At 42.7% G+C, this 72089-nt stretch overlaps 1 protein-coding gene and 1 long non-coding RNA gene across 2 annotated transcripts; one reads left to right on the forward strand and one right to left on the reverse strand.

The window, feature by feature from the left end:
• Positions 1–24115: 24115 nt before the first annotated feature.
• LOC310781901 lies at positions 24116–48268 on the forward strand. Its single transcript, XR_014552989.1, has 4 exons — positions 24116–24188; positions 25115–25225; positions 36448–36571; positions 48079–48268. It is a non-coding gene; the product is annotated as an uncharacterized lncRNA (long non-coding RNA).
• Positions 36811–49449, reverse strand: LOC310781900 (transforming growth factor beta-3 proprotein-like). The gene is made up of 7 exons (XM_083642540.1): positions 48689–49449; positions 43473–43636; positions 42211–42340; positions 41919–42026; positions 41082–41250; positions 40307–40460; positions 36811–38375 (listed from the first exon to the last, which is right to left on the reverse strand). The coding sequence occupies exons 1-7, from the start codon at positions 49032–49034 to the stop codon at positions 38217–38219; spliced, it is 1230 nt and encodes a 409-aa protein (XP_083498666.1). The 5' UTR covers positions 49035–49449; the 3' UTR covers positions 36811–38216.
• Positions 49450–72089: the final 22640 nt, after the last annotated feature.

A 72089-nucleotide genomic window follows, 5' to 3' on the forward strand; every position in this document is an offset into this window, starting at 1 on the left:
TTAATTATTTTGGCAAAGTTAGTGTACCTTTTTACTGTCATGCCAGCAAAGCCTATTTGAATTAGAATATGACTCTTCCCGGCTTCACATCCATTGATAATATACAACATTCACACATAGCTACATAATGACATACCCTAGTATACTTTACCATAATATCCGCTGTATATTTTACGAATGGCATTTTGTGAAAGAGAAAACATGGCACGGACTTTAAGACGTTATACAGTACCTTAACTATATATTGCCTAACAATCTTAACCCGAATTTGAATTCAGCAATTTAGAAAAGTAAGCAGCCGAGTTTTACCTTGTACTGAACAGAGGTTTGAACTCGGTGAACCAGGAGGAAGTGTCATGGTGGAAATGGCCTGGATCTGCTCTCTGTCACAGCCGATCTGTCACTCGTCCCATTCGCTTGTGGACAAATCTAATAAGAGGGCACTCAGAGCCAGAGTGCTCGTCAGTGAACAGAGGTTAGATCATACATGGGCAACATACGGCCCGCGGGCCGTATGCGGCCCGCGGGCGCCCCCTGTGTGGCCCGCGATGGAATTGCAAAAAAAAAAAAAAAAATTTTTTTTTTTTTTTTTTTTTTTTTTTACAGTGCACCTGAACGCAACATGCAAGATACCCGCTGAATAAGTGTCCAAATGTTCATGTCATTCTGGCCAATACTCTGTTATAGCATTTCACTCTGGAATATGGAATATCTTTCAATAATATTTATGACTAAAAGGCTAAAAGTAATCTCATGTGTAAGAAATGACTGTTCTACATTGAAGTAGAAATTGAAATAATTAACTTGTTGGTTTTGGATTTATTTAGCTTCATTTATTTATTTATTTAGCTGCATTTTTGTTCTTGTGTGACCCTCAACACAGGCTTTGAGAATCCCAGGCCACTTACTGATACTTATGCTTAAATTAACCCACTCATATTCTGGTTTATTTCAAGAAAAACATTTCGGCTAGTGGACATTCTAATTGGCTGGTAACTTTAAAATCTAGCAGCCATATTGACAGGTGGTGAAAAAAGTTACCGGTAATTTCAAGCCCTGCAGGGAGAGCAGGTGGTGACATAGGAGTGAAAAAAGGATCAAATATTGGTGGTTAAGACTGAATAATGCCATCACAATTGTTAATTTAAAATGAGTTATTCCTCTAAACCTGGCTTCAAATGCCCCAAATTTTTCGCGCTGGCGCAGTTCAGCCCTCAGCAAAATCTGGTAGCGAGGAATTTTTTTTGTGGCCCTCTCTATCATCAAAGTTGCCCATCCATGGGTTACGGCATGACAATATTTGTTCGGCCCCCGGCAACAATCTGGGTTTCTCATGTGGCCCCCCATGAAAAATAGTTGCCCACCCCTGGGTTAGATGGACGCCTCGTATCAGAAGGTTCAGCCACACAGGATGATGTACTGGCCATCGATACATGGCATTAAGCCATATCTTTGGGGCTGTGGGGCTTTTGGATTTGTTTGGCAATGGAAACTTCAACAACCACGTAAGCTGTAGATATCATGACATGTGAACTTATGTTCTTCTTGTCCATAAACACCTTGTCAACTTGTCAAATGATGAAATCATTGGAATTTTATATCTGACCTCTCTGAAAGCCATTCCTAAGCTCTATGTTAATGAAAAAGAAAGAAAGAAAGAAAAGACACAGACAAAAACACTCCAACAGATAACCTTAATAACCTCAAGACCCTGAAGAACACACACGACGAACATGTTTAGGGAATAACTTCTATCTGGAAATTCTGGGAACTACAGCGAGTCTCAGATTTCCGGCCATGCCCGACAGCATGATCACTGAAGTATTAAAAAACTGTTTTGGCAGCAAGCCATCTGGACACATGCAGGGCCTGACAGAGGAATCCACTGACAAGCTGGCTCTGGTGTTCACTAGGACCTTCAGTCACTCCTTGTCCACAGGCAAAAAAAACTCTTCTCTGCTTCAAATCATCCACCATCCTGTGCCCAAAAAGGACAAGGTTACCTGCCTCAGTGACTCCAGACCAGCAGCAAGAATGAAGACCATTGTCCTGTCTCAAATGAGTCACAGACCCACTCCTTGACTCCTTGCCTACGGGGAAGCTGACATGGACCTGCAACCTGGAACCTGGACATCTTGGACATGCCTGGATGCTATGCCAGGATCCTGTTTGTTGATTTCAGCTGTGTTCAACATCATCGTACTGAAACTGCATTGGATGCTTTGTGTGTGTGCAAATGCAGTGTGTGTGCTACTTGGCTTATACGTAAATACATACACGTTTTTCCTAAACTAGGCATCTTGCGCGCTACGCATGCTCGATTCCTAGGCTCGCCCGCACCCTGCAGCTCGCCGAGCTGGCCCTGCAGCTGAGCAGCTCGCGTACGCAGCTCGCCCCGCCACGCGGCCTTGCCCTGGCTGCTCCTTGATAGCATACTTCAGGGATGCTGGATCACCTTTCCTGGAGCTGGCAACATACAGCTGTCCATGGCTGAAGACGGGGGTCTGAAGCCGGACTCCCACTTCTTTCAGTGTCTGCCCCTGTGACTTGATTTTGCTCTTATGACATCACTGATTACATCATCAGTGGGACTCTTATGACTGATCACTGATGATGTCACAACTGCTTTTATGACATCACTGATGACACCACAGCCTCTTCACAGTGCCTCTGGGGCTGATTTTTTTATTGGGACATTTCATTTCTATTTGTTAACGCTCGCTCCAGATGGCTAAAGGTTGCCTAATGTAGCTCTACTCTCGTCCACCGTCCCACAGTCTTCCCACAGTCCTCCACGAAATGTCTCCACTCGATCTCATTCAAATGAATAGGAAGCATCACCCGCCAGCAAGCTCCTCAGTTCAGTGGCCGTTCACCCTTAACTGACAGACAGAAGGCAGTGTAGTTGGTGCACCCTACACCGATGACTGGAACTCTTGCCACCCATCCATCAAACTGTTTGAGTCTGCTCCAGCTCCAAGAACAAGCTCCAACATATTGCTGAATGAGTGATTGGCTGTCTGTCTGTCTGCTGTCTTCACTGAAGGAGCCACAAGATGACAGGTTGGCGAAAAAGGCTGGAAATATTGTCTGACCCTGCACAGACGGTACAGTTTGGAGACCTATATAGCCCACCTGCCATCTCAACAGCTTATTCACAACATCTCTTTCTGTTACTGTTTAGTCCATCCTGTTTATTATTACCATAGATAGACTGTTAAAAAAGATGCACGTAATGAGTGTGATGTCATGTCACCCATTTTGAGATTGGCATTTTGGCTGCTGCCATCTTGGTTCTCGCCTTAGAGCAGGGGTTTCCCACAGAGCTGCAGCGCCGCCTGCTATTGGTCCGTGATCGGTGAGCTGCGCGATCACTGGACAAACGATCTGACAATCAGTCCTTTTAATTGTCTATTTTACTCTAAACCAGTGATTTATATTAAAATGCACCTCGTACAGTTATCATGAAAGATGAAATTAGCTATAGAGACTAAAACTTTTTTTTTTTAAATCAGGCTGTATGTTTATTTCTGTTGTAATGTCGGGCATTTTAACTCAGGAGTCAATGGGGATTTACTTCCTTTTGCAGCTAGCCTCAAGTGGCCATTCGAGGAACTGCAGTTTTTGGCACTTCTGCATTGGCCTCAATTTTCACAAACAGAACTCTCCTTCGATTATTACCCAGCTTCGCTTGAGTAATCATGTACTACTCAACAGGGTCGGACTGGGACTAAAAAATGGCCTTGGACTTTTCTACCCACTGGACTTTTCTTTTTCAACCCCCGCCCCATCGACGCACAAACACAAGAGCAAGCCAAAGGCCTCCGCCGAAATTTTTTGACAGCCACCTTAGCTAGCTCGCAGCCAAAATTCTTTGTCTGTTTTTCTAAAATGTTGGTCGTTTGAAGCCAGATTTAGAGGAATATCTCATTTCAAATTAACATTAGACTGTTGTGATGTCATTATTCAGTTTTAACCATCAATATTTGCTCCTTTTCTCATTAGGGTAAATACTGTATATTTATTTAGAGATTTTTGTCAATTATATGTGCTGTTGTGCTTATTAGATTAGTCACTCACTTCTACACTAGCTTCTACCCTATTTCCACAGGAGTAATCCTGTGGGGATGGTGCATTCCCAAAGTGGGCCGCTGGGGGTCACTGTAAAAAAAAAAACATTCCAAAAGTGGGCCGCTGGGGTTCACTGTCTCAACCAAAAAAAAAATATATATATATATATATATATATTATTATTATTATTATTTTTGGTCAAGCGGCCCACCGGGATTTGTCCCGGTGCTCCCGATGGCCAGGCCAACTATGCTACTATGTCACATTAGCTTGGGGAAGATTCTATCCACGAATCATAATACTGAGAACTCATTTGATCTTTTCATACTGAGTAAAACTACATCATGCTACACTTTTCCAGTGCACTGCTGGACACCAACGCCCACACACGTGTGTTCAAAGAGAAACGTCTCCATGAGAAACACTCTTCAATGTAGAAATCAATCACCTGCCACATTCACAAAATTCTGCCATATGTCAGAATTCACCTACCCTTAGAAGAGAGAATGTTCGCCTCACCACGCATCCACTTTGATCCTCCAAAAATGTTCTGACATCATAAGAAAACTCCTATAAGAATTCTATAATTGACAATCATCATCTGGATAAAGATATTAGTTATGGATGAGAGAGTAATATCAAACACACCCTAGCTGTTTGTGATTCACCAAACAAACCCAGCTGCTGTTGGCCGATAACACTCAGGCAGCTTTCCAGTGTTAGTCATGACAGAACACTCGGTCTCATCAGCATGTTGACGTTTTGTCAGGACCCTTGGCATCTATACCGAGGCCAAAGGTGCCCTTCCTCGTTAGAAATCGATGTTGCGGCCGTGCGAGGCCAACGGTAGTCATGTGACGGCCACGTAACGACAGTTCCCTGTTGCATCATGGGTCCGACTTTGCGGGCAAGTGTAGCGTAGCCTCTCCGTCTTGCAAGCAAGAGGGCATGTGTTCAACTTCCGAGCAAGGCACGTCGTGTTTTCACTTTCGGTTTAACCCTAACTCAAACATAACCTAACTATAACCTCTAAACCAAGCCTAATCCTAACCAAGTTGCTGTAGTTGACTAAACCTAACCAAGTTGCTTTATTGCCTAAACCTAACCAAGTTGCTGTAGTTGCCTAAACCTAACCAATTTGCTGTAGTTGCCTAAACTTAATCAAGTTGCTTTATTGCCTAAACCTAACCAACTTGCTTTAGTTGCCTAAACCTAACCAAGTTGTTGTAGTTGCCTAAATCTAACCAAGTTACTGTAGTTGCCTAAACCTAATCAAGTTGCTTTAGTTGCCTAAACCTAACCAAGTTACTGTAGTTGCCTAAACCTAACCAAGTTACTGTAGTTGCCTAAACCTAACCAAGTTACTGTAGTTGCCTAAACCTAACCAAGTTACTGTAGTTGCCTAAACCTAATCAAGTTGCTTTAGTTGACTAAACCTTACCAACTTGCTTTAGTTGCCTAAACCTTACCAACTTGCTTTAGTTGCCTAAAGCTAACCAATTTGCTCTAGTTGCCTAAACCTTACCAAGTTGCTATAGAAACCTAAGTTGCTATAGTTGCCTAAACCTAACCAAGTTGCTGTAGTTGCCTAAACGTAACAAAGATGCTGTAGTTATTCCTAAACCTAACCAAGTGGTTTTGTAGCCTAAACCTAACCAACGGCATGGCATGTGTTACTTTCGTTTTTAATCAGCGGAGGAATGTAACCGAGCTCGTCAGTATGGGGCACGGCCAAGGAGTCCTGACAAAACGTCAACGTACTGTAGGACGCAATGGCAATGAGAATGCATTCGAACACTGGTGCAAAGTAGACTAGTGAAAACATTCACATTAAATATTTCTTCTTTTTCCACATCTCATTTTAACGCTAGTCATTAATCCATCTATATTTCCCCCCACTGTCATTAGACTGCCTTTATATTGATGAAACTTCCACCTCCTCCATTGAAGAAACAGATCCTGGCATGGATTCTTATTAATGTTGTCACTCTTCAGCTATACTAATCTCATTGGCAAGATATTATTAGCAATATGTCAATGTTTAGGACATGGCAGGAGCTCAATTGGTCAACATTGCAAATAATGTGTAACAACAAAGCATCACTAAAATAGATCTTAAATGCACCTGATCTCATGGGCCATGGTTTGCAACTCTTAAGCAGGTGTGGGACATTTGGGATTGAACGTTTGTTCTCCATTGATTTACTCTATGTCAAAAACCTGCTCTTGAGTCATTCTCTGGCCTCTTCAGGCTTAGCTTCATCCAGGATCATCTGGCCAGCTCTCATCCGCTCATCTCACTATTGGTCAAAACAGGTGTGTGAATCACCACAAAGATCACCGATTTGCTACATCAGCTGTCCATCTGTCTGCCTTTTGCCCGTTGGCTTCGTATCGTGTAAACTTTTCATGTTTTGATTTTAGTGAGGTGAAACGCCATTCCTCTGGAAGAGGTCCCTTGGCAGGAATAGGTCAACTGAATGTGATCACCGAGAGTGAAAGGGTAAGTTACATCAGCCCTCCAATAGGGCCAGCTAAGTGAATTATGATCAATCAGAGCCTAATGCTTTCACTAGCGGGTTGGCGGGTTGGCGGTTCGAATCCTGCTCCCTCCCAGCTGTTGTTGTTGTGTCCTTGGGCAAGACACTTAACCCTCATTGCCTCGTATGAATGGGTATGAATGTCTATGAATGTTGGTGGTGGTCGGAGGGGCCGTAGGCGCGAAATGGCTGCCACGCTTCCGTCAGTCTTCCCCAGGGCAGCTGTGGCTACATCACCCGTAGCTTACCACCACTGGTACGAATGGTGTGAATGAATAATGATTTCTGTGAAGCGCTTTGGGTGTCTAGAAAAGCGCTATATAAATCCAATCATTATTATTATTATTATTATTACTAGCCCAACAATTGTGTAGCAATAGCAAGAACCGATTTTGGCTTGGTTAAGTCAACTACCGAACCCACCTCCTCTGTAGCCTTGGATTTACTAATAGAATTTATCAAAAACGACATATTTCTACCACACCCATTAGCTAGCTAGCTAGCATGCACGGTGGGATTGGTGGTATTTCCGTTTGCAATACACATAATACTTAAGTTTGAGTATGGAAGTCTGAGTACTTGTGTTTTTGAAGTATTTCAACAAATAAATAAAATAAACCCTTTACAGGGTCAACAAGGTTCTCTCTTGGCAATTAAAATGTGATTAGAGGAAGTTTCTGCGGCTGCAACCAAATTGATCTTAGTTTACCCGAGTCGGTTTCAACGTAATGGAAGTTACTAGAGGTATAATTTTAACCCCATGCAGTAATTAGCCCCTGCTTTTGTCTTGGCCCATTCATATTCCTTTCAAAACATCAGTCATCGCATAAATATGTGAAGTGATGCAACAGATATCCTTTCCAGAGAAATACAGACCAGTGCATTACATATAGCTGGACTGAGGGGTTTTCCACTCGCCTCCTCACTGAGTTCACTGGAAGCAGACTAAACTCAGTGTTAAGCTGAGGTGAAACTTTAATCACCCCTGTGGGGAAATTGGTTCACTGCAGCAGCTGATAGTAGCCTACAGAGAAAAGGAATACAATAACCTTATTATAAAATGGAGCAAGTGGGCAATGTCTGTCGGTTTCCAGTTTTGTGTCGGCCACAGCTATGCTGTTTTACGTGCGATCGGGCTGAAAATTTCAGGGGGTGTAAAGAGCACCCGTACGGGTGACCTGGAGCCAGATTCTTTTATTAGGTGATTGCCCTAATTACCTAATGATGTGTGTGATGTCATCAATGATGTCATAAGTCACTGATGATGTCATCAGTGGTGTCATAAGACACTGATGATGTCATCAGTGGTGTCATAAGACACTGATGATGTCATACATAGGCATTGTGACATCATCAGATGTCATAAATTCATCATAAGAGCATGTGAGCCCGCACAGCGGTCGAGCTGCATCAGTGATGTCATAAGAGCAATTGTGACATCATCAGTGATGTCATAAGAGCAAGTGAGCCCACACTGCAGACGAGTTGCAGGGCGGGCGAGGCCGCGCAGCGGCCGAGCTGTGTATGCGAGCTGCAGGGCCAGCTCGACAACCTGCAGGGCGGGCGAGCCTAGAAATCGGGCGCGCGTAGCATGCGAGATGCCTATTAAAACAAAAAGACAATTTAAATTAGAACATAAATATGCTACTGACCCCTAGAACATGTTAAGTAGAATCTATGAATGAAAAGTATGCAGAAAAGTGTGGGTTACAGCATTATCAGGGTGTGTAAAATAACAGTACGGTACTCACTGAGGCAAAAATTAAATCAATCAATCAACGTTTCTTGCTGCCTCACACGTGCATGCTCGACTGGCAGCGCTCATTTCTACCATCATGCCTCGCTTGTTTGCCCTCAAGCTCTCGTGCTCGTAGACGCAGACCGCCATGTGCTTCACGCATGCGCAGGCGGGGAACCGCCGGCCACCTATTTATTTGAGTAAGATATAGAACTATACCAAATATGTACTATGTATGTGAAATGATATGCGGACACGATATACCAAAAATGAGATACTGCACTATGATGCACTATGAAATTGAAGGAATCATTATTCAAGAAAGAAGGAAGAGAACACATGTCCAGGCTTCATGTCCAGTTTAACTACACAGAGGTCTACAAGGGGCCATGCATACAGAAGGTCCAGGCATGTGGTTGTGCATTGTAATATATATATATATATATATATATATATATATATATATATATATATATATATATATATATATATATATATATATATTCAATATATATATGTTCAATATCAATATATTCACTTTACGGATAAAATATGTATATGTCCAATTTGCTGTCCTCTTAAACTGTGGATGGAGGTACAGAAAAAGGACAGTGTACAATTTATTGTCTGTTCTCAGCAATAATGTAGCTGTAGCTGCATCAGTTCACCATAGGGTGTGTGCGTGGGGTTTGGTCTGTTAGTTCAGTTAGCTACAGTACTGCCTCCAGGCGGGAATAGGAGCACACTGTGAAATAAGATCAATTTTAAGTCTTCATTCTCTGTGTTGAATTGTTGGAAGTTCCCGCCACCACTACCCCAAACTCACTGGAGATGTCGTACAGGACACTCTATATAGCCCACATTATCATAACATATACCATAATGCACAGCTCTGCCAATCTGAAAGACTCTCTGAAGATGTACAGTCATTTATACAAAAATCTTTTAAAAAATAAAATAAAAAATAAAATCCATAAAGTTCTCTTCAATCTTTTGGTATCGTTAAATCGTTCCTTTGAAGCATTGCCTATAGGTTTGGCCTGCAATGCTCTCTTGAGATGACGTAAAATGCTTTGCTGGTTTAAAACTAATATTGTTGTATGGGATTTGCAAGGAAATGAGGGTTTTGCTTGAAGCCTGTGGGGCCCTTCGGCAAGCTGTTCCCAGTGAAAAGTGATCTGAAGGAGATCCTCACATTCTTTATGTCTGAATCAGCCTTTGTTTTACATTAAGCACCTTCTTCTGAAGTCACATCATTTGTTGCCTTACCTGCCTATCAACAATATTTCTGTAGTAATAATAAAAAAAAAAAAAAAACCCATTTCAAATAGTTATTCTAGTCCCTTTTCTTCCTACATATTGATAGTTGCACGATAATTGCTTGACCACATGGATAAATCGGACGTAAAAGATGCAGTGCAGATTGTTTGCGGTTTATGTTGATGCAGTACATGGTGTGAAGGTTTCCACGTTACTATTGGTTGTAAAGCTCATTTACTTCCAAAACCGTGCATTACCAAGTGGCTGCTACTGGCAGTGACTCCTCGTGTCTGTTTTCGCAACAGCACAAGAAAAACACTCTGCTGCCATGATCTCTCACTCCGCTCTCCACATCAATCCCCAATGTGGACCGCTGATGGCTTTCTCTCTCCATATGACTTTTATTAGTTTGATATGAAAACCCGGCTTCATCTTTACTCTCATGGTTGGAAGCCGTTCTCTCTCTGTGTGTTATTTTCAACCTCCTGCAGCTGTAAGCTTTTCTGTCTCCAATCAATTCCTGACCAACAGGCCACAAAAGACTTATTTGTTTTGGATGTTGAGTGGTTTTGCACAACCCCCAAACTCATATCATATATATGGCCCATCTGATAGTTACAGTGCGACACCTGGATTTCATTTTGATCAGCTCCAACTGCACCACTGAATGGAAGACGGTGCAGCTCTTCAGTTCAGTTTGCGTCCTTTGGAGGCAATTTATTCAGGCCATGGTCCAGCTTTCTAGGTCAGACGTACGACGACATTAAATCAAACTATAGATGAAGGAATTACATCATATGCGTTTTGCAGCTCATGGTACTGCCGTTAAACTGGATGACCTGCAGTTGTTTTGAAGTCTTTGTCCTGTTGGGAGCTGCTGAGGGAGCCGGTGGGAGGGAGGGTTCTGGATAAGGTGTCCTTGCACTGTCAACACTTTGAGAAATCAAAGGCTCCTCTCCCCGTTCCCCATGCGAAAACGCCCTCATGTTTTCGATTTCCCGGCGAGTGATGGACTTTTGACTCCTTTTCGCATGACTTTTCACACTGAAAGCCCCTCGTGTGGGAGTCTCATGTGGTGTGTTAAGGCTTACGGAGCTGCTGACATATATGCTAGCTTTGGGTTACACACAGCTAACGTCATCCCCCATCACTGCTGATTTTCAATAGTAGGAGTGCAAGACCCTTGTGGTGAGAATCTCATCTCTGTGATATGGCTATCTGCCTCTAATTAAAGGAGGTTTCTTAAGTTTATTGCTTTATAAAAACAATTGTAAAACACCATGGTAATGAAAAAGAGTAAATCATTTCATTTTTAATCAATCAATCAAAGAACAAACAAAGTTATTACTCATTAAAGTAAAATTCTCTTGGATACTCTTTCACTGTTTGGTATACATTTTGTGATGACCCCCCCCCCCCCCCCCCCCCCCCCCACCTTTTTCCAGTTGACAAAAATTGAGAGTTGATAGAATAATGCACTGCCTGGTTGTAAAAATTACAAAAACAAAAATGTCAAAGAAGACATTTGGTTTCACACACTACCAATAGAGTCAGAAGTAGCAAATCATAAGGGGGAAAGGCAATGGGATTTTAGAATGGGGATTTCGGTTAAATCCATTTAATAAGGTCTGTGGTTAACAGAAGTTTATTGTAATTTGTAATCTTCACAGATGAGAACCACTCGTCCACGTTTGTGAAGATTATCCTGTTGATCACAAATTACCACTCCTATAAACTTGTGTTAACCACAGACCTTATTTCATGCGTTTAACCGAAATCCCCATTCTGAAATCCCATAGCCTTTTCCCCCTATGAACCAACATGGCGGTCATTTCTGGGTAAGCCTACAAAAATACGTCATCCCTGCGGTACTCATAACACATATGCAAACATGCAAGCTGTGGCTGCACTGCATTCTGGTCTATTGAGTCAGTGGCGAAATTGGTATCTCTGCCTCTTCGATGATGGATTTCTTCCTGCATGACTGTGGACGGTCGGTACAAAAATGGGCTTGGAAATGCTCAGAAATATTAAAGTGTTCTTTCCTTTAATATTTAATTGAAGTCGTGCGGTCACATTTGTGTGTTTTACAGCAGCAGCTTTGAAAGTAACCCAGCCAATCAGAACGGAGGAGCAGAAATATCCCATTTATAATAACGATTTGGCACCGGCTGAAGACTTAATGCACAGACCTATTAAGACATAATGCTATGGCTGCTTGCCTGCAGTTTGAAGCAACCGTAAAACACTTTGATGGCACTCTGAATAAACTTCACAGCCTATTCTGAAGCTATAGATGAGGTCACCCACGCGTACGCATGTGAAGGCAACACGATGATTGACAACCTTTACTTAAGCAAACGTTCCTCAGGGATAAATCAAACATACGGGTGCAGTTATGTTTGCATGGTTAGTGGCGCACACTCACAGCCAATAAAACATCTTTGTCTTGTGGTTGTGTGCCTCATCCAAAGCCTCAAATTATTATCTGGACTGCCCGAGCCGTCGCAGTTTTTAATGTTTACAGATACTGGGATTACATTTAATCACTCTAAACTGTGCGAGCTGCCACCCGGGTTATTTCTACAGCTTCGCATCAAATCTGCGTGTCCTCCTCGTGCCTCTCGATGTCTCACAGTTTCACAAGGATCTCATGGCTCTTTGGCTGGAGTGTGGTATGCATTATAAGGCTGAAGAAGCTGACCATTTGAAGTTGCTCTCATATCCATACCAGATGGGGCTTAGGCAGAAGATGCAGGAGTGATTTTCATGGCTGTCTACTTCGGTGACGTGCAATTTGCAGTCGGGACATTTCAGAATGAGAATGATGGATGTGTTTTTTCCGCGGATGCTGATGCGATATACTAGCGTAAAAAAAAAAGGAGGAATATACAAATACTGTTACAATTCTCTAGAGGATGTAGTGTTTCCAACGCACTTGACTTTTCCCTTGTCGGAAACACATCGGCTTGAGAATGTCGACTTTCCTTCACCCTATATCTGTATAGATTGACGTTGTGACCTTTGACCTTTGTAATGATCACAGATGTCTAAAGCAACATCAGATGAAAAGGGCGTGTCTATCTTAGTCAAGAGAGGGCGGTGCGAAGCATGAGCAGAAGAAGGCCAGCGAGAGGAGAAGGGTGATGATGGTGAAAGGTGACTCCATGTGTGTGGTCTCCTCATATCAGATGCTCTACAGAGAGACGTGTGTGTGTGTGTGTGTGTGCACCGTGTTGATGTTCAAAACCCGGGATAGTTTGTTTAAAGTGGGTAGGCTAATTGATACTTGCCAATGGAAGAATCCCCCCCAATTTGGCGCAGAGTGTGAGAATAAGGAGAGTCCTGTTTGCCATGTCTGCCCACGGCCCGCGTGTGTGTTATGCTACGGGAAAGTCATTGGCCGCACTCCTTCTCCTGCTTCCCCTGCTTGTTTCTCCGGAGTTCACTGCGATGGTAGCACCAGACCACACATACTGCCACTTTTATGGTTTCGGCTGAGGATTCCTACTGGCCTGTGCCAAATTGCCTATTATTGAAACTTTCAATAAACAAGCGCGGAAATGTAATGCCTTTGTTTGGTTTGGAAGCAGAGTTGAAAAGATTTTAAGACCCGTTTTTTGGGACACCAAAGAATGGACTGTTTGAACAGAGCACAGACGTCCCAAATTGCAAATCTGGAGCTTTTACTGGAAGGCCCTGGATGATGAGTAGCATTCCCCCATGAAATGTTCCTTAACCGAATTACTTTGTGGATTCATCTTTTTGAATTATTTATATACTCCTACTCCGGCATGGGAAGGTGTCTCCGCAGGCCTATATTGAGAATTTGTTGAAATCCGCTCCGTTTAAAGAAACCCCTAAGTGGTTGCCACGGCTTGCTTTGATCTCAGCTCATTTGACGCCTTGAAACACGGCATGAAAAACGTGCACTAAAGAGGCTTAGGCACGGCAGGATTCCACCTCGGTTGTTATCTTTGCCAGCAGGGTGGCGCCCCATGAAAGGGAGGATCTTTGCACCTTGTTTTGATTGTCGCCATGTACACCGCCTGCATCTCCTCTCATGCGCAAAACGGTGCTTGAATATCATTTTGATCATTTCATTCTTCTCCTTTCAGCTGCCCCCATTCTTGTGTCAGTACAAAGTGTGGGCCCTAATCCTTTAATGAATGTCTTCTTCGGGCGCTTCTCATGGCAGCACATTCCAATCCGGGGACAGTGAACAGCTGGATGATTGGCGCAAAAGGGGCGTGTCACTTCATCGTGCGTTTGTCAGATGTTCGTGCTTTCAAGCGACAATCTATCTTTGTATGTGTCAGGATAGAAAGACAAATGAACTGGCCCGGGATGCATTGCAAACGTATACGGCTCGCACACTAGTAAAAGAGAAAAATTACTCAAACAAGGTATTGGACTAAACGTTAAATTAGTATCTCCTTCGTTTCTGATCGTAAAACTTACATCGGAAACTTCCCCTCAGTGTTTTTGTAGGTCTGGACTGCTTGCAGGACTTTTTGAGCGTTTCATTTGAAAGTGGACAGGCCCATTTGAAGATGTCATGTGAAAGTAGAAACTACTACTGTACTACTTCAGTTCAATTCCTGGCAATTGGGTTGAAGTTATAGAGCAAGAGGAATTGTCAAGAACAGCAGTAAAAGTAAGTGATTTTTGTCTTAGGATCCCCATTAGCTGACACTTTAGTGAGTGACCAACCATTTTTTCTGCATTTCAACCCAGGTGTTCCATTTTTTGCGTGGTCCTTGCAAATAATGAGATGCGTCATTATCACTTTGAGCATGGTTTCTTTTCAGCTCATATTAACGATGCTCTGTATCAGTATCAGGAGACTGCTTCATTGCCAGATCTCACTGCAGTAGGCCTATTTCTTTCTGCATAAAATCACATCTAGGAATAAAATGTATTCTAGTAAGAAGAAATAACCAGTTGACGTACAAGCACAGACTTTAGAAACAGAGCAGAGTTCACTCTAATCAAGTATACAGGTACTTCCGTATATAAATGCAGGCATTTTAAATCTCTTGAACCTGAAACACAACGTGGTGTTTTACAGTGAGCAGGCCTGATGCGATCTTCATTTCTCCAACATGCCAGCCAGCCAGCCACGTTGTTTATGTTCTTTCCCTGCACAGGTGCAAAAGCAAACAACAGTTGCCATAACCACTGGGGAGGAAGTATTCCCCACATTCCTCAAGTTCTTCTGAGCACAACAACCATGAAATTAACAGCTCAAGTTCACCTAATCTATAAAAAAACAGCTACTTTCCATTTCCCTGTTCCTTCTCCAACTGTCTGCATCCATCATCCCACATGTTGTTTGATGAGGCAGATGTCTGTAGAGCTGGACACAAGTACAACACCGACACACTTCATTACATTCTCATGGACAAAAGAGGCCAGATAATTGTCCCCCTTTTGCAAAATCCCAGCCTAATAACGGCTCCCAGGGTAGTGTTAATGAAGCCAAATGACACAACCAACCCACACAGTCCAGAGGGGGCGCTGCGTTATTGTTTGTTCAGCTTCAGTTATAGATAACATGGTGGGAGATTGAATGTGTATGGATAATTACTGAGATCTGGATTGTAAAAACATAGCAGACCATGGATTGCTTATGGCAGTCATCCTCAAGGATAAAAACCACCTGATCAGAGGGGCAAGAGAGTGAGACTCATAGTAAATCACTGTGCAAACATGTAGCAATTGATAGTGTAATACGTACCACATAATGTCTCTCTGAGTAGGTCAAAATTGTATCGGATTGTTGTACCGTAATTGTATTGTATTGTATTATAGTGTAGAATCATATTAATGTGATAGATAATCCTGGATAATGTAATAACATCACATTATTACATTAACTGGTGATTATTACTTTGTAGTAACACCACTGTAACATATTTTAACTGATATTGACTAATAATAAGTATTTAAACAATCTTCATATTGCATTATTTTAGTCAATATTAATATGACAGTTAAAAATATGTTTCACCGTATGAAGTCAAAGTGAAGTTATCCTTTATTTATCCCCATGGGGAAATTCATCCTCTGCATTTGACCCATCCTCTACTAGGAACCTTCCTAGAACTAGGAGCAGTGGGCAGCCACTGTGCAGCGCCCGGGACGGGGGACCAACTCCAGTTCTTTTTGCCATGGCCTTGGTCAGGAGCACTGACAGGAGTATTAACCCTAACATACATGTCTTTGATGGTGAGAGGAAAACGGAGCACCCGGAGAAAACCAACACGAACACAGGGAGAACATGCAAACTCCACACAGAAAGGACCTGGGACGGACCGGCGTTCTAACCCGGGACCTTCTTGCTGTGAGGCAACAGTGCTAACCACTGAGCCACCGTGCCGTCATAATCTGCAAGTCATATTCTGCTTAATGTAATAATGTAATGTTGTCACATTAGTCCAGATTGTATTATGTTAACATATTTTATTAGATTTTTCCACCTATTTAGAGGGACATTTCATGCAATTTTGACAAGATAGGCTATTAATTATCTGGCAAATATTTGATTATCAGCTGCTTCTAGAACCAATTCAAGCTACTGACTTGAAACAGTGACCTCCATCAGACCCCGATGGTGGAGCAAAAGTGAGAGGAGCAGCGTGAGACAGTAACGTCTCATTATCCTACATTAACCTCCTGACATCAGGAAGTGCTGCTGGCTCCTCTGTCTCAGCATTCCTTTTCTCGGATCCCTCCCAGATGACTGCTTGCACCTGCAAGACGCCCACCATCTCTGCAATAAACATGCCCAAGGAATAATTGTCATGCTACCAGTCTATTATACTGCTCACTGACCGATGCAGTGAATACCTTGATGATATTCTGTGACAAATCGGCGTATTTTGACGCACTGGCAATGAGAACCTGTTGCGACAGACCTCACTGTAAAGTCGGCCTTGTAATAGTGACTCAATAGCGCCACCATTATTGACCATTTCTACAATAATACCAGTACAAATTATGCATATTACGATATGCACCTGGCCACTGGAACACGGAATAGCCTTTAATTTGAATCATTCTCACATGCACAATGAATTTGAACCACATAAACCTGCAGCTAGACACTAAATTCCTACAGCTTCTGTAAAAAGTCAGCGGTTTGAATGTGTTCTATGAAAATATTCTATGGGCTCAGATGTACCACAGCATACAGTACGTATATCTGCAGTAAAACCCATAATGGCTCAAGCAGCAGCTCAGTACATGCTCTGTCTCTTCTGTTATCAATCTGTCATCCAGCTCTCATTGTCCTCCAGTCCAACCATGTCTTTACCGGTTAACCATCCAGTCCATTTCTCTCTCTCTGCCTGTGTGAATTATTGCTTTTTACGTTTACTGTGTGGTATCTTGAAGGCTCTTGAGAGTGAGGAAGGCACTGCAATCGCATGCAAGCTCAGTGCCAAAGCAAACAGGAGAGAGACAGACAGAGAGAACGAGAGATGGAGAGACAGAGAGAAAGAACGAGAGACAGAGGAGAGAGACAATTTTATTTTTTATTTGTTTTAGTTATTTATTTATTTATTATTTTACTAAAATTGCTTGTAGTAAAGGTTTTTAAATGGCTCCTAATCTCATTTACCCCCCTTCCCCCCCCGCACACACACACATACACCCACACACCACCACCCTAAAATGACCCACTACTCCCTTGGCTCTTGCGTCTTGCATATATCCTTCTTGGATTAGCTCATGCTATATTGATATAAGCCTAAAAGGCAGCTGTGTGAAGAAAGCAGATCTATCATAATTGCGAGGCCTCTCTGTTATACTCTATTTTTATTCTGTTGCTGATAGTGTCAGTAAGGGCAACCAAGTCTATAGCATGATGCTGTGAAAAGTTGCTTTGGGCTGACGTCCACGATGAGAATATGATTCAATACATGGCCACGCCGTACTGATTGATGTAATGTTACTGAAAATATATCTTCTCGGCTCCTTCAGCCAAGCCCAGATCATCTCTTGGGCCAATGTTTTCTTTGCTTTTCAGGACGACAGCCAACATAATGTAGTCTGATGCCAGTGGGTTGCTACGCAAGCATCGTAATGACCTTTTATAATGCTATTCATTCTTGAGAAAGCGTGGGTTGAACATCAAAGCAGAAAACCCTCTTGTATCTTGTCCATGTGGGATAAAGTTGAAACTTTGTTGGTATGATTGTGGTTGAGGGAGGCCCTAACCCCGTGGCTTCCTGGAGTGAAACCATATCTATACAGACCAAGCCACAATAATGACCTTCCCCCGAGGAGCGCTTTCAGCCGAACTTTACAGACGTCTCTATACCCCCCATGGGTAGGCCAACATTTAATTGGCGAATTAACAATGGGAAGATCAGCTTTCCTTGTCATCAATTCCAGTGGCGTTTTTATGGGCACTTACTTTGGGGTATTGGGTCACAGTCAGTAAAAGTTAAAGGCAAGTGTAATAGTCTCAGAAGGGTCTTTAGTGGGGGCGGGTGGGGGGGGGGGGGGTACTTGGTGTGTGTACTTGGTATAATCTTTGGAAATGGAAAGTTTTTAAATCATTGCACAGCCTCTTGGTTGTTGTTGTCGGTTCTTTCTGCCCCCAAGTTTTTTTCTTCTTCATAACAGCCTTTCTATATTATCTGGATTCCCACTTTAGGCATTTGGTTGGCAGTCCTATCTAGTGGGGCTTGCAATGCACTACAGTAGAATATGTTTCAATTTGTAGATCGCCAACATTACATGCAGCCAGTAGTAAGGAGTTAGTTATGTTCAAAATCAGTGCCCAGAATAGATGTAAAAGAACATCCAAATCCATTGTCGTAGAATGACTGTGCATGATAAAGAAGTCCTAGGTAGCCTACTGTGAGGAAAGAAGCATGTGAAAGTCGAAATACCGCATCGCGGTTGTATGCCTCCGCCAACAAGTCAGTAGTCTACATCCATGTCTGTCCAGACTCATACAAACACAAATACTTTGAAGTATACCCAGTGGTGTGGCCATTCAGCGTTATGCCATTTAGGCAATGTTTGGGAGTACCTCAACAACACTGCTAATTGTTTTCAGCCTGGAAAATGGTCCTACCCCAAAACCACCCACATCCACCCAACCACTCCCCCTACCGAACCCTGACTCTATACGACCTTCCTATCCCTAGCTACGGCCAGATAGGAAGCCCCCACTAAACGGTCCTCTGACCATGCAAAAATGGAGGTTGTGAGGTCACAGTGACCTTGAACTTTGACCTTTGATCACCAAAATATAATCAGCTCATCCTTGAGTCCAAGTGGACATTTGAGCCAAATTTGAAGCAATTCCATCAAGGTGTTCCTGAGATAATATCGCGTTAACGAGAATCAGACGGACCTACGTATATGGACGGACACGCCGAAAACATAATGCCTCCGGTCACGGCTGTCACCGGGCAGAGGCATAAAAGGTAGAAAAGATAGAAAAACATTAAGACTTGAGCAGGAGCAAATGCAAGTAGAGGAGGAAGACAGGAAAGAGGGGGATGTGACTTTCGTCTGAAATGTGTTTATTTTCCATAGCTTGATGATGACCATGATGACAGCAGAGGACATTTTGGAGTCATGTTGGGACGCTGGACAGTACAGGCGACAATCAATGTGAAACCTGCTCTGGTGGCAGTCTGTCTGTGTGACTGTGCTGATGGCAGTCTGTCTGTGTGACTGTGCTGATGGCAGTCTGTCTGTGGGCCTGTGCTGCAAGTAGTTCTATTAAAACTGAATTTACGTTTCTTACATGGACCTTCATAAAAGCTTTGAGCACATTACTGTCCAACAAGAGACATTTTACAACTGAAGTTAGCGTGCAGAATGTGAATGTTTTGCCTGGCCAGTGTCTTTGCTTTACAGTAGGCTAGTTATTAGGTTAAGGCAGTGTCAGTAGAGAGGGAGGGGTATCAAGAATTAAATGGAATTATATTTTTATAGTAATATTTGATCGACAGCATCTGAGACAGTTTGGCCCTGGTACCCATTCAATGTTTTTCCTATCAAGTACCCGCCTATGTTAGCATAGAACTGGCATTCCTCGTGCGTCTGACTTTTAAACTGCAGATTTACAATGAGGCCATTATTGGATCTATAACCTCCCCTTTCAATGTTTCAAATTCCTATAACAGGTAGTGAAGGATTGTAATTAATCATTGCCTCAGAGTGGAGCTAGATTCTCAAACACACGTACCCAATCTGCAGTTTGGCAAATATTCCTCCAATTCATAAAAAGGAGTCGCTTGTATTAAACAATAAATGCTACGTTGAATATAGCTCTCTTTCTCTTGCTAAGCCTATAGCTAAGGATACGTCATATTCTAATCATGGTCATAATCAATGGTCGAGCTCAAATTCACCATGATCGATGCCCAAAAGTTGTGATGCCCGAAAAGGTTTAGCAGGTCAATCAAGATTTAGGGATGTTTCGGTGCATCTTGGTTCAAGCTCTGCAAATATCCTTGTTAATAATAGCCAATACATGGCAATGTATTGCCATGACCCATGGCAATATCAGATTAATATCTATTTTCCCCAATATGATACTTTTAGACGTCATACTTTGTTTCGGGGTAATGGGTATGAGTTTAAGATTAACATCTGATCTGATTTCAGCCAAAGAATCCTAGTGCAAGTCTGTTATAAATCTATTCTCTAACCACATCCGCAGATATGCTAGAGATTATAATAGAGAGGGTTCAATTGATCTACCATATGAAGCTAACCAACAACATACCTGAACTACCTCCAAAGTTCCCATGAGGTCTATTTTTAACTCTAGACCTTGCTGGATGTGCTTTTGCGAAGAAGTAATTTTTAGAACATATGGTAAGGTTTAGAATTGGAATCATGAGACCGGTTTTAAAGTGCAAACAGCAAATCTGGTCTCTAGTTAGTTTTGGTCCACAAATAAAGTAATCTTCTCTGAAGTAATCTGTCTCTGAGCAAAACTCGTGGTAGTCCATCACAGATTCAGATGGGTGGAAGCAACGCATTAGAGATTCAGATACTGACAAGTACAATAGATGGGAGATGTAATTCATGGTGAAAATAAGAAACAGGAGAAAAGAACGTTCATATTTCATAGGGCTATTCTTTACAAGAGCTCCTGCATGAATCTCGTGCGCTGTTAGATAATGACGTACAGTTGAATCCTTCTATATACAGCAATACATCTTTTCTGGAGATGAAAGCTGGACCTGAACTCGAATTCCATTTCATTGACTTTGTTGTAAATTCTTGGCGCTACGCGGTGATTAAATTGGCAATTGCATGGTTGAGCTCATGTAACCTAACTGAAAGCGTCCAAAGGCTTGACGATCCAAGAAGGCTCATTGAGAAGCTGAAAGGAGAAGGAATGCCGAAATATGAAAGGAGCAAGTATTTTGCCCTCCTTTAATAATATATATATATTTTAAAAAAAAAACTTTTCCACCTTCATTCTCTTCAATCAGAACCAGATGAGGGCCTGTGCACCCATGATCCCCTGAGGTAAGCCCACTCGGTGAGCAGCAACATGCTAATGTGTGCCCAGTGACACTGCTAGACAGCCTCGAGAGGCCATTACTCTGGGCACAGATAAACCCACTCTGCCAGATCCACTGACCGTCAAGCACAGCTATAGGCTAGACAACTTTGCCACATCATTCTCTTCGCCCTAAATCTCTCCCCCAATGTCTCTGGCTGTGCGCTGTTGGCACACTAACTGTCAACGGTTGGCTCTGAAGTTGCACATCTTTATTTGGGATGTGCTCCCAGTTGCATTTGAATAGCTGTGATTGATCAATGCTGAGAGGCCACGATTATGTAAGATGTGTAGGCCACTTGAGTAGTGGTTTTGTTTTCTTTGATATTTTAGCATGTATTAGCAAAGATGACACATTTTTGACTCACACACACCAGAAAAACCACAACATATTTGTATTTGATTACCTCCAAGCACTGTACGCTTCGTGTGAGGCCTACGATTTTGAAATGAACACAGTTGGAAGTTGCGCCTCGGGATTACTTTATCAAATAAATCTGATAAATGTCCTCTAATAGCAGCAGTGAGCAAACTGTTAGTGAACCGGCTGATGCCTGAATGTCACAGCCACCCACCATGGATGGAACACCTACCAATGCTGGGAAATTCATTACAGACTCTGTTTACTTTCTGACTCACTCTTTTCAATGTGTGGGAATGGTGGGGGTAACAGCATGGGCTTCATGGCACTGTTTACTTGCCTTTACATTTATGGCAGAGTATGATTAAAGAGTTAAATTAAATCAAAACATTTTTAAAGATGGGAGAGAGCTAGTCAACTTACAGGACCCAATAAGCTTAATTTGGATTTAAAAATAAAATTGAGTCAGATGTGGGGGGGGGGATGGTATGTTCTTTCGTCCTCTATTCTCACTAAAATGATAGAAAGGCTTTTTAATGTTTGCTCTTCTTAGTGACAGTAATCTCTGTATAGAATACAATACAGTGGAATCATTTATGGTCACGCTTGCTATCAGAATAATAAGAAAGGCAATCATAACAAAATGACAAATAGAAATGATATCTGTATCCAATATAACATGATCAGTGAAGGTATTTATAATTATTCCATTGCAACATTGTTGTGTACATGTCTACACAGTATGACGTTGCTTTTTTATATTTCATAGATGCAGAAGAACCGAATTTTAAACACAGTAGTGTCACTCATATAATATTATTTCACAGTAAGAGCACAAGTGGTTACAATGTAACAAAAAGACCAAACGGTCTCATTTCTTGTAGATGTAATTTTCTTGGTGTGTGATGGTTGACCTGCTGGCTCAATTGTTCATTAAAACCAGAAAAAAAATCTTGCTGAATCAGTGCAGTTTATTGACCACTCCTGCACTCCTGGTGGAGCATATAGGGGGTAAATGCTGAACCCAGGTTTTGGCATCATTAGGCAGGCAATTTAAAGTAAAAAATGATAACAGATGTGTCTGCTACCCACTCAGTGGGTCCCACTGAGAGTTTGAGGCTCTGAATAGTCTAAAGGCTAGTGAAACAGTAGAAACACATCTTGATCTCAGTATCAAGACGTTTTGTGGTTAGGTAGACTTCAATGGAAATGTATTTAGGAATCGACATCCTTGATCAATATTTTGTAAACTTGTGGGCATCTTATGTGAACATCTTATCTCAAAGCTTTTCTTGGCAAAGAGGGAGTGAGTTTAGGGTTAGCTAAAGAGTACGGGGATTTTTTTCTTTCTGGAAATTCCCTGATACATTGCACCCGTTATCCAATTTTCAAGTGTCTCTGGACTGTTTTATTTCCTCGAGAGGGAGGATTGCTTTTAAATCTCAATCTTCTATTTAGTGACCCTGAATTCTTATCAGATTGTAATGGATGGGATGAAACCTGCGCCAAAAGAAGAGATGGTGGTGACCATTGTGGGACTGTAAAACCTTCAGCCCCTCGGGGTTCTCCCTACTTTTACAGCACTAATGCAGAGAGACATGAAAGAACCAAGCCTATAATATGCTCAATCTGAAGCAATCAAGGGTGACATTGTCACGGCTGGATATCATACTCAAGATGAAGTAACCTGTTACTTTGCTGAAGTTTGTCTAACCTACTGCTGTAAACATGTATAAGTTCACCCAAAAATAAAAATTCAGTCATTATCTACTGATGAGTTGGGAGTGAGAATGTGTTGTGTTGAAGCTTTAACTGCTTAATACTGGACAGGGATTGGCTCCAGTATTTGTGATGTCATGCCTTTTCAGTGCACAGAGAAACTTTCCACTTTCAGCAGACGATTGTGAAAACAGCCTAGTGTCAAACTCTGCACAGACATCATTCTGCACAGTAGGCCTAAAGCTCAAACAAAAACATCGAGGAACAATAAGAACGATTTTTTGACTTTTAGGGGGTCAAAAAGTACAATTCGTCAAAAAGAAAAGAAAAACCCAGTCAAGTACTCTCGGGTACTTGTACTCAAGTACTTTCCACCTATGTGTGTGTGTGTGTGTGTGTGTGTGTGTGTGTAGGGCTGCTCTTATAGTGGAAATTTCGCCCTTGACGTCTTCAAGTCAAGTTGGCAATTTGGCTTCTGAACACTGGATTATTCCACAAATGTTGCACCAAAACAAAAAGATGAAACTGATTAAAAAAACATAAAAGTTTTTATTTTTTCGTTTTGGCCCAAATCTCTCCTGATTCTAAATATAGCTGAATCGCTTATTGGTTTCACAAAGTATGAAACTTTAGTAACTATTTTTTACAAACATTTTACGAAATTTAGCTAGATGAAAAAATTAATGTTGAAATGATGAAATCCCTTGGTTCGTATGCTGAACGCGGAAGAGGGTGTGACTTTGGCACTCACACACTCACAGCGGCGCAGAGCACTGCCCCCAAACGGCTGCAGAAGGGAAATACAGTGTGCGCCTGTACACCAGGCAGTACGGTAGAAGTCACAACAAGCATGGACTTGCCGAGATGGTGGATTCGTCCTGGGAGGAGAGGACCTCCCCTGCTGCTGCAGCTGTGGACATGAAGTTGCAATGATTTCCTAGCTATTATTGGGTAAGTCAAAGCAAGAATTAACGCTAAATATTTTGTTGAGCTGTTACGACAAGCGAACAAGGTGCTACCAAAGCACGTGTTAACATGTAAAGTCAACAAAAATCATGCCAGGGCTCCTCCAACCCATAGCCCTGCCCCAGCATCGGAAAAACAAATTCACTGATGCTACTTTTGTAATTAGCAAACCAACTAGCTAGCAAGGCTTGCAAACCTAGCCTGGGTAAACCCAGCCTCCACGCGACCTCCAGTGACGTAGAACTTGCATTACAGACATAGTATGTGACGTCATGTTGAGCGCTGGGTTCACCCAGGCCAGAGGACCCAGGCTATTGCAAACTAGCTTACAACCAGGCAAATGCAAGCAAGCCAATTGCTGTTAGCTTTGTAGCCCATTGTTAGCTAGTAGTTGCAGTCCTACAAGGAGGTTCTAAACACTTTAACAAGTTCCACTTCACTAGGACACCTGTGTGTGTGTGTGTGTGTGTGTGTGTGTGTGTGTGTGTGTGTGTGTGTGTGTGTGTGTGTGTGTGTGTGTGTGTGTGTGTGTGTGTGTGTGTGTGTGAGTGTGTGTGTTTAATAATTATCATGGGACACAAGGATTTGTGTGAGAGAGAAGGTAGCTTAATTTTGTGTCGAAAAGGCAGGATAAACACAGGTGCAAGCAAAACACTAATGAGGGTTTCCAGCTTCCAAGTTTGAAAGTTGGACACTAGTCCTTCCCCAAGAAATCAATAAAGAACATAAATTAGTCTAAACTACACCAATTATACTGTTGCTGGTGATATAATGGTTAACCAATATATCCATGCTTTAGTAGGTTTGATGCACATACTATTTAGGATTGTCAAAATGCAGATGCAGTATGCATGTGGCAAAAATAAATTGATCCTGTCGCGCTCCAAGCTATTGCTTTAACTCTGTTGCAGCAGCAGTGGGCCGGACCAATCAGCATCCAGCGGCAGCGGGCGGGATTTAGGTGTGACAACAGCGAGAAGCGAGCCCGTGATAGACAGGTGGTTCATCCAATCACCTGCCAGGTACTTTTTGAACGCATCTGCCCTTTTCAAAAGATGAAGTCCTAGATGGTTCTGTGTAACAAACCATCTGGCACGGTCAGGTTAGCAAAAACTAACCCCAAGTCAAAGCATGCTTTTGGAAAAGCAGAATGACTGACTGAGTGACTGTTAGTAGTACGCCTACATGTTAACGAAAAGCTATTGAGTAGCTTTGTTGTCCCCCACCAAATGGGGGATCGGTCTCCATTTGCGTTAGTTAGTCACATTGTAATTTTGAATTTGTGCCACTAAGGGGAGGCATATTACTACGGGGTACGGTGGCGCAGTCGGTAGCGCTGTCGCCTCACAGTTAGAAGGTCCTGAGTTCGATTCTCGCCTGGGACACTGTGAGCGCTGTGGTTGTGTTCCCCCGCATATCTTCAGTGCCTACTGCCCAGGTGGGTTATCTCGTCGTAAGGGCCTTTCTCTCTGTGTGGAGTTTGCATGTTCTCCCCGTGCTCCCCCAGGGGGTTCCTCCGTATATACCCCCCCCACTAAAAACATGCAGAAGATCAGATCGTCATCGTCATCCGACCAGTGACGACAACATCCGAAGTTGGTCCCCGGGCCGTGTACGAGAAAGCGACCACTGCTCCTGGCATGCCCCTCGGAGGAAAGGACATGCCTGGATGGGTTAAATGCAGAGGACACTTTTCACCGGCCACCGTCAGCATGAGTGTGTTGTGGCCGCATGCATGTATTGTGGTGTTCGTGTGACAATAAAAGACGGGACGGGCTTACGAGAGCATTGACAGTGAATGGGACTGATACAAGGGTAGAACTACATCACTGGTAGTGAAGTGGACATGTTTACTATTTGTGCGCTATTGTTTTTACAGCAGTGAGAGTAAATTATATTTGTTACTTCCATCCTGGGAATTTTGTGTCGTGTAAGTAGGCTACTTTTTGCTCTCACAGGGTCGCTTTCAGTGGTTCCCAGTGATGTTTGTGATGCTGCAAAGATACAACTGAATCTAGATCTGGACCCACACAATAAAACAAAGAAACATGTTGGTTACTGGGTTTGAGAAAGTGGACACTTGGACAGGCTACAACCCGACTGCAGGGATGTTTGTTATTTGCCTTCCGTAAACATAACAAAACACAGCTGATCAGGCCCGTTTACAGCCACACTGAAATCACTTTGGAATCAAATAAAAAAGGGAAATCAGATTTGAGTTTGGGGAGGGAGGGGGGATATCAGAGACAGAGGGGAAGGAGACATCCTATTTCCTACGCTCTACACGGTTATGCATCTGGCTAAATTAGATTACATTGGAACAAAACGTGAGAGCTTGTTTATAGCATATGACTTCAGTGGAAACACTTTTCTCCAGCTTCTCCCAGTGCTTTTCATGATAAGAGAAAGACAGAAGGACACTATTACAGATCCGCTCTGTGAGACGGCAAATCATTCCCATCATTCAATATTTCAAGATTTTAGAATGAAGCCTGCCAACAGCAAATTGTACTGCGGTCTCTGTCATATTTGTGGTGTGTTTGAGCATGTAGTGGGAATTTGAGACGGGACCGCCCCATGTTTACTTTTGTTTACAGTGACGACAGGATGCGGCGTGACAACTATGCACTCTGTGTGTGTGTGTGTGTGTGTGTGTGTGTGTGTGTGTGTGCGTGTGCGTGCGTGTGTGCGTGTGTGTGTGTGCGCGCGCGTGTGTGTTTGTGTCAGGATGAGCTTATACAGATTAAAACTCCTGAAAAAAGAAATGAACCAGTGAACCCTGCTGTGGAATTCTCATTGAAGACACCAATATTTGGTGATGTGCTTTGACTGTGTGTGCAGTTAGTAACTAGAGCAGTGGTTTTCAAAGTTTTTACTAGAGCCCAACTGATACTGGATTTTTTAGGCCGATGCCGATATTAGGGAGTAAAAAATAATCCGATATCGATATATCGGCCGATATTCTTATATTATATATACCAATTTATATATATATTTTTTTTCAATGATCCTTCAAATATCAAACACTTGACAAACATATGACTTGACATGACTTGAATTGAACTTTATTATCCAAAACTACATCAATGCAATGAAACGGTAGTAAACTTCACTGGGAATTTAATAATTATTATAAATAACTAGAAATAGAAAAACACAAACAGAACAAATATAAAATATAACTTGAGTTCAGAAAAAAGATCAAATATACACAACATGCTGTGTCTATAACTTAAAAAATACAAAATAAAACAATATCTGCAATATCGGCCAGCATATCGGCCGATACGATATATCGGTTATCGGCGGATAATATCGGTGGACCGATATATCGGTGGACCGATATATCGGTCGGGCTCTACTTTTTACTGACTGTATGAAATAGTAGATGTGTTGTTGTTGCCCATGCTGTTGGGCTGGTGTTGTTCACCATGTTTACATTATGTCTTGCACTATGTTTGTACTGTTGTTTGGTCCGTTGCAGCATGGGCTTGTCTTCCAAGACAAGTTTCTCCTAAGGGAGACCAAATAAAATAATCAAATCTAATATAATCTAATCTAATATAATATAATCATTTTCATAGCAAAGACTCCTAAGTTAGTCCACATTAGGGCCACAGACCCCCATTTGATGCAATTTTGTTCCCCTGCGCCAAATCCGAGATTTCTATAATTATTATTAGATATGATTTTGTCCAGAACTCCATGACTATCTTACTATTATAATAAGGTGGCCCGGGTCCGCTCCCTTTAGTCATTCTACTGTACATTCTATATGTTCTTATCAATTAAATCAAATGCTAAGGTGTTCGCTGCATTGCAATATAAGGGGAAAATATGCCTTTTTTGACTATATATATATACCGGTGTGTATATATATATGTATATATATATACTGTATATATATAATTTTTATTATGTACTTGTTTTACTTTCCAATTGTCCAAAAAGTAAATTGTTCTAATTACTGTATGTGTATCTTTTACGCAGTGGCAGTGCTTTCCGTGTTTCACTGTGACAGTGTGTAATGTTTGCCAGTTCAATTAGCTTTTGAAATATTTTGAAATGCTGCCGTTGTTATAGCAATAGTGGTCAGCCTTAGTGCCGTATGTTTCACAATCGACAGTATAAACACAGTAGAATCGTGTTCTTTATTTAAAGACCAGAACCCAACTAATATACACACATATAAGCACAAACTTCCACAGAGGGAGATCACACGCACACGCATGCACACGCACACACACACACACACACACACACACACGCCAATAGCCTATGGAGCGCTGCCAAGCCAAGGAGTCAGCAGGTCTCGTGCAGATGAAGGGGGAGGCAGAACCCAAACGTGTTTCTCATTGACTTTGTGGAGGACCAGCGTGTCTCTGCTTATGCTGGTTACTTGGCAACACCAGGCCTGAAATATCTTGTTACTAATAGGATGGTAATTACAGCAGCATTACACATGTAAGAATTGTACTTTTCCCACTATTGTTGAGTAAAGGCAGTTCTAGGGTGTGGATTCTAATTGGGGGGGGGGGGGAACTTGCTTTTGAATTCAATCACATAATATTTTGAGTGCCGTATCTTGGAGTAACTAATGTTTTTAGGCTATTGATGCAAAACAAGCTTTTGTATATTTACAACCACAACTATGAAGAGTGTTTGATTATGAAGATGTAATACATCGATTGACTTTTTTTTTTTTTTTCCATAGTAGCCATATTTTGTCTAAAAGGCAGGGTAAACACAGGAGCAACCAAAGCATTAATGAGGGTTTCCAACTTCCAATCCATTTAGGTGTTCCAATGCTGGGGCCCTCATTAATGTTTTGCTTGCACACAAAATGGCGGCTGTGAAAAAGGCCCATTGTAGAAACCTCTCAGTGCTGCTGAAGACACCTGTTTAACCATTTTTTTTTTTACGTTTATTTTCACTTATTCAGTTACATTCAACCATGCTCAAACACCTGCAGCATTTATTTATATGGCCGATAATCCACTTTAACGGCCACGGTCTGCACATACAGTACAGTACCCTACTATGTTTGGACTGTAGGGATTTGCCAATGTTTGTAAAGGCATGGCCTTATAGTGAGAGTAGGGTTAAGAAAGTCTTTACTATTATTATGATAGTATTTTCAGCACTTCCATCTGCTTGCCCTGCCGTGGCTCAGTGACTGGGTGAGACTTTGCATTGAGCTGCTCTGTGTCGATTGAACCTCCCCTTCTCTGTGCGGAACTTGCTGAATGATGCTATTTTCGCCAATTTGATCCCCAGTAAACTGTGAGAACAGACGGGCGAAAGCCACAATAAAGTCAGCAAAACCACTTAAGTCCTCAGTGTGGAATTTGTTGTGAAGACAGCCCCCCGCTGATACGGTCTCCTCCACCACGTGTTTCAGCGGAGGTGGTTGTATATAAGGCCGTTAAAGATGACTTCCTTCATCAATCTGCTTGGTGCTTTTGGGCTATAGGTGGCGGGGGAGACACGCCAGTGTTATCATTACCTAGAGGATAATCCACCAAGGATTATTACTCACGGTGTCCACATGATTTAGGAGTCTCTGCGTCTCGCTCCACACATATATGTGTGCATGCCTGGGCCTGTGTGTGTGTGTGTGTGTGTGTGTGTGTGTGCGTGTGCGTGCACACAAACACAAACACACTCAAATACACAGCGGATACTTTAAATGCCTCACTGACGTGCCGCCTTATCCTGAGTCCTCATGTTTCACGGAGGATTTATAGATTGTAGTAAGTGAGGGGGCCACAACCTAACCTGCTGTAAGTGGAGAAAGTGTTTACAGCTACGCAGAGACAAAATGAATGAGTGGAGAGGAAACCCAAAGCCAACAGTTGGCTGTATTACACAGAGTCCTCGGACAATGGAGGCCTTTCTATCTATCTTTTTATTGTCCAGGGCAGCAGGCTTTATGCAGTATCTGTCACCGTGTCTTCCTCTGTCTCATGTGACGCCAGCTCCCACATTCTTTTGGGTTAGGATGACTGAAGCCTCTCTGAGGATCAGCTGAGGTTGAGAAAGGCCTCGCTGAAGAAGAGAACATATACTTTTATAATTATTATTAGATATGATTTTGTCCAGAACTCCATGACTATCTTACTATTATAATAAGGTGGCCCGGGTCCGCTCCCTTTAGTCATTCTACATTCTATATGTTCTTATCAATTAAATCAAATGCTAAGGTGTTCCCTGCATTGCAATATAAGGGAAAAATATGCCTTTTTTGACTATATATATATACCGGTGTGTGTATATATATATATATATATATATATACACACACCGGTATATATATATATATATATACAGTTGACAACATAAACATTCTAAATTGAATCCCAGCTCACTTCCTGTTGCAGTGGTTGCTAATATGACAGGACTGATAGTCAGAACTGGCAATTCAAATATCTATCTATCTGTCTGTCTGTCTATCTATCTATCTATCTATCTATCTATCTATCTATCTATCTATCTATCTATCTATCTATAATATCTATCTATCTATTAGGGTTGCACAATATATCGGCATTCGAATCGGTATCAGCTGATGTTAGTCATTTTCTAACACATTGCAACACCATCGGTCCGATGTTGCAATGTTAATATCCATTATCGGTGTCAGACAGAATTTTCACATTGAGAGGAAACAATGCGGTAAATCTATGATTTATTGGCTTTTCCAAATGTTTTGGAAATAAAGAAATCCATTACTTTTTTCAAATTCACAGTGTTTACATGTGTTTTTCAGTATGCACACAATTTGATGATCATACAAATGTGTTTTTATACAGGTACACATCGTGTATAGATCGGTAAATATTGGTTATCGGCCAATATAAGAGCAATGTTAATATCGGTTATCAATATCGGCCAAAATGTTCATATCGGTGCATCCCTACTGTCTGTCTGTCTGTCTGTCTGTCTGTCTGTCTGTCTGTGCGTGTGTGTGTGTAGCATGACGGATTAAACCATAAGGCCACAATTTGAAATACAGTATCCTGATCTATAATCATATAGGCACCAACAGCTTCTCACATCTTTCTCTCTCAGAACCATCCGTTTTTCATTTAACTCTATTGCAAAATTGATACTTGCCTCGTTGCTGTCTAGCTTGGTCAAATTCTCTTAATGTTGTATGTTGATTTATAGGGTGTGCAAATTGCGCTCTCTCTCTCTCTCTCTCTCTCTCTCTCTCTCTCTCTCTCCCTTACACACATACTGTACTCTGTGTTCTCTCTCTCTTTCTCTCTCTCTCTCTCTGTCACACACACACACACACACACACACACACACACACACACACACACACACACACACACACACACCATCACTCTATTATTGGAATAGTGTGACGGAAAGACACACTGTGCTGTAATATACTGCTGTAGCTTGATCCAGACCTCCCATTCACTTGTTTAGCTATAAAGGTCTATGAAGTTGATATGTGTTTACATATTTGTTCACCCCTTCACTCTTTTCCAGTGACTATGGCCGCTGGCTTGACTGCTGTGTGTGTGTGTGTGTGTGTGTGTGTGTGTGTGTGACTGCTGTGTGTGTGTGTGTGTGTGTGTGTGTGTGTGTGTGTGTGTGTGTGTGTGTGTGTGTGTGTGTGTGAGTGTGTGTGTGAGTGTGTGTGTGTGTGTGTGTGTGTTCTTCTCATTGCTGAATTACACAACTTTTTCCACCCTGGGGCCTGAGAACTGGTCTGATGTGACCTGATGATTTTATTGCAGCAACAGTCCTATTGAGGAGATTCTCTCCTCTTGCCCCGCTCTCTCTCTCTCTCACACACACACACACACACACACACACACACACACACACACACACACACACACACACACACACACACACACACACACACACACTCTCTCTCTCTCTCTCTCTGTCTCTCTCGCTCTCTCACTTCCCCCTCTTTTCTCTCCCTCAACATCTGTTAATCTGCTCAGGGAATAACAGCAGACAGAGTTTTCCAAACCTCTGTGCATTTACGTGTCATGCAATTCATCATTGGTGAGTCTTGGAAGAGCACAAGTGCTGAGAAAGTCAGACTCAAACCCAGAAATGGACCCCGAACTAGAATCACATTATGCTCATCCAGTAGCCTGGAGCTAGAAATAGCTTTATTGCAGGTTTGAGGTCAGGGCGGTCAGCCCCCAAAGGGAGCAAACAACAATCATATCTGCATCTGCAAACCGTGCGTCAGTCTTTCTTCCTCCTAAATGAAAACCCAGCGCTATTCCTTTGACTTGCTCATCGTCGGTCTTAACCGTAATAAATATGTTAAAAGAGTTCATCCAGTTTAGGGGGGGATTAATGAAGGGTGCTGTGGAAAGTTGGAGGAAGTGAATGTGACCCGGTGGGGTTTCTTCTCACTCAGGTTCAGGTGGTACATCTTCTAAACGTGTGTGTGAGTTATGCCAGTGCTTTACAGAAGCACGGATACAGTCACGCCTGAGGAGAAGTGCTTTGCGTATATCAGGTGAGGCCCTGCTCCCGCGCGGCGCCAGATCAATTCCTCATGTTCCTCCGTGCGTTGCTTGAGCTTTTTTTTTCTTCCTACCGAGTTACCAACTATTGTGTGTTAGACAATGTTCCAGCAGGCTCTCTGTCTCTCGGTGTCTCCGTGTGCTTCAGTGTTGGTGTGGTGTTTTGTTGGAAACAAACTGGCTCGCCAGTACGTAAACCAATACGACTTTTTGCAAGAGGAGAAACAGCCAAGCTACTGCCTCCTCCCGCGAGCAAAAAGACTTCTCCATCAGTCTAAAACCCTTATGTCTCAGGCTAGCCCATGTCTCCATGAGTCTAAACCTCTCAGGCTAGCCCATGTAAGACTATAGCTAACCCCTTAGCCTGCTGTCATTAGACCAACATGGGAAAAGATCCTTCAGACAAATCGGCTACAGTATGTTGTTCCGTGGGAAGCCATCTTGCTTGCTGCAACCCCCCGCTCTGTCAACCACACTTGGATGGACCCCAAAGACGCCCCTCCACTAGCACAGCATAGACATCACACAGGGTCTGCGATGAGATTTGTTCGCAACTCTTTGTTTGATTTATCGTCGTGGATACAACACTGTGTGCAGCATGTGATGCTAAGACCTGTGAGAGCCTTTTGTTGGGGAGACAGGAGCGGGCACGGGATTCCTGCAGGTTTTCGGGCATGGGACCAATGGTGGAGATGTTCGTAAGTGCGGTGGGTAACTGGACTTTAGTCGGGGTGAAGGTACAAGCTCAATCATGCATGGCGTTTGGCTGCTCTTTACCAGTAATGCGTGCTTGTTACGACAAGGCTGTCTGCAAAGCCATTAACCCGGCCGCCCCTATTTTTCGACCTCGTCCAGGACGTCCTGCCCCCCGGGCCTTTCTGTTAACATCACGGTGCATCTGTGATCCATTTTGACAGCGGACAATAACGGGCACATAGAGAAAGCACATTCTCTCTGACTACTTGTCAGTGCCTATTAGCCTACATTAGCCACCCCCTCCTCTCCCCCCCTCTGCCAGCAAGCCTGGCAGTGACGCTGCCAATAAAACGTACTAATACTTTTCTCATAAGTGAGCATGATTTACTAAGCATTTCATGACAAATAAGAACATAAAGAGATTTCCACGCCTCACCATGCGCCCAAAATGATAGTAATTGCCTGTTCTGGGAAAGCCGTTACGGAACGATCCCTGAGAAAGAGAAGTGGAGTTTTGAATTTATTACTCCGGAAGAAAATGGCCTCTGCGTGTGCCTGGAAGAAACAGGTGGGCTCAGGGAGATTCAAGTAAGAAGAATTATGTTAGTATAGAACCGAAACATAACAGGGGGGAAATGGCATTTAAAGATGGCTGATGAGAGATTGAGGTTATTATTTTGGAGCCGGCCTGCGCTGTATGGTGGTGGCATTCATCATTTCTTCATTTCTGAGTCAAATATTTCTAAGGATCCATTTGATCATTTCATGAATAAAGGGCAATTGTTGCAATGTTTGTATTCTTGCAATTAAGAAATAAATAAATCTTAAGAGGCTGGGGGTTTCAATGGCTTAACACAGGGGTTTTCAAAGTCTGAGACTGTGCCTCCCAGACAAAGCTTGGAAAAAGGCACCCAAACCCCCCCCCCCCCACACACTCAATTCCTGGATGCCCTTTGGGATCATGATTATGTTATTTGATCCTATAGACATTCATCAATTGAGCCAGGATAGCCTGATATTGCTGTTTGACAGGCCTGTCTGAAGGCATTTACGGGACAGCACGGTGGCTCAGTGGTTAACACTGTTGCCTCACAGCAAGAAGGTCCCGGGTTCGAACCCCAGTCCGTCCCAGGTCCTTTCTGTGTGGAGTTTGCATGTTCTCCCCGTGTCCGTGTGGGTTTTCTCCGGGTGCTCCGGCTTCCTCCCACCATCAAAGAAAGACATGTATGTTAGGGTTAATACTCCTGTCAGTGCCCCTGACCAAGGTACTGGCAAAAGAACTGGAGTTGGTCCCTGGGCGCTGCACAGTGGCTGCCCACTGCTCCTAGTTCTAGGAAGGTTCCTAGTAGAGGATGGGTCAAATGCAGAGGTTGAATTTCCCCAAGGGGATAAATAAAGGATAACTTAACTTAACTTAACTTATTTATTAGTTTCCGACTCTGGGAAAGTGGGAAAAACCGTACAATTCCCATTCTCTTTAACCAAATCACACACATTTAGGCTATGTGATCTCCTTTTGATGAATGTAATATATTTTCACTCCCGTTCACTGAGCCTCCCCTAAAACTGTTTGGAGCCCCCCCTTGGGGAGGGCCCGCCTCCCACTTTGAAAACCTCTGGCTTAACAGATAAGTCCTGAAGGCAGCCCATACCGGATTTGCACCATGATGTGATCTTTTAAGTCGATAAAAAAAAGACGAATCAGCCAGTCAAACAGTATTACTGCCACAATGTCACAATCCCTTACTCTCTCAAGGCTATACTGTATAGAGAGGCAAAGTGACCACCTACTTCCTGCTTCAGCACTGTACCAGAGATTTTCATCCGCCATTTATTTTCCCATAGACATTTCGTAAGATGCTTATAAAAATCGTTTTACTTCATCAAACCAAACGGTTTGATGAACATTTCACTCGGACCAAAACTTAAAATCGAAAAATCCGCTTTTTTTTTTTACGTTTGTTTGCTGAAATGTTATGCGGTCTCTCCTGTTTCTAAATACATCTGAACGGTTTGGTTTGACTGAGTAAAACAATTTTAAAAGCATTTTACGAAATGTCTATGGGAAAATAAATGGTGGATGAAAATCTCTGGTACAGTGCTGAAGCAGGAAGTAGGCGGTCACTTTGCTTCTCTAGTATAGTATGACTTTACTCTGACTGGGGGAGTCTGAAACAGGGCTACTACTGCCTTGGAGAAGCATTAGGTCTACTGTACATCCGGCTATAGAGGGTATGCACAGTGCACACCCACTGGAACACGCCCCCTCAATCGGGAACGAGTGTCAAAATGAGTGTCAAGTTCCTCCCTGAGCAGCAGGTGTCACTTATCTAGGCTGATTACTGCATTCAAGCTCAGTCTTGCTGTGACTCAGTGGGCGTGACCCCACAGTGACTTCTTCCTCTGTGACATCACATGCATACCCTATAGACCAAATCACCGTGACGTCACCATGTAAACAAATTTACTTCCGGGTACCACTTGGGGAAGGCGGCAGGTTTAAATGTGCGTGTTGTCAAATAAATGCTGTCAAACCCTCTCGTTGTTTTCGGCCGACTACTTTCAATTTAAATGGTTAAACGGTTTGTGTTTGTGTGTTTGTTTTATGTAGTGTTAGCTAGCTAATAACGTTTGTTTGTCTGTCAAACTCGCTGTTTTGCAGACTCGTTAACGTAGAAGAGCCTGGTGACGCGAGGTTACGTTAACGTTACAAACAGAGCTACTTGAGCCACGTTAATTTAATTTAGCGTCAAGTCTACTCTGGTCTGGTCCAACAGGTAAATTAGCTAGTCTGGTCTCCACTAACGTTAGTGAAAGTGTTGTTATGAATGATATTAAACAACAACACAACACGGACAAACCATTTTTGTCTTCTTTGTCTGTTTTTGTCTTCAACACGTCAGTTTGTGCCGTCCACCGCCATTATAATGTGTGGACCTCAGGGGTACCCGGAAGTAAATGTAAACATCCCGCTGATTTGGTCTATACTGTCATGTTGTGACCTCCTTCCCCCGTCTCTCTTCTCATGTTCCATTAAGGCTTCACCCTGTAAAGGAGCACCAAAACAAACGGAGGGTATGAAAGACTGCAGTGTTTTCTGAGCCCACTCCTCCTGACTGCACTTGCGATTCCTTGTCAGCTGGCAGGTGTGAAGGGTGATAGGTGAGTTGATGGGATAATCCCCTTATTCTGATGGGGAAAATACACTATTGTTGTCAAACACAGCATTCCTGTTTTGTTAATGTTATATCACCACAAATACCTGTAAAATATGGAGGAAAAGTGCCCCCTATTTCCTGTTGAATGGATACTAATGGTAATTTTAGTCAGACATTTACTATATCAACTATAACAGGCCACACTGATTTGAATACATTCAAAAAAAGAAGCTCAGACGCTGGCAAAATCACAAGGAAATCCACGTAACAATTCCCATAGTTTAATATAAAAAAAAAGTGTTTCCACCATGGATAACAGAGATACACATGTCAATTCCTTCTCCCATTTTAGTGAAACGATCACTATACGACAAGTTGCATAACAGAGCAAAATCTGCTATTAATGTAAAAGAAATGTCATAAAAAGTTGTTGCGTAACATTTAGTTCTTTTCCAGCATATTATTTGATGTCCCCAAAATCATTTGAACCTGTCAGGGATGAAAGCTTCCAGTGAATGGCAGTGTGCTCGTGGCTAGTTTCCATCACATTTCTTCCCCTCTATACAGGTCCCCTCTTCTGCTTCTGCTTCTTCTTCTTCTTCTTCTCCTTCTTCTTCTTCTTCTTCTTCTTCTTCTTCTTCTTCATTCTAATAGATGCAGCGAAAAAAAAGAGGTCATTGCTGCTGCTGCTGCCTGGCCAAAAAAAGAAAAGCTTGGCTCTTTGCTCGTTGACTTTCCATTGCAAATCCAACAGGCATTCTCTCAGCCGTCCTTTTCCCTGACCACAGCTATGGCTTTGGATACAGCAGCAAGTCTGTCCTTTCTCCTTTGTGTTTGAAGATAATGCCCACTGTTTGAAGGGAAGGGAACCGAACACAGTTCAAGGGAAAATCCAGCCTAAAAGAAGACTTTGACCGTTCGGGACAGTTCAGTCTATATTTGTGACTCTTAACAACAGCGTCCCAAGACAAGTTAATAACAAGAAAAGCCACTCGTTAACTTATGCGGCGGCTCTGTTGACGATGTATGGGAGACTAACTTTGTGGACTCGTAGAATAGTTGTTTGGCTTTTGCGCCAAAATAAATGTCATGCTAATTAGCACTAGCATGACGTTTATCGAAACTTTATCTGACGTTTTAACGAAACTCTTAAGAGTTTCGAACCAGAAAATGTACCACAAAGTCAGTCTCGCTTTCATCATCCGCGAGGCAGCTCCATGCCTTGTCTCTTCTTCATGTCACAGATACATTAGTACCCTGGCTCACTGATATCTAGCGTCGGGAGTGAGTTGTTCATATTCACAAATCTAGATGGGAGTGTCTAATATCATACTGTAGGTATACGTTGAATTTTAGTTTAGGTAAGTTGGACCTTACCTTTTAAGATAAAAATAACAACTTGGCATCCCTAAACTGACTGAAAGAAAAAAGACAGAAAATTAGGACCCCCAGTTTTAAACATAATCTAATCCCCCCAAAAAAAAGAAATAAAAAAAGGGGGTCCTTCAGAGTGGTGTTCAAATCTAAACCATATGCCCGCAGGGTGGGTTTGAGCGTTTGTCTCAGCTAAAGGTCCAAAAGTCGACAAGCGCGTGGTCCTGGTCACTACCTAGAAAGTCCTGCCGTACTACCTCGCGTGTGACGTCTCCTCAGCTGCACTTGCAGGACTTGACGATCATGTTGGAGAGCTGCTCCACTTTGGGGGTGCGTCCAGAGTAGTAGAGGATGGTGAGGGGCTCCAGGTCTTGAGGGACGCAGCAGGGAGAGGCCGAGGCCTCAGGATTCAGAGTGTTGTACAGGCTCAGCAGCTGTTGGACAGACAGACAGAAAGTCACAGATCTCTAAGAACACAGCAATCTTCCCTTTTCATTTAAGCAGTATCAACAAAGTAAGGCTGCTCGATTATGGCAAAAATAATAATCACGATTATTTCTAACTGATATTGAGATCACGATTATTTAACACAATTACTCATTGACTTTGGCTTCATCATGCATAAATTGAACTTGAAAAAACCTGTCTTTTTAAATTGAGATTTTTGGTCTTTTTAATACATGTACTGGATTTCTTACATATAGTTGAACTGAAAACAAAAAAATACATTAAAATAAGAGTAAAAAAGAAAGATAAATAAATAATTGACTAAAATAATGTATAAAAAAAGAATTGCTTTATCTCGATTATCTTGTTTTCATAATTGTGGGAAAATTGTAATTAAGATTAAAATTTGATTAATTGCAGTAATGCACAGCCCTACAACAAAGTATTCCGTTATTTACAGTAGTAAATCATTTTACATTCAGTAGCTACTGATGAATTATGTTGAGCTTGTTAATTCTCTGGCTAATTCAAAGCAGTAAAATGGTTGGATTAGGCTCCCATGTCTGAAATACCATAGGTACTGGAGCACATCATTGAGAATAGGGTATGAAGTTTTATGTGTGCACTGAGCATAGCACTATAGCCTTTACAAATCCAAGAAGTCCCTTTTTTTTTAACGTGTTCTGGAAGAACAAGATCCACAAAGTGCTGCATTTTGCATTGGTATCGGACAGAAAGAATTTAAAAAAAACAAAAGGAAAAATCAAAGGCTTGTTAAACTTTGCAATGCTGTTAAACATGTTCAGAGAAAATGTTTTCAACGAAAGCGAGTAAAAAAAAAAAACGCTAGTTACAGGCTTGCCAGCTGTGAGGTCTTGGAAAATAATGTTAAATTAATGTTGTTTTTCTATGACCTCACCGTCATGGATCCCGACAACATCTCTAATCTTTTAGTAACACCACTTATTGAGACGACAAAGGCTTTGGAGTAGAACGCTTTTGCGCTACAAGTCATTTTTTAAAAGGTTGGATAAACATCGTGACTACAAGAATGCATTGAACACATGTTTTATTGCAATTGCAATTTAATTATGTTTGTTAATGGCAATGATGATTGCAATAAAATGTGTGTGCATGTGTGATGATAGGCTGGGTAATCTTAACTCTAACTAAAGTGTTTTAATAAGCGATTGTGCGTGTTGGATGAAAAGATTTGTTGAGAGTGAAGAGTGATGTCACATGAGGGCCATCAGCTATAAGAGTTATTCCCACAGACAAAAAAAACAAACTCCCACAGGCATTTCAGATATGGACAGTTCAAGAAGGACTTAAATAAAAATCCTTCTGTCACTTAAGTGATGAGGACATACAGTAGACACCTAAATCATCCATGTGTCGGTGGCGCACTCTTGTCTCGCACACTGGCCTCACAGCAAGAAGGTCCTGGGTTCGATTCGACACAGGGGGAATCTCTCCCCATGTCTTCGGTGTATGGTGGTACCCAGGTGGGTTATCTCGTGAGAAAGGGCCTTTCTGTGTGGAGTTTGCATGTTCTCCCCAAGGGTTTCCTCCATAAATAACCCCCCACTAAAAATATGCCAGAAGATCATCGTCTGACCAGCAGCGGGTAGAAGAAGTTGGTCCGTGGGTGCTCCACTGCAGTCTGCAGCTGGCCTGACCATGGAGGAGGACGAGCCAGGACGGGTCCAATTTCACTGCGATATCTGTCAGTGTCTGTGACTAATAAAGACGGTGTCTGTCCATCCAATTGTATCTCAAAAAGGAGAAAATGCCAACTTAACGTAGATCTAATGGTAAAAGGTAAGTAATTTAAAATTATAAGTATACCAGGGTTGTTCATACTGTGCTGTGTGTGGTGTCAGAGCTCCTCAGGTAAGTATATCAGCGTTGTTCTTACCGTGCTGTGTGTGGTATCAGAGCTCCTCAGGTAAGGGCACGGCCCGGAGCAATAGTTGGCAAAGTAGCCCCTGGGCTCGTGGATCCACTTCCAGTCCAGGTCGCGCCGAAAATCGATGTAGAGCTGGCGAACGCAGCAGTTCTCCTCCATGTTTCTGTGACGAGGGAGCACAACAGAACTCTGTCACATCCGTAAAATATGTCGCAAAGAGAGATCGACTCTGGAGTTTAACCTAATGAGCTCGAAAAAAGGATTAGGTCCATCTAAAATTAAAATAAATGTTCGCAATTCACATTTGCGATGAAATCAAAAATTCAAGAACTAAGAGAGTCACATTAGAGTATTATTATAGGAGTATATTGAAATTCAATATATCACAATATGTTTGCCTGGGTCCAGACCTTTGAATCCACCCAAAGGTGGAAATGAGTGTAACGTGTTGACAATTCAGTCTGATATCAGGTTAACAATACTGTAGCATGTAGCAGAAAAATAATTTGAGGTATTAACTCCATTGTATTCTACTGTAGTAATCACAAGTGATATGGCTTGCTCATCACAATTTCACAAACTCTCCATCACAAATGACATTATTTCCATTTTGTAATGACATTTTTAAATTAGTTTACATTATACAGTAGCAAGCCAGTGCCATTGCTAAAAAGAGTTGTGGCTCAGAAATGAAGCTTTTATCAAGGTTGTATCGAATAGTGAAGCACATATCGCATATCGAATGGTACGGTGAGATAAAAAATGTAATTTTCTTCTGCCTTACGAGAAACAGTAGTTTGTGTCCAGCGCTCTCTTGCGTCGGCGTGTGGTCTGCGTGCTCAGACGGTGGGGTGGGATCATCATGAGGATAAGGTGAGGCAGGTACTGGTCCTTCTGCTTCTTCAAACGACCCAGATCCCAGCGGGTTTGCTCCTCATACTCTCCCTCCACCCCTTTGGGAAAGAATGGGCAGTCAGATGTCCAGATAGTCGTACTCAAGACATGATCAAAGGTGCTAAAGGAACAATCTAGTGGCTCTTTGCTTCATAGTTTCCCCTCTCGGCTGCGTTAAATCTGATGGACAATCGAGCCGAGTTTACATTTGGCATAATTATTTAGTCTGAAACTGTCGTCCTTGACGTGTTTTTGACATGATGCATAAATGGAGGGCATTGTTGAAGTCAATGACTGGATCTTTCCTAAACAACGAGGAAAAACTGCTGAACAATTAGATGTCCCGCTTTACTCAAGTTGATTTGAGCCCAAAATATTGTTTAGAAAAGGACAAATCAAATGGTTTTGTTGCCATGCTTCTGAGGCAAAAGCTATGCCAGCACCTAAATCAGCTGGAAGTGTGTGTGTGTGTGGGGGGGGGGGGGGATTTGGCTATTTGTGCCTTAATTAAAAGCTGATTTGACAAAGGTCATGAGGAAATCCTACAACTTGTACTTTCAATTGCTGATTGCCATGAGTATTTCATGTGATCCATTACATCTCTACACAAACGGGAGGGACTGCAAGAAGAATTTTGAATGATGAAAAGAAAAAGATCAAATCAAAAGAGATATTGATGTCTGATTGTCTGGCATGACCTAATAAACAACAGAATGTAGGAGATTACCTTTAAACTTCACGTCTAGCACCTCGTTCACATTGTCGATGATGTCACCATTTGGGTTGAACGTGTGGCAGGGACAATGCACACTGATTTCCAAACCCAAATTGGTTCCTGATGGTAATCAGTGACAGAAAAGAATCAGCATGGTCAGAATTCTCAGTCTTGTATAGTGTTTTGCAAAAAAGAATCTCAAGGCGTTAGACAAAAACAGTCCTCTTTTTTGGACATTAAAAAGGATCAGCTGATGGGATGATTATTTTTTATTGTTTATGAAAGGTGGTAAAGTCGGTCTCACCTCTGTTTATCAGCCACTCCCGCACTGTTTCAGTCACGTCGAAGGAGATCCATTCTTGAGTGCCTTTGGTCAGCACGTTCTTGGCTCCAATGTAGCGTTGTTTTGCAATGTGTTCGTTTGGCCTCAGGATCTGCAAACAAATAATGAACTGTCACTCTGAAATAATAAACCAACGTTAGCTAATAGAGTCATTCGTGTTGTCAGAACACTGAGACACCAACAAAATAACACGTAAACCAGTGGACAACACGACAAAGCTGATGCTACTGAAAGAGCCCCTCAATGCCAATAGGCAATTACTTGTGAAAGATTATCTTCTCTTTATTAGTTAAAATTGGCTAAGTGGGTGGTGTCTGTGGCGGTGTCAGTCACGATTGTGATGACATCGGTGATGAGCAACTGTGATGTCATCAGTAAATGTCACTCGAGTAATTGTGACGTCATCAGCGATGTAATAAATCCTTCCTGGTATGAGCCGATGGCACACAGTTGCACGATGGTGGGTGGGCACTGTCTGTCTGTCTGTCAGTCCAGAGTCTCCCTAGTAATTCAAAAATCTGGCTCTGTTAGGTCACCCGCAGGGGTGCTCTTTACACTTCCTGAAAGATTCAGCGCGATCACACGTAAAATGACATAGCTGTGGCCGAACACAATTTCTGCTCACTCACTCACTTTACTCACTCACTCACTGACTCACTCACTCACTCACTCACTCACTCACTCACTCACAGAGACAAGTATAATTCCATCACTCAGCTTGGAGCCCCTTAGTAACGCCCTAATGAACGCATATATTTTAGTACAAACTCTTGATGAAGTGGTCTGGTGTGACTGGATAAAGAGGTCTGGTGGGACTGGATAACCAAAAGAGGTTTCTTGTGGGCTGCCAGTGGCCTGCTCGCTGATGCTGCACTAACAGTAACACGGTCTGGCTTCTGAAAACATTGTACAGGCCTGTCAAGCTTTCTGGTTTTTGGTCTGGCTGCTACCCACGCCTTTAGCCACAATCTGGTTATCCTTGGCTTCTTTTCTCATGTAGGGTCTGAAAAGATGTGGTTGGAGAAGAAGTAACCAGATTAGGGTATACTCTTGACAGTCTACAATTGAAGTATAGCTGTCCTCCCGCATACAGTGATTCGTTCTGGGCAGTGAGCAACAGATGGAAGATTGGCTTTTGGACCTACTTGTTGCCTTGACTTGTTGGCTTTGGCTAGACATGACTGGACTTGGTAGAAGGACATGGAAACGGTACCTTTACACACCTGGTAGAGCTCAATCCGCTGTTCATTCCTCTTGGCACTTGGGTTTGGAACCCTCCGAGCACGGAACTCTGCTCTGAACAGGTTGGTGGAGTTCCTTTCCATGGCGGACACGTTGAAGCGGAAAACTTTGGAGGTGATACCTTTTGGGCAGTAAGGCAGATCATCTGCAACAGAGAGGAGAAAACGCAAATGTCACATTTTTAGAAAGTGAACAAGTCCTCTTCTGTTGATTATTTTCGTGGTTGTGCTCCTTTCAGACAATGGCAGGGAATCATTTCAATGTAGTAACTCTTAACATTTAGCTATAACTTTTAAAACATCACACCGCATTTAACATCACATCTTCCATAACCATACATATCACATTACACTGACTATCTTGTGGGAACACGTTCCTCTGCAAAAACAATTTTCATCGTTTGAAAGAAGGAATACAAAAATATGTGTTCTTCATAACTGAGAAGACAACATGTTGCCTCAAAACTAAAACATTCTGCGAAGGTTACTGAAATGGTGTCTTTGAGCACTGGCTCAGAGACACAGAGGTAGTGGTGATGATTGATCAATGTGCAGTTGACAATGCATAGCTGTGAATGGCTAACAGTTAATGGCTGACACTAGATTTATTTGCTATAGTGACACAGTGTGTCGTTAATATTGCGGCCGGCCCTATCAAAATTCCTCAGTGGTTCTCTTACACATTTTGGCCATATCTGGTAGAAATGGGAATGTGCTGTAATAGCATCATTATTCAGCTTAGCATGACTTCACCTCTGTGGTATCTGCATATCAAAAACTCTGCTATCCTTGGTCCCAGAGACCACTTTTTGGACCCGGTCGAAAACCCCCTCTGACCACGATGACTTCTCCACAGCCCCAACCTCAGTCATTGGTATATATATGCCAGACACTGTGCGCGTGCCATTCTATAAAAGGAAACCTTTCCAATGATTGAAGGTGTCCAGCCTCTCAATACAGTCATTTGCCTTTCTTCCTGCAGCTTTCTGCTTCGTTTGCACCTGTCAGGGATTTGTGCCGGTTCACAGAGCTGCCTCAGATCCGCCAAAGGTCAACAGTTTACCTACTAGCACTTTTCAGCAGAGCTGTCAAACGCAAATGTATGTTTGCCCACATTAACCTGAGGAAAGAGAGTGATGTCACTGGCTTCAAGTCAAAAATTGATTCCACAATGGCCGCCTTCTGGACCTGTTGGACTAAAAAGGGGCAACACCCTATGGTGGCCGTGTCTTCACAACCACTGGCATCATTCGCCAACTGTTTCTGCCAGATCTTTAACCGCAGTTCCCCTCCTCAACTACATGGGCAGTGCTGTCTATGCAAACACAGGAAGTTGGCCCTCTCAGTCTCTCACCTCCTTCTGAAACACCTTGAGTAGGTGACTCATGGCTACTCCAGAGAGGTAGAAAACTATATTAAAAGAGTAAGGTGTACGTTAAGTCTGGCCAAACTGTTAGATAGTCAAGTGTTTCCTGAAAGGAAATCATACTGTGGTTCACACTCATTATTTGTCATGGCATGGAGTCGTGAATTGGCAGTAAACACCAAACTATTAATTCAACTTGCATTTAGATTTGTAGTTAGTTTATTTAAATGTATAAAGTCAGATTATTATGGAACTCATATTAATGTATAAAGGCCCAATGAGAAATTTGTGTATGACATATCCTAATGCAACAAAGTTATGGAAGGCTATTGATTGGTCACCGTCTGTACATTTGTTTCATCATTTGTTTGTTTCTGACAAAACTTTAAAAATGACACATTTTACCACTCCGGTCTGGCATTTTCAAACTTACACTGATTGGCCCAATGGGGGAGCTCCAAGTACAAATCAAGACAAGGTGACAGTTACTGATTGGCCCATAGGGGGGGACTGCATCATTTGTAGGGGACTTTTTTTTTTTTTTTTTTGCGTTGTAGTTTGAAGTTTTGTTATATTATACAGAGTGAAAGCTATGCTTGGCAAGATTTTCAGGTAAAAATACACCTGTCTTACCTGCCTAGATCACAAAGAAGGGCTGTAAATTGAGAAGAGCATCCCATCCCCCTTGATTGAGACCCTGTAGATTTGCCCTTTTGGCCTAATTAAATTCTGGTCTTCGGTATGGACACTTCTCCAGCCACAGGAAGTGATGAATTGAAACTTACGAGTGAAGCAGTGAGCCAACACTGTCCAGAGAAAGCTGGCCTCACGATGTTAGATCTTTTGCCTCTCTCGTCCCTTTAGTAAAGCAATAACAGACTGAGCGGGTTGGTAAATATGAGCATGTGCAGTTTAGTGACATCACATCGCCACTTGGTTGATGTCTGGGCAGTTCAAATTGTGCAAAGTTGCTTAGTGCAGCTTTAAAGTTTGTGTTTTTTTACATGCCTTTTGATTTAATTTAGTTTCTTGGTCTTTCAACATTTAATCTTAATATGTAAATACTGGAGTAAAACAGACCTGTATTTTGAGTTATGATGGGAAATGTTTAAGATCTAAAATACTTATTTCCCATATACAGTCAAACTGGGGGGGGGGGGGGTCATGAATTTATACACAAAACTTATTTGATCAAATTATTTCCAGAAAGTTTCTTTAAAATGGTGTGTTACTTTGCTGAAGTAGATAAGCCAGATGTTACTCTGCTGAAGTAGATAACCCAGATGTTACTCTGCTGAAGTAGATAACCCAGATCTGTGTTAGCCTGATATCAGACTGAATTGTCAACTCGTTGCACTCCATTTCCTTCTTCAGAAGCAGCCAACTCAGTGGAGTGGGCGGAGTCCAAGGCAAAGCCTGTGTACCACAACTTCAATTCATTCCTTTGCCTAATGATGGGAGCACTGTAAAGTGCTGTACAATCATAGCCTTTTCATTTGAAATGAGCTGAGGCAGTGGAGAAATGAATAGTCCAGACAGAGACGAGAAAGAGGTTTCAGCATCGTGCATCTGAAAGTGATCCACCTTGCCTTCTGCAGCATATGCAAAAGCCATTAAGCAGTCTCAGTGAGCGTGGTAAGTATACACGTGGATATACACGCTAGGGCTGCACAATTAATCGTATTTTCATCGTCATCGCAATATGAACATGCGCAATAAACACATCGCAAAGACTGCCTGAAATGCAATGAATAACAAAAGTGATTTTATTTACACACATCATTCATTCCCAATCAGCATGTGCTCGTTTTGTCTTGTGTTGTAAATCCAGCGTACACCTTTCCCTTGCAGCGGTGTGCTCCGCCCCTCTGCCAAAGCCCAAACGCGCTGTGTAGTTTCAGCTAGAGTCAGTGTGTAATGTGTATTACATTCCTTTATTCAGGCTATTCAATGTTTGGTGCCTATGTTAGCAGTATTAAACCAGAAAGACATAGGAACTGTATAGCTAATGTGCATACTTCAATGTTTGTTTATTTATGGCAAGCCATATCGTCATCGCAATATTGAACAATGTTATCGCACATCGCAGAATTCCCTCATATCGTGCAGGCCTAATACACGCTATTGACAAAATGCATTGTGCCAAGTATGAGATCATCAGCCCATTTTAAAAAACTTGTCAAATAAGCTTGGACACCTTTTTATGCCTGACAGTGTGAAGATGGACAAACAATAATCCCTTGGAAATAGAAGTATTGATATATTCAGCATCCTGTCTAAGGCAAACACACATACATGTACCATATACTTAAACAGCACTAATAATCTCTTCAACTCTTGTCCGTGTTTCTCCCATTGGTCCTGCACTTTTCTGCTAATCATTATCAAATAAAGCACAAATGCCATAAAATGATTACACTAAAAACACAGAATGATCAGTCTTTCAGTGTGCGTAACTATTTTACAAGTTTTATGTGAATCTTATTTCTGTGCACTTGGGGCTATTTGTGGCTTAACCACCAGGCAGCCCAACTTGAGGCACCTACTGTGCGTTGCTTTTTTTTGTCAAAACCACTTTGTGAGATTCAAACCAGAACGTTGCTGAGGGGAAAATAGGTCTTTTGAGAAACACCTGTTGATTTCAAAGGGACTGTGATGCAATGGTCTTGGCTTGGCTCTGGACCATGAGGCCCTCCTCCAGCTCTTACACATGCATGACATTGATCCTATTTTACTTCTCTGTGATTCATGCTCAGTTGGACCACATATTGTATGAGCTTCCTTTAAGTGCTGACACATGTCCATATCAGCGCAGGATGTGTGAAAAAAAACAACATTTCAAATTCTGTTTAGTACTACCGTATTAACAAAATAGTTTCTTTATTTTCTCATCTCAGAGAGCTCTTCTAAACCAGTCAATGAATGTAACACTGATGACATAATGTTACCTATGTACCTTGTGGCAATCAAATCAGGGGAATTTTGAATGAGCGGTAACTGATGTAATGCTCCCACCCATGGGCAAGTCATTGGCGTGTGTGTGTAGTGTAGTATGTGGTGGGGGGGTAAGCCCTCACCAATACCCCCTCCCCCTTTCTTAGGCAGTCAAAATCCAGAGGAGAGGGAACTCTCCGACCAGCCTAATGGGGACTGGGGAGGTCCTTCCATCGGCTAACTTTTCCTGTCCACCTCTGTTAACTTTTCCTATTCCTTCTCTTAAAGGCATCCCCATCCGCCCATGCAGATGTCCCTCTCATTTGGGCCTGACTGGAACGGAAATGGGAACATCTGGGGAGAGGGACAGGATCCATGGAGATGGGGGGAAAAAGAAGAGGACGAGTGGAGGGAGGAGTAGGAGGAGAGTTACTTTCCTGGAACACTGGTGCTGGATTAAAACAGGTTGGTGAGCGGTACGGTAACCAAGCTCATAAATTCATCCTCCAAGTGGATAGTCTAGTGGAGTTTTTACAACCCCCCAGAATAAACACTTAAATAAACGAAGATCTCCAGTCCCTTTGGCCTTTTCAAAGCAGGTAACTCATAAGTGGTGGTTCACAAATGTTTTTGAACACAAAAATCCTTATTTTGTGCAGCAGACAAGTACTCAGTAATGAAGCTGCGAGTTGCTCAAGCTGAGGACCAAACGCCACTCACACTTTAGACTGATATAAGACGTTGGTTGTTGTTTTGAGGATGACGCGTCGGCAGCCACACAGGCTGTTGGCGCACACTCTTGATTCCGTGCGTAATTACGCAGCGCACCAAAGCGTTGATTGCTGAAATGAAAACGACGTAAGGCTAGGAAAGTTACGTGAGGAATTGCAATACTCACTGTTTTCTGGCGGTCCGTAGACCATGTTGAACTTGTATATCTCTTTGGCGTAGTACTCTGTCTCTGTGTTGTCCTGGCCGCAACTTTGCTGCCGATCCCTCCCCAGCTCCTCAAGTAGCTCCCTGGTGCTGTTATACAATGCTTGGAGTTGATACGGGATTTGACTTGGTCCGAGCGAGTGTGGTGGACTTGTCAGTCGCAGTTTGCTCAAAATTTGACCTCGGATCGCTTCGACTCTCTTCCTTTTCACATGGTCGATATCCACGGTGGCACACGTTGACAGGGATAAACTCAAAGTCGCGCAGTTGAGGAGGAGGACAAACAGAAAAGCCTTACCCAAATGCATCTTTCTCTTTGCATTTGGTTCGGTCAGGAGTTGAAGGAGAAGATTCACAGGCGAGGTTAGTGTGAATTAGCCTTGGAAATCAAAGTGGCCCGGTGTTCTTTGATCTTTTAACTTCCCGTGGAACTAATTAAGAGAAAATCCCAGCTTAATTCGCTTTCTTGTGGCAGTCCCTTTCCTTGTTTGTTATCAGGAGAAATCCAGGTATGCGTTCGCCCATTAGACATCATTCAGTTTCAAGTCCAGCACGACAGAAACTCCACCGCATATATGACATTTATCGGGGATAAATATCCATGCAGAATTTCTACAGAGGCTTTCCTTTTGCATTCTTGTGCTCAATCCAATCGATTTACCTTTTTTCCGTTTCTTTCTCATTAACAAAAACTGCCACTTTGTCTCAAGAGCAGCGGTGAAGTAGACCACAGACTGTCACGTTAACGAGGTATATGCGACTATGAGCAGTCCGTATGGCCTCACGTGTGTTTTATACCACTAGTTCTGACGTTTGATGGAGGAGGGACCGCAAGACATCCCATAGAGCCCTGATCACAAGTCTGCAGCCTTTGATGCGCAGCGCCACTCACGCACCAGACAGCCACAGCCAGTGAGTAAAGCTGTGTGACAAAAATAATACGCTACTGTGGGTTACTTTCTGACCACGTTATTTACGTGGACACGTTTACACGTAGTGGGAGAGTTTCAATTTAGGATAATTTATGTATTTTTTTTAAAGAGCCCTCACGAATTTAACATGCTTTGTCGATGTAGACTATATATTTTACTTGTTTAGCTCGATACCATTCATTTACTGTGATTATCACAGTATCACAATGTGATATTGCTGAGATAGATTGCTGCTATTAATTGAGACAACCGGGTCATACACCCTCTAGTGGTAAACTTTCGTCATTGCAACTACTCACTTTATCTGACAGTCCTATAAGAGATTCCCCTTTCCCTCTTCCTAAATTCCCGCTATAGTTTTCTGACAGTGAATTGCACATGACTTTTTTTCTGTTGTTAAAGTGTTTATTGAGGCTGAAAGCCAAACGCTCAACTTTTCCTTTCCAATAAATTTTTGTTGGTAATCCCTCCCATGGGTGGATTCAGGCAAGGACAGCTGTTCAAAACCAAATGCTACAACAGACAGAACAGACAGTAACATAAGAATGTAGGACTAACTGCCATAGCATCTGAACTAGAAGCACTGTGAAATAAATCACCTAATTCAAGCATTATGTATCTCCTTTTAGCTTGAGAAAAATGTCATAGAGACAATAAGAATAAAGCATCTCAGAGGATGCTGTGATTGATTTGACTGTGCAGATATTCAAATGTTAGAGCAGAGGTTTTCAAAGTGGGGGCAGGCCTCCCCAGGGGGGCTCCAAACAGTTTCAGGGTTAGTTATTTTATTTTTCAAAATAGCCTAATGTGTGTGATTTGGTTAGAGAGATAGTTCAGAGAGACAGACCCTTTGTTATGTATTTGGTGTAGTCTGAAGTATGTCAAACAGAAATATCAGGCTATCTTGCCTCAATTGTTGAGTGATCCCATAGGCATCCAGGAATTGAGCCAAACTAAGCAAGTAAACTAAAGTGCTGTTTCCAAGCTTTGTCTGAGGGAAGGCCCACAGTCTCATACTTTTAAAACCCCTGTTTTAGAGTGATATTCCATAAAACAAACGTACTCTCAAATGACTTTTGTGCATAAATGTTCCAAAAAGATCATATTTAATAAAATAATGCAAAGCCCTGTTCTGCTGTTCTACTCCTACTCTATTTACACCCACACAGTAAGGGGATTTGAGGCAGCACAAATCCTGTTGTCAGAAGCTGATCTCAAGTTACAGAAATCCTTCCAAACGTCAAATTCTGGCAACACACGATTGCATATGTTTTCAAATGAACCAAGCTTCCTTCTCTGTCAAGACAGATTTCCCACGCCCTCTGCAAACCACAATCCACATAAATTACATTTTCTTCTGGCATGATGTCCGAAGGTTTATTTGCAGGTCCTCAAGTTATTTTATCTTTTTGAATGTTTTCTTCTCTTAAAGATTGTTTGATCTATATTCATAGAATGCTCTGGCCCTTACATTTCTCAGACCTCTTTTAGGTCAAAGGTCACTCAGCCACAGGCGCAATACCCAAACATATATATAGGCTCTGGTATTTCACTATATGTCTCTTTTCCATCACCAGCAAGACAGCTTTCATAGAATATCCAAATTTGGTAAATGTTTGCCATTGAATCGTTTATCCACTATCCAGGTGCTTGTTATACCATGCAGTGTTTCCTGATTTCTTTCTTCAGTTTACTTGAGTTGGAGATGAATGCTAATGCCGAAACATGAATACAGATTATTTATAGGTTTTTGTTACAGCTATTTTCCACCTGAACTCGCACTCATCTCATGCTTTCTGCTTCGTTCTGTTTTCTCACACTCATACAAAGTGTCGTTCCTGCTGTTCCCCTCCTTTAAGTCATCTTATCTGGGAAAAGCAAGGTGTGATCGATTGCTCAACATCAAAGCACCTCAATCAATCTGTAATTGGATGTTCTAACTATACGTATATATCAAGATTGTTTTCACGTTTTTTTTCTTCTTCTTTTTTTTATCACAGTTGCATGAAAAATATTTTTTATCAACTGTTCTTTGCACGGGGTAAATACCAACTGTGATATAGCCCCCTGGTGCATATACTGTATAGTTATGGAGGCTGAGTTTCAACAGTAAAGATCTCCCATATTAGTTCATCAAGCTCTTCCGGAGCCTTTGAGTCCCGCTCTGGTCATAGGATCAGATGAGTGTTGCTTTCTTTTTAAATTTCCTGTTTAGTAATTGGTTTCCTTTAAAGTTGTTCCAAGTTCTCACTGGAATGTTTAATTTGTAAGTTTGGCTCAGTGATTTGTGTTGCGCTGAGTGCTCCCAACCCCTGAATGGGCCCAAAATGGACCCTCAAATGGGTGTTGGGGGCTATTTGTATAACCCAGGAATGAGCAGGGAAAGACATGTCTCCGTCCCCTGTGGAACTGCTGCACGCCGTGGACCCACATCTCTGGCAGACCTCAGAGCCTTTCCCACACTGCTTGTCATGGCATCGCTGCATCGCGGTACTATATGGTTAACAGGTCAGCTCAGATGTTTGAAATTCATGCGGGTGGAGAGCTTGGGAAGATGGTGACCGTGACGCCAAGGCACATCTGATTCATTTGAGTTAATGAAAGGGTGAGTGACGTGAAACATTTAACCATCGTTCACTTAAATACATACACAATTTAAGTGACTGATTAAGGGTCTGTTAAATGTTTCAGTGAGTTTTGTTTGTTAGCATGGTTATGACTTGGCATGGCTTTGTGTCGTGATCTTTGGCCTCGAGGATCTTTGTCCGAGAGGAGTTTGTACTACCACACAGACAGCACTGACTGCACTGAGTATAGCTTTATTTAAGTACTGTCTGCAGATTAATCATATCAATCCATGAGCACTAAACTAAACTGTATGGCATTTCCTGTCTGCATATTGTGTTCATGGTATAAAATAGGCTGCTTGTACTACCTGTGTTAGTTACTTGGATTACTGTCTCAGCCTTTGGCCCACTGCTGTCATGTTGGCAGTTCTCCATTAAGCCAGTAGGTGATGCTGCTTGACAAACAATGTCCTGTGTGAGACAGGTACTGATGGCAGAGAGGAACTGGATTTCTCAAAACATCATTCCCATGCAAAAAACACTATTTCAGACTTGAGTATTTTCTATGAAATGACACATTTAGATGACATATTTACCTCAGTGACCAAACATATACAGTACTCAGCAACAGCTAACTGAAATATCTGAAGTTGTTTTGTTTTCATACAGTATAAATAGAATGTGTGCTTTCACCTGCACCTTCTGAAATAAATTAGAAACTATTTTAGTGCTATATCACATGTGTGCGCGCACGTGTGTGTGTGTGTGTGTGTGTGTGTGTGTGTGTGGAAGCAGTCTGTAGTGGTTTTTGTCTTCACCAGGAGGCCATACAGACACCATCTTGGGGACTGTCTGGAAATAATGTTATCCCCCCCCTCCACACACACACACACACACACACACACACACACACACACACACACACACACACACACACACACACACACACACACACACACACAGTAGTACTCCAAGCCGTCTGGGGATATTCCTAGACATGATCCCAGACATCACCATCAAAGTTCACTTTTACTCCAAGCGTCTCCCAACGATGACCTCACTGCTGGGTCACCTCCCAACGATGACCTCACTGCTGGGTCAGGTTTTAGTGAGTCACTCTCCGGGCAATCTCTCTCTCTCCGTCTCGCGCGGCGCACGGAAATGGAATGCAGCTACGGCCTGGAGGATGAAAACAAAAACACATGCTGGTAGGCAGCGATACGCAGGAGCACTATGTCATCTCTTTCTGTAATGTAGGTTAGATTCTTTTGCGCGTCTCCCAAAGCGCCCCGATTGGTACACGTGAGAGCAGTTACTCTCAACCATAGTGCTTCGCCTCTAACAGCGGCGCGGTGATGGATGACTCCTCTGTTTACACCACATAAAGTAGTTGTATTTATCCTGGGTCCATATAGAAGACAGACTCGATCATCTGACCACATATATCATACACAGCACACGCAGTCAGTCTGCTTAGGACTGGCTAGACAGTCACACAAACCCCAATACTCAGCAACCTCCTGCCAAAATTGCCTACTACTGCCACTGACAAGCCAACGCAGTGAAGTCTGCTCCGTCGTCTCGGGGTAACAGGCCTGTGAGTCATACTCGGGACTCGGGCGGGTAGGAATGCTAACAGGAGACCCCTAAAACCCGCAGCCGTGGAGACAATGATGTGTATTTCATGGCCATACAACTCCGATGACTCATTTGATGTGTCCACCGTCTGTGTGAGTCATGGCTTTTTTAATACATGTACGTAGGAAAGGAATACTGCACAGACTAGACGATGACTGAGGGTGAGGTCACGTGGCACGCCGGGGATGGAGTCAGCAGAAGCTCGTGTCATGTCAATATCATTATACTCTGTCAGGTTTATTGTATGCTCTTTTCCAATGGTGGGATCACACGATAACAATGTGTACAACCAGTCAATGGCTGTGTTCAGAATGGTTGACTCATTCGGTCACTCACTATTCCCCATGTACTGTAGTGTTGATCATAATATATAGTAGTGAACTATTATGTAACTATATAGTGAACTATATGTATGTATGTGTATATATATATATATATATATATATATATATATATATATATATATATATATATATATATATATATAGTGAACTATATGTATATGTATAATATGTATATGGGAACGATCAAATGAGATGCAGGCACTACCTCACTCTTCTTCTCCTTTGGTAAACAGGACCACATTGCATTGTGGTATATTGGAGAAAATCTAGGGTACATTCGCTGTTCACTAGAATTTGCAGTGCATCCTGGGTATTTTATAGTGGACTATAATATACAGTAGTGCATCAAATTAACAGTTGAGCATTCGGACACTAGTAAAAAATGGCATATACTGTACATCCTGTGATAGGGACCGGTTTGGAACAGGGCTATAGGCTCATCTCTGCTTTCTGAATTCAGTTTAAAGATGCTGTTGGTAATTGTGCACGTTGTCAGTTCCAAAATGGCAGTGAGAGAGAACCGTTTGAAAACCAGGAACTTCAATCAAATCCATGGAGCATGGTGTCGGTAAACTGCAAACTGCACACTAATGTTTAACTTACTATGGATACCGAAGACAAGAGCCAGGCAAAAGATCTAGCTTTGCTGAGCCCAGTTTTCTCTGGACAGAACGGCTCCCTGACATTTTGCATTTCAATGCTTACATTTTGATTGTCACTTTCTGTGGGCAGAGAAGTGACTGTATACCTTCCATCTATCTATCTATCTATCTATCTATCTATCTATCTATCTATCTATCTATCTATCTATCTATCTATCTATCTATCTTCTAGCTATAATTTTGGCAATGTGGGCAATGTTTCTCTGTTCTGTTTCAATTTTTGTCCCACTGATGATGTCATCAGTGATGTCATAAATCACTGATGATGTCATAAGGGACATAATCAGCGATGACACTTGAGCAATTGTGCATTGTGACATCACTAATGATGTCATCAGTGACATCATCAGCATTGTGACATCACTGATGAGATGATGTCATCAGTTATGTCATAAGTCACTGATGTCATAAGACACTGATGATGTCATCAGTGATGTCATAAGACTGATGGATGTAAACTTAAGGGGCACACACACACACGCGCGCGCATGTAAACTTAAGGGCAATAACATTTTGTGAGCAACACACACACACACACACACCTGCGTGCACCAATAGCGCAGGTGAGGCCACGCAGCAGCCGAGCTGCGTACAGGGCCGGATCTAGGGGGTGGCAGGGGTGGGCTATGCCCACCCAAAAATTAATCTTGCCCACCCAAAAAAAATAATATATATATCTCCCTTTTTTAATTCCAGGCGACCCCACTTAGGGTCGCGACCCGAAGGTTGGAGACCACTGGGTTAGTTAGTTTAGGGCACCTAACAGTACTGTAGTTATAGCTTTAATTTGATTTGAGAAATAAGCTCATCCAATGAAAAGAATATTATGGAGTTGGTTATTTTAAACTATGGATGAAGGATTGTTATTTATTTGTTAGGGTAACAAAGTCAATCTGCTTTCAAAGTTTTAATTTCAGTTTGAGTTTGAATAAGACTAAAAGTCCTGTAAATATAGGTTTGAAGGCTAAATGGCAAATAGTTTTTAGCTATGGTTAAGTCTCACTGCACTAGTCTTTAATTTGATTTGAGAAATAAGGTCATCCAATGAAAATAACTGTTATGGAGTTGATTATTGAAATTATGGATGAAGGATGTTTTTAAGTTTTATGGTAAATCAATCTGCTTTCAAAGTTGTTTTCTTTTCACTTTTAAGACTAAAAGTCTTGTGAATATAATAACAGTTGTGTAAATAGTTAGTTTGTTAGTTAGTTTGTATGTACATAGTTAGTTTGCAAATAGTTTTAATAATAGGAGTTTTGTAAACATTGGCCTGTCCCCTGAGTGAAAGTTCATACTTAGGTTACCCACAGCACAATGTGGACACCTAGTGGAACAGTTTAGTGTTAGAATATAATGCAACTTAATCCCCATCCCCAAACCGAGAACCTTTGGGCAACCTATCGCCAAAGATGTAACAGGTTAAAAACGGACCTGGTACCAGCTACTGTATGGCATACTAGCTTGTCGGCAATAATGTTCCAAAGTTAGGCACATTTTTGGCGAGTTTTTTTTTTGGTATGGCTATTTTCATTGCCCCCCCAAAATTTTCAATTGCCCACCCATTAACCTCACCCTAGATACGGGCCTGGCTGCGTATGCGAGCTGCAGGGCGGGCGAGCCTAGGAATCGAGCTAGTTTGGACAAATAGGGTGAATCTACAGGGTCTCAAATTCATAGTATTGATGATGATGGCACAGGCATTTCCTACGAAAACGGTGCTTTGCCATATACACACGGATCATTGGCTGTGGCTGTCAGTTGATTATAATCACCTGTTAGTTTATTACAATCACCTGTTATTTTCCTACCAAGATGGCCGCTCGGTGATGTAACAGAATACTAGGGATGGGATGCTCTTCTGTTTCTCAGTCCCACTTTGTGATGTGATGTGGGCATAAGATGGGTGCATTTTTAGATAAAAATTGATGATGAGGGTGATGATGATGATGATGATGATTGTAGCTTTAATCTTCAAGTTTACCATGATTGACAAAACTATTTAAGAAAAAGTGCTAAAACCCAATTGTTACTTCTTTGCATCACAAACATTTTCATTTAAGGTTTTTTTTGTGTTCTCAATCACCTTCTCCACTTGTTCTTCTTGGCCTTTTGACTGTGGTCTTTGTGGCAGGCCTCCGTGACGGCTTGGTCCCATAAGATGGCATATTGTGGCGGTCCGATGTCACGGGGGTGAAGGCTGTTGTTCACTTTACATCTGGGTCCAAAGGGTTGCAGATCTGCTGAGTTCAGGCCTTTTTGGAACGCAGAGGACAAGGTGTCATTGGGGCCCCTGGCTGCATGAATACGAAATAGCGACGTCCACGATGTTGATTCACGCTCGAGACAAATTCTGTCAAAGCCGGGTCTAAACACACTTAGCACGATTTTGAGCAGCACTCAGAGTGAGTGAGAAGATGCTGTGCTCAGTGATGAGCTATGACTCTTAATGGCAGGTGTTTGTGTGAATGATTGATGGTAAGAGACTGTCGACCGATGGTTATGATGCAGATCACTTTATGTCTTAATCGTATTGGGGGGGGGGGGGGGCTGTATCCCTGGCTTCATTTCCATATTCACTCTTGTTTTTTTTAATCTATGTATTCTCTGCTGATTAAGCTGAAATGTACAGCTTTCATTAGCTGTGGGCACATTTTCCCGTTATTGAGCACAGCTGTTCCATGGAAGGCCGGAGTCGGAGAATGAGGAAGGAAAACGAGGTAGCTTATTCAGGCTCATCCCGGCTCTTTGTGTGGAATTTCAGAGAAACCACATCAGGGCGGTTTTCCAGTTCCTTAACTTTAACCCCCCCCCTTCCCCCTCCCCCTCCCCCTCCCCCTCCGCCCTCCTGTATTCCCGTAAGTGCTTCAAGTGGGATAATGAGGGAATTGGCTTTTGGAATGGTGGCAGCGTTGGCAGGCATGGCAGAGAAAGTGTCAAAATAAAGGAGAAAACAATAAGGAGGCTTGATTGGAAATTGTCCAATTAAAAACAGACATTAGACGTTCGATTTTTCAAGGCCAGAGGTCAAAGTCTGTTTTGCGGTTTCTGGACAAATAACAGTAGTGTGCAAGCGCGCGCGTGTGCGAGTGCAGCGCGTAGTACACACACTAAGGGACACACATGGGTTTATGCTCACACATACATTAGTGGTATACACACACAAACACAATGGTCATGTGCAAGTATGCATGCACACACACACACACGCGCGCCGCGCACGCACACGCACACAGACAGCCCTGGCCAGGTTAGTGCTGGCCTCCTCATGCAGAGTCTAGACAGGAAGTTGGTCCATGCCAGAGTAGGGATTTTCTCCCTCACACCCTCACACCATTACACACACACGCACACACACACACACGCACACTCACACTCGCACGCACGCACGCGCACACACACACACACACACACACACACACACACACACACACAGTGTAGAGACCACTGACACTTAGAGAGAGAGGTGTGCGTGTGTGTGTGTGTGTGTGTACTGTAGATTTGTGTGCCTGTGTCACTGTGTGTTTATGTCCCGGTCTGTCTCTGTTTGAATGACTGTCACACACAAACTAAAACCCATCTCAACCACAAAGAAGCACAGATTCCATGTCAAAAGATTTTTTCCCCCTTTCTTTTTCCTTCACTCGATTACTCATCTTTCCTCTACGTTCCGCCCATTGAAACGATGAGTCTGAAAAGCGCAGTGTGAAAAGTTCAACTTGTCCTTCCCAGGTACGATGGGGGGGGATGGGGGGGGTTGAGGCGCGGCTCCGCATCCTGTAGCGCTTAGCTAAATTAAAGCGAGCCCCTACTGTTCTCATCTGCTCACCTGTAGCCCCTGCCAGGCCCGGCCATGACCTCTGACCCCCACAGATGGGTCTGCATAATAAGACACGGGCACACACGGCTAAGTGCCATCTTGGACATGTTTGATGGGTAGCTATATCGCACCAGGAAAGTCTGTATACTCTATGTATTGGAATGCTAATGTGTTGACCTTCCTGAGTGTCTATGTGTGCGTTTGCATTTTTCTGTATGCTGGTTTGACTGAGCTGAGTGTAATACACACATCTCTCTCTCTCTCTCTCTCTCTCTCTCTCTCTCTCTCTCTCTCTGTGCGCGTTAAGGCTTGGTTGGACCATGCCCTCTGTGCCCTGTGTGTGGCAGGATAGGCTCTGCTTTTCACTCTAACTAGATGAATATGCATGGCCTCCTGGCTTATTGGACATGGCATGGATTACGGAGGCATGGCTTATGAAGGCTCTCAAAAAGCTAACATATACTGTAGCTGGGAAATGTGGTTGTTTTGAAACTAAACGTTGATTTAAGGACTACAAATTCCTAGCCTGGGAACCTGACGCTAATAGCTACCAGCTAGCTCATATTCATTTATGAATTGGTTTGGCGATGCCTGGCTAAAAAAATTCCACCTGCCCTCCAAAATGTGTTATTATTGACAGTGTGACGGCATCATGAGGGGGTGAAATTATGTTTCTTTAATTTGTTAATTAGGGATGAGCAAGAAAGAAACCCCTCTGTGTTGAAAAAAAGAAGAAATTATTAAACAAGATTTATAAATAAAGGTAGGGGTGCACGATATATCGGAAATCATACCAGTATCAGCCGATGTTAGTAATTTTTGAATATATCTGTATCGGTCTGATGAGCAAAATAACAGCAATGTTGTTAAAGGTCCATTCAGCGATGTTTTTGTGTTAAAATAAGTGTTAAATGGCTCGATATTCTGACTGATTGGATAGAAATTGGCGCCGACCTCGAACTATCCAATCAGAGAAAAGTTGACATTTTCTGGGAAAGGGAAGGTCAGATCGCGATGCCTATAATTGACTATATGTATTTTTTCATCCCGAATCCAACGCCGCCATCTGTGAGTCTCTACGGTTGCAGAGATACGTCCTCCCTGCCTGCAGGACTACAGGAGAGAGATAGAGGACAGCGCCGGTTTTGGGGGTTTCAAGTCACTGACCAAACACTCTATTTCAGTGACTGCTGTCAGAATATCGAGCCATTTAACACATATTTTAACACAAAAACATCGCTGAATGTACCTTTAATATCGGTTATTGATATTGGCCAGTGGCCACAATTTTTATATTAAGAGGAAACAATGCAGGAAATCTATGATTTGTGAGTTTTTCCAAATAAAGAAAGAAGAAGAAACTTTTTTGAAATTCACAGTGTTTACATATGTTTCTCAGTAGGTAAAAAAATGTGATAATCAGAAACTTTATTTATTTTATACAGATCATATCGACATATCAGTGAATATTGGGCTATCGGCCGGCCATGACAGCAACGTTTGGTTATTCATATCGGCCAGAATTTTCATATCGGTGCATCCCTAAAATAAGGAGATTAATTTGCTTAAGCGGTACATAAACATGATTCATTTTCTGTTGACGCAAAACAATCTGCTGTAAGTCTTTTTTTCATTATATAAAGTTGACCAGCTATATTTTCTCATAGCAGTCATCCACAGACAAGTCCTCCTGTTCGACACCGCCTGAATATATGAGCATATTTACACCTTGTCGGGGGAGAATATATGACATATGTGCACTGGCCACTGCTGCATTAACAGTATATTTCATCGCCTTACTTGGGTCCGTCTGGGACACGGTCCTGTTCATTTGCCACATGAGTGGTTTTCTTATCACGGCGGCCCCCTCTCGCCTGCCCCGGGGGCTGAGTTAAGGCCGATAAAACACCCAAATATTCTGTTAAACATGGGCGGCCGCTGCCATGCGGCCGCTCCCTGCAATGCCTCCTGGGTAATTATGGTAATAACTCAGCCGTCAGAGGCGAGGCCAGAGGCCCCCGGGATGACGAGGTCAGACCGGGGGGGCCCAGGGCGGGATGATGGCGGCGGTGGAAGGGGGCAGAGGGGTCAAGGTGGAGCGGGTGCGGGGCTCGTGCGGCGCTACCCTATAAACCCTCGCTTGTCACATCAGAGGCCGCGCGATGTATGTGGACGTTCCCTCCGATCGGTCCTCCTCAACAATCAAGATGCTGATGAGGGATGATGACAAGTGTTTGAGTAGCCGGGTTATTTGTGCGGCCTTGGCAGACACGCACGACAGGAAGGTCAAAGTGTGCCAGTGTTGACGACGTCTAATCGGATGTTGAAAACAAGCGATCGCAAATTTGTTCACAAAAGCAGAGCCTTCTTACGCCGGCGGTAAATATTGCTGCTGTGTTTTTAAAAAGCAGAATATGGACAGTCCAAATCATCTCTTTCTTTTTGCTTTTCTTTTTTTTTGGTCTTTGTTGCGACAGTCGGAAAGTTGAGAGAGGCACAGGAGAAAATGTTCCTGGCGGAATTTGATCCGTAGCCATCGGGAGTACATGCGGTTCCAGACACGGAGGTGTACACCATCACTTTCAGACATTAAAAATCGACTTCTTTGTATTCTCAGTATCGTCTGACCGCGTGTGCACGCCGGCTGCCATCTTTTGTATGATGAATAAAAAAAGAAACCTGGACAGACTCACATTTTTGCAGGAGATTCAACTTTGGCTGTAAGGGGATCTGCTGTTTTTATTTGGCCTAAATCTTACACTTTCACTTACATGAATCAACTCCCAGAACCACCTCTGCACTATCATTTATTATACAGACATGGACATATGCGCAATTAAATGAACATAGTTGAATTATTATTTTCATATCAGTTTCATATTCCCTCTAAATCCCCCTTTACTGAGGGTTTATTGCTTTTAACAGACTTAAAAACTACGGGAGCAACATCAAAATAAACATCAATACTGTGGTCATGTTGCTACTGTGGTTATGTTAGGAGTGCATTTTGACGTCAAGTGTTTGAATTCTATGGAATGGTAGGTAGAGGGACTCAGCTGCTGACAACCGGCAAGTTTAATGGAATCTCCCAAACAGTAACATTGTCATAATTTAAAAGAACATGCCGTTCTTTTTTGTGATCCACATATTGTGTGTGTGTGATCCACATTGTGTGTGTGTGTGTGTGTGTGTGTGTGTGTGTGTGTGTTCGCGCACGCACGTGCCCGTGTGGCCTGAACTTTTCTTACATAACCTATATTTAGACTGAAAGTTATGCTAGACGAACAAAGACAGAAACACAATATTCCCCCAAATTCTGGTAAGGAGGAGACCGCAGGAAAATGTTACCATTCAATCACCATTTTGGCTTCTTCAGCATTTCCTCGTTTCCTTGAACCCTTCATTTTCTCTTCTTCTTCTTCTTCTTCTTCTTCTTCTTCTTCTTCTTCTTCTTCTTCTTCTTCTTCTTCTTCTTCATCTTCATCATCATCATTGCTTTCTTTAGCTCCTTCCAGTTTCTTCGCAATAAAAAAAAAAACGCCTCCTTTCAAATGTGTGTCAATTGAATTGGAAGAGGAGTGAGGTGACAAGTGAAGTAATCTCCAGTGACACACGTCTCCATTCAGCCCAACGTTTGCAAAAGTGATCAACACCAAAGCTCATTCCACACACAGGCTTCCAGATGTGAGGGGAAAATGAGACAGCTGTATTCACGGAAAGCGTTTCAAAATCCAACAGCACATTACACATGAAGAAGATAAGACTCACCCCGTAAGGGACCAGCAAGCTCTTTACTACATCTTGACCAACTACTTCAGCTGTTTTGAAGCCAGTATTAGTATTGATACATGGTCTCAGCTATCATTTTGCATAGCCTATTCCTATCTCTCATGCATACATTTTCTTACGTTCGTCTGCCTTATATGAGCAGTTGAGGTCATAGTTGAAAAGCCACCCGCTTATGCCCCCCCCCCGCTTTATGAAGCCCTTATTCATGCTTACGTAGTTTATTCAGCACCGTCCACCCTGCGCTTCATTGAGACCCCCTGACCTGCAAACAACTATAAATATTTATTTGCCTCGGCTTGTCTAAGAATAACTGTATTACAATAGAGTGTCCTGGAGCGCGTCCAGGAGCGCCGTGCAGCGCGCAGTAGTCAGCATTCAGGGTCCGGCCTCCGTGTCCAGAGAGAGATAGGGCCATGTCAAGAGGCAGACATATTGATAGCTTTGTGGTCAACAGGAGAAAAAAGTCACTTAGCGAGGGGTCCTCTGGGTCCAAGGATGTATTTCTGGACATGCACAGATGGGGGGAAAAAGGAGCGGTTTGGAGTGATGCACAGTGGTTCCCCAATAATATCACATATGTCATATCTTAGGCAGATTTACATAAAAACTAACTTTAAGATATTCAAAATGTATTCAGCATTATGTACACATAAGTCTTTAGTTTGAGTTTAGTTTAGCTTTATTTATTTGTACATGTTAAAATCCAAAACAGACAAAAGGAAACAAAAGATTGTGCCGGTAGAGACAGGAAACCCCAATGGGCTTATTCAGGGTCTCTACCTAAGAAATTAAACCAATATTATTAGCACCGAATGTCAATAAATAAATAAATAAATAACAAAGCTGATGGCATTAAGCAATTAAAAAGCAGAGCGCATTCAGAAGCAAACGGAAATTGTTTTCGCTCGCCTGCTTCTCCATGTTCTACCTGGCAACATTTCAGTGACACAATAATAATATCAGGTATCCCACAGAGTAAATATTAACAGGGCTCATTCATCACGCTTCACAGAGAGAAGGACCTTTGATCTCGGATCCATTTTGCCTTTCCGATCACAATAAAAGAGTGGAGGTGGTGCAGATGTGCTGCAGACAGATTTGATGGGCCAGTGGTACTGTATTACATCCTGTAGCACAGGTGGTTAAGCTTTGTTGGATTAGCCCCAGACACTGAGTGGTAACACATGATGCGCAACGCTCTCTAGCGATATCTCGAGATCCGTGAACTCGTATGATCCCAGATCAACGGCTTAGACCGATGCGTCTGACGCATGACGGTTGACGACCTTTTAGGGTCATGGAGACGACCTATAGATTCAAACTCCGTCGAACTTCCCGCCGTCTTAAGCGGGATGTTGTCGTTGTTGTTGTTGTGAGCCGACGTCGTATGCCGGTCGGCACCCCGACCGACCGTCTGCCGGGCCGAGCTCAGTATGAGACACCAGAACTCACTCCGCAACTTGTGCCTCTCCTCCCCAATCCCTCCTTCACCCCCACAATGCAATAAATGTCCGGCCATCATTTATTTTAATTCACTCCTCTCTCTCGCACAGATGAAATGGATTCGTAACCTTGTAGGACAAGGACGTGCATGATGCCGTCTGCCGTCAGTTGCTGAGTTATTCTCTATTCTTCTAACGTAGAGAGAGAGAGAGAGAGAGAGAATGAGAGGGAGAGAGAGCGAGAAAGAGGCCCAATGATGAAGAGAAATAGTCTGGCATGCAAATTGCTGGCTGCCATGTCCAATGAGGAGGCCTGGTGGAGATTGTCACCGTAGAAACTCTGGACAGGGTTAACGAGGCTGAGGGAGACTGAGAGAGAGAAAGAGAGAGAGAGAGAGCACCAGAGGATAAAAAGACAGCAGCGGGGAGGACGGGGCGAGGGAGGGTTGGGGGGCGGGGTGAAGAAAAAAAAAGAGTATGAAAAAAGTGAGAGTGTGATTTATTTGCCAAATCAAGACACGATGAGTGGATTATGGGCGGCCTAATGAGGAAGAGTGTTTAGGGGGAAGCTAATTGGACGTGACCATGGAGGAGAATGCAGAGAGCAGGCAGAGATGGGGATTGGGTGGCATATGTCATTCAGTCGGCGGTAGCCTAACGAGCAGCGTGGAAGTAAAGCGTTGAGGAGAGGGAATGGGGGAGAACAAGTTGAAGAAGTCTAGACAAAGTGCCTTCTTTTGAGTCGCTCCCCCCTATACAGCTCACTGCCAACGCCCCAGCGTGGGCTGAGGTGTATGGGGTTTTTGAATAAACAACTGACTTGTTGATAGTTTGGGCCTGGTTAACCAGAACAGAATGATGAATTCAGTATTTGCTCACAAATGGTTGTTTTATGTTCATCTAGTGCCGTGGTTCTCAAACCTTTTCACCACAAGGAGCCCTAAACGGACACAAATTAGACCACATACCCCCCCCCCCCCCCCCCCCCCCCCACCCAATTCGATAAGATTTGGTCCCAGGGTCCCCCATCTGATTTGAAGATTTTATTACAGAAGTATGAAACCCATGACCAAAATAGTCATACATGATGTCATTGTGTTACTTATAGATGGAATTAGAGTGAAAATAAATTGTTCTTTTTGCTTTTTCTACCACACATCTTAATTTTTTTAAATATTAGAGCAGGTTTTCAGACCCATAAACTTTGGCAATGTTCACAATTTTGTTGTTTTTCGACCTTCTATTTGAGATCAGGGTAAGGAAGCAGGTCAAAAAAGACCTGCAATGAAAAGCCTCCCTCTTTCAGGAAATCAAACAGTAGCCTTCCTATACAGTAGTTAGTAGTAAGTCATGACTAGAGGTCCAGGAATGTCATAATGTCCACTAGAGGGTAGTGTTTGTCTATAGGCAGCGTTGTTGTCATTTTTTCATGCTCCCGAGTCCCATGCTGTATCCATTGCTTCCATGGGTAAACATATCTTTAAGCTTTTGTTGAATTTTAATCTTCATAGCACTGAACAGCTAAAACCATTTCCACCTGGATTCAAATCTCATGGCAGATAGATGTACAGCTTGGAGTTGTATAGCAATATTAATTGAAAGGTTTGTTTCCTTTTTTTAGTTTTTTAGTTTTTGTTTTTAGGAATATGGCTGACCATATGTTTTTATCATTGCCAGAATGTTTTGTTCCAATCTTGTTCACATAAAATGATTTTAACTATGCTCTGTGTGAACGTACAAAATTACCAGAAGAAAGGTTGTGGTACTGAATTATAGTCAATTTCTCTCCATCTTAAATGAATTACATGGAATTGGAAACTGCGCCTTTGATTTCAAATGTATTTCATTAAGAAAGCAATTTATGCAAACTGCTGTAAGAAGGGTGACAGCTGAATGTTTACTGATAAGATTGTTGGATTTGGTTACACCTTTAGAGAAATACCATTGCCTAATAGTCTCACTCTATTAGAAGTATTAGTAGTTTGTGCATCTTAATTTACAATTAATTAGACGTTGTTACTGTCTAGTTACACACTAATTGCACATTATTGTGCTGATTTCTTTTACCACATTGCATTGCCACATATAATATGTTATCAAATCAATCACTCATTGCTAAACATTTTATTCCAACAGTCTGTTTTCTTTTTCCTCGAACCCTTAGTGATGACATTACCGTCGTGTGTCCGCAGAAGTCCTTGGGCATGTTTGTGTTGGTGGTCCATCTGATCGCGGTAGCATCTCTCTCATCTCATGAGTGCAGCGGAATGCACATTTGAAATGGGTTAGGACACAAATGGGATTAATGCTTGCAAGAAGACGTCTCCCAAAGCGTCTCCACCTGTAATGTTGTTTGCAGATGCACTAAATGAGACGATGTCTCAGCGGGGACAGATCCTCTCTGCATGTCGAGGTAAGGGGAGAAGGCCCGCGCCAGGCTGCACTGTGACCGCCCTCATGCAAACGCCTACATTCAGGCTCCAGTTTCCACGGTGCGTACCACAGGGAGAGGGACGACATGGGAAATACGATTACATGCTGGCCTAATGTAAGGGAATCTCATTTGTTTTCTCGGCCGTTTGATTGTCCCTTTCTGCGCTGGCAAATAGACGAAACTACACTACAGATGTGGAACAGGGGCGAGCAGCCACTGTTACCACACCCAATCTGAGCACGTATGTTTTGACTTTGACATCCAGGAGCACACGCGTTACAATGGTAAGACACTGAGCGGTCAATTTGTTTTGAAGGAAAACTGTATTTAAAATAGGATCTTGCCATGCAGAGACTAGGCGCCTCACAGGCTAGACGACTCGACACTGCGCAGCATTGTCGACTAATCGTCTGTCTGTGGTTTTAGGAATAAACAATAGCATAAATAAATAAATGTAACGTTGATTTGTTAGAACGATCATTTTCTATGTTATGCCATGTTAAATAAGCAGAATTTAAGGTATAAACACCCCATTTACACCTGTTTTTTAAATGTGAGTTGTATCTGGATAAGTTATCTGGATAAGGAACAATGCATGCTAATGCAAGGTGTAAATTCAAATTCAAAGATTCAAGATTTTTATTGTCACTCCGTAGTACAAGTATCACGTGTGAAATTCTTGTGCTGTAGACTCCGTTACAACATAGTGCAAAAAATAAAAAAATAAATAAATAGAAACAAGAGGCAACAAGCAATAAAGCAGTAGACCAGCCACAGACAGTGGCGTATTCACTGCACATATGTGCAAATGGCATGAACATACTTTAAACATAATTAAACATAATAACATTCTGTTAGGTGCAAGTAGCATATACTTAATTAAACATACTGTTGAACATTAGTCATACATGATGGTAGCAGCTGCAGTGCGGTACAGTACAGCTACTACACTATTTGTATATGTTAAGGAGTCTCGTGGCCTGCGAGAAGAAACTGTCCCTCAAGCCATTTGTGCGTGCTCTTGGGACCCTGTATCTCCTCCCAGAGGGTAGCAGGGAGAACAGACTGTTGTGGGGGTGGTTTGTGTCTTTGATGATCTTCAGGGACCTCCTGAGGCACCGCTGGTTGTACAGATCTTGCAGTTCTGGCAGCTCACATCCTGTTACGTGCTGGACCGCGCGCCTCACCCTTCTTAGCGCCCTGCGGTCCATGGTGGTGCAGTTCCCGTACCAGGTGGTGAAGCAACCAGTCAGCAGGCTTTCAATGGTGCCTCTGTACAAGTCCCTGAGGATTTTTGGCCTTAGCCGGAATTTCTTCAGGCGCCTGAGTCCATGTAGTCGCTGTTGGGCCTTTTTGACAACAGTGGCGGTGTCTGACCCATGTCAGGTCCTGGTGGATATTGACTTCCAGGTACTTGAAGCTGTCCACCCTTTCCACCACTGTGCCGTTGATGGTGATTGGGGGGTGTGCGCCCCCCCCCTTCTGTAGTCTACAATGATCTCCTTTGTCTTGGAGACGTTCAGAGAGAGGTGGTTGTCCTGGCACCATTGTTCCAGGGCCTCCACCTCCTTTCTGCACAGTGATCAGGATGTGGTCAGATCTGCCTGACCACATCTGGAGGTAGCCTAGCTCACATTGAGTCCAGATCTCTTTCACCCCATTTACACCTGATTTTTAACTGCGACCATTATCCAGATAACCTATCCAGATGCAGGTCGCATTTAAAAAGCAGGTGTAAATGGGGTGTTAGAGATGGAAAGACTCCCGTCTATGTTTGTTACTGGAGTCAAACAGTCGGTATCTCCAACTCAGACAAGTTGCTGGGATTTAGCGGCTCCTTTTTAAACAGCCTCTCAGAGCCAATCAGGACTCTGCTAGTTCACTTACCCACAGGTTGGCCCCGCCTACATTAGTTAACCCTTTACTCGCTGTTTTTGAGGCCTTTTTGACGAGAATGTATCATTTTTATTGGGTGGGGGGACAAAAATATATATCCCGTGACTATACAGTAGTCGACTACTTTTTGGGAGTAGCCTAGTCGATGACTACTAAAATGCAGTAGTCATGAATGCCCTAGCAGAAACGTGTGCACACACTCGCACACACACACTCGGACACACACACACACACACACACACACACACACACTCGCACACATTCACCTGAGACTACAGCTCATTCTGAACACTAAGCAATAAGTCAGGGATTCTATTGTGCAGCACAGCACAGCAATACGCCGTCATACTCAAAATAGAAACGTCGGTATAAATATCTGGAAACTGGTCTTGGAGAACGCGGCCCTCAGACAGGATGTGGGATTGTGACGCAAGATGGCTATTAAAGGAACAGACTTTCCTAACCAAGATGAATGAGTGATATCGAGCTCGAGCAAGACAAACGAGGGCTGAGGTGTCGCAAGTGTTTTATGACGGTCCCACGGGTCCTTATCTTCTATCACCCCTGACCCCTCGACCTTTTAAACCACAAGGGTGATTACAATTGGCTGGCCAATGAAATAACTGCTATACTATGGTCATTAGAATATCGTTTCAAGCAAACTGGCACAGTAGCGTAGCTGGTACATTTTGGATGCAGAATTGTAGTATTTGTGTCAGAGATCTATCCGCTAAAATATATAGGCTACTACTGTATATATAGAGAAAATTTAATGATGTGCTATATCTGTTTTTTTCTTAATAAATCCCTGAATTAAACCTTGCATTTGTTATTTAGTTGCCATCTCATGCCACTTTCTCTAAGTAATTTACAAAAAGTGGAATGAGTAACACCAACCCATTGACCAGCTGTTTCATTATCTGCCTTAAAATAATACATTTGAAATTTTTTCCATTTAAAATTTAAGACATATTTAAGACATAATCTACTTTATCAGTGGACATGAGGTGTTGGCGGGACACAGTAGCATGCAGCGCTTACAGTACTGTCTCCTGCCATTTTAACCGGTCAGCAGAGCACGGAGATCTCACTCACTGCTCATCTGACACACCTGTCATGTAACCGTCCGTGGTATCTGTTCCCCCGTGGGGACGCATAACTGTGTGACACCGCCATTTTTCACCCTGGGTTCTGACAGCGCACAACAGGGTGAAAAAACCCCGGGGCAGGTAGCCGTTTATTGAAGGCTATCATGGAGGTGAAAGAGCAGTGGACTACCGGTGTAGTGCTCGGTACTGTATAATCCAAAAGTCTTATATGGCGGCTGTTAAAGTGCAAGTATGTGTGATTTCATTGACGGATCATATGAGATGTAAACACAGAGTTTGAGTTGACCTTTGCCCCTATTCGAGCGTCTGATTAGTTGTTTGCTTACCGGCTGGATGGATTTGGGGTGAGGGGCAGGTAATTGACCTACACAACACGCGCCTGTGGGTGCGCGCGTGGAACTGGCTACCGGCGATGTACATCATTTTCCGTAACATCGCAGCCCGAGATTAGTGCAGGGTCCCACGGGTCTCGCTCGTCACTCCATTTCCTAAATTGACAGCTGGAGAAACTCTATTCCCGCGGACGTGATAAACGACACGGGGCGTCGGAGGAGTGCGTCGCCGAGGAGAGAAAGGAGTGATGAATGGGGGAGGCTGGGAGGAATCAGGGCAGATGAAAGTTGTCGGGCGCTGAAAAATGACTGACAGCTCATTACGAAGATCCGAGAAGGGAATCTAACTTATTCAGCCAAAGCCTTTTCTTTATTTTCTTTTTCTTTTTCCTTTTCCTTTTCAGGTTTTTTTTGTTCTCCAGTCGAGGATTCGAAGCAAAAATGGAAAACTTTCTATTGTCTCTGTGTGTCTGTCTTCCTCTCAGCCATGTTTGAAGTAACAGGCAAGGATAGCCGGATCTCTCCATTCCAACGGCCTACAAAGAGCCTGCTGATATTTACAAGATTGGAATTATAAGCAGTGTTGGGCAGTAATGCATTACTCAGTAACACGTTACTGTAATTGTATTACTTTCCCCAGTACCGAGTGTAAGGGATTACAATTCCCAAAACAGTGATAATAGAGACAGTCCGCATGTCTGGGAACGCCCACAAAATGTTAAAACGGCTGGCGCGCGAGTGGGGTAAAACCGCCGATATATCTCATGGACTGACTCACCAAAAGACGGTGCTGCGGCTCTAAACTACATGTTTGGGGGTTCTAGAGCAGAACACAAGACGTCTGCTCAGATGTGCATTTACTGCGGTGGTTAAATTCCCGATCGTGTCTGCCTGGGCTGGGCTATCAGCTAAATTCTAACTTTGCTGAATGGATAGAACGGGGAATTTACCCCACCCTGACCCCGCCCGCAGGCTAACCCAGCGTCTATTGTGGGCGTTCCTAGAGCCTGTATGGGCGTTCCCAGACATGCGGACTGTCTCTATAATATTAGTGATGAATCTAAGTAACTTCAAGTTACTGCATTATTTTGTCGAGCACTGGCACACGGCGCTAAAACAAAGTAGGTCTGGCTATAAGAGACTACTGCGTTGCCAGAACGCGATCAATGTTTTGTCCTAGGTGGGCAAATAAATTAAAAGTACGCAGTTTGGCCGATTTGTTGACTCGATGGTTGACTCCTTCTGTAAGGATAATTATTGTTCCAATAAAGTGGATTCAGTTCTAAAAGGAGCTGGCTAAACAGGTTGTACCTAACTTTTTCAGTTGGGAGGGGGGGGGGGGGGGGGGGGGGGGGGGATAGCGAATGTAATATAGTAATGTAACAACAACTAATTACTTTTGATACCAAGTAATAAGTAAAGTCATTGATTGCTTTTTAAATGAGTAATAAGTAATAACTAACTTATTACACTTCCTACGTAACTTGCCCAACACTGATTATAAGCCTTTTGTAATCGGCTGGTTCAGGTTAAACTGTTTGGTAAGTTGTTTCAGATCTTTTACATGTCTGTTGCTTAAGTTAATACTGGGGGGGGGGGATTGCTGCAGTGTCTGATATCACTTACGTCTAAAGATGGAAATGTTATACTAATTGTACAAATAATCCAGTATTGGAGCCGAGTATAATGGAGTTTTCTGAAGACACTTATGAGGATAGAGTTTTGTAGTTCCCTCTCTATTGGTTATAGTTCAGGTTGTGGGCGGGTTAGTTGATGCGACCCCAGTTCTAGGGACAGCTTCACCTCGGGAGGCTGGAGTTTGCCACCTTTGTGAGACCTATTTCAATTCCATCCAGACATGATGAGCGGCAACATTTTTGCTCCTATTCTTTTTAGTGCAATTTGCATGTATAAAGTATAGAGTATACAAAGTTATATAAGTCACCCATGAGGACACGAGAGAGCTCAAAGAAACCCTGGAGATTGCCAGTTGGCATTGGTTTACGGGCTATTTTCCCCCCAGTACACTTAACTAGCGTCTTGCAACCTCACTCAGTGTCGTTGTTCTAGCCCCCTATGGCCGCCGTGCTGATTTTGAATAAGTGCTCAGGGCGAGTGGGGTCAGCTGCAATTTCAGCCGTAGCTAAACTGGTCTATTCTAATGTGAGATCTGAGGTGACTTTGACTTTTGATTAATGACAGCGCGCCAAAGGACATATCACCAGGAAAACTTTCCACCGCATGGAAATCACTTCCAGTAAAAGCAGCAAAGCGCTGTATCTTTATATGCGTGCCGTATTCAACGCCGACCGACTGCATTCACTGTGAAATAATACCCAGGTGCCGTTACAGGAGGCAAACAGCGAAAGTGTTTGTTATTAAAATATTTGTACTTCCCGGG

The sequence above is a fragment of the Poromitra crassiceps genome (assembly GCF_964638095.1).
Source record: "Poromitra crassiceps genome assembly, chromosome: 9".
NCBI lineage: Eukaryota > Metazoa > Chordata > Actinopteri > Beryciformes > Melamphaidae > Poromitra > Poromitra crassiceps.

Bases quoted from the DNA above. Each gene is read 5' to 3' on its own strand.
- LOC310781900 (XM_083642540.1), bottom strand. From the start codon at position 49,034: ATGCATTTGGGTAAGGCTTTTCTGTTTGTCCTCCTCCTCAACTGCGCG. The intron at 42,027-42,210 runs GTGAGACCGACT...GATTACCATCAG, and splicing joins GGAGTGGCTGATAAACAGAG to GAACCAATTTGGGTTTGGAA. The intron at 41,251-41,918 runs GTAATCTCCTAC...TCTTTCCCAAAG, and splicing joins GCTAGACGTGAAGTTTAAAG to GGGTGGAGGGAGAGTATGAG.